At 42.9% G+C, this 72,089-nt stretch overlaps 1 protein-coding gene across 1 annotated transcript; it reads right to left on the bottom strand.

Annotated features, from left to right (window-relative positions):
* Positions 1–32,853: 32,853 nt before the first annotated feature.
* On the bottom strand, positions 32,854–33,752 carry LOC134217314 (uncharacterized). The gene has a single exon (XM_062696063.1). The coding sequence runs from the start codon at positions 33,728–33,730 to the stop codon at positions 32,873–32,875; it is 858 nt and encodes a 285-aa protein (XP_062552047.1). The 5' UTR covers positions 33,731–33,752; the 3' UTR covers positions 32,854–32,872.
* Between the last annotated feature and the right edge of the window lie 38,337 nt (positions 33,753–72,089).

The raw sequence follows: 72,089 nt of genomic DNA, 5'->3' as shown, positions 1-72,089 counted from the left end.
CCTCTAAAGTGCTATTTCAACCTCTTTATGTATTTTTTAATTTTTTATTGCGCGAGAAAGGCACTACCAACGCTAGGTGGATTGATCTGGGTTTTTTATATGGTTAATTTGATTAAGCCCAAAAGGTTGAATCGAAAATAAATTGCAATGTTTCATTGTCCCCAGCGACTGGGAGTAGAATACTTTCATTTTCAGAGTCTAGAATGAAATCAGCATTGCGTTGGTTAAAGTCACCATAGATGTGAACTTTAACCTCTGGAGGGAGTTGTGATAAAATTTGTTCAGCACATTGGAAAAAACTTTCATACGTGCTTTTATGAGCATGGTCAGGTGGAAAATACACCGAGGCAAACACGTGTGTTTCACCTGCGATGTAATGATTTCACCCAAACATGCTCAAATTCTTTAAATTTAGATGTAGGAATCATTTCTGAATTAAAGGTAGTCGAAATAGCTACAAGAACTCCCCCACCTGATTTTCTATTGGACTCATGAAAATTTTTGTCGTTTCGAAATACATTAAAGCCGGTTTTAGTTGGACTTTTCATGCGATTGAAATTTTGACAATATATCGAAACTTCAGTCACATTCTGTTTAAATTCTGAAGAAGTTTTTGGCTATGATCGTCGGTCAGAGAAATAGTGCTACTTACTTCAGGCGAAGAAGGCGTCCTTACTTGCGAAAATTTCTGGGGGAAGGAGAGTGGAATCTGGTTGAGCTCTTCCTTAGCTGTTGCAAGCGATGTGTCCGTTCACTCGAAACGTATTGGCGATAAGACTGCAGGTGTGCTGCGGCTTCAACTGGCCCAACTCCATATTCCCGATGTACTTCGGTGAATATGCGATGAAGGTGTTCAGGAGACGATGGTAGTCCTTCAGATGAAAGAATCATCTTGATGCTGGTTGGCGTCATTCCATCGATGCATACATTTGGGGGCTGGTCTTTCATGTACGCAAGATATAACCGAAAAACCCTCATGATGGTAGGGTCACGTACTCTGGCTTTTAGGAACCGCTCGACCCCTTCCGTAGATTGTTGCGTCAGACGAACGATGGGTGGTCTCATTGGGTTTAGTTCGAATTGGCCGTATTCACGTATTCACGAGCAGGAGAAAATAACTAAATAATACTTTATTCTGTGATGGCTAACTTACATTGGTATGAACTAGGTGTGCAAAAGAGGTAAAATACCAAAGAATAATTCCCAAAATTTGGGGAAGGGTCGTTTGGCCGAAACCTATTTGGCTTAATGACAGTAGGCCGACCAAACCATTAAGCGGAAACCCATCAGGCCGAAAGTCATTTGGCCGAACGGGTCATCCGGCCGAATAGGTCATTCGGTCGAAAAGGTCTTATGGCCGAATGGGGCATGCATTGGGACGAATGAGATACTAGGACAATAGGCACTACTCACTTTTTTCAGAGACGTCTCACTTCTCGTTCTTCATTTCTTACTTCTTACTGTGAAAAGTTAGAAGTGAAACGTCTTACTTCTCACTTCGCACCTCTAACTTTTCACAGTGACGTTTCACTCACTCATCTCTCACTTTTCACTGTGAAAATTGAGTTGTGCGAAGTGAGAAATTGGGACTCTTACTACTCACTTTTCTTCTTACTTCTCACCTCTCATGCTCACTTATCACTTCTCACTGCGAAAAGTGAGAAAAGCAAAGTAAGAAGGGAGATGTTCTCTTCTCACTCATCACTTCTAACTATTTAATTCTAACTTTTTACAGTGAGAAGTGAGATGTGAGACGTCTAATGACACATTCTGCCGAATGATCTGTTTGGCCAAATGACCTATTCGGCCGAATGACTTATTCGGCTAGATAACCTATTCGGCCATATGACCAATTCGGCTAAATAACCTATTCCGAAAAATGACCTATTCGGCCTAATAATCTATTCGGCCAACTGACCTATTCGGCCAAATGACCTTTTCGGCCAAATGGTCTCTTCGACCAAATAAGGTCCAAATAATTTATTTAGCCAAATGACTTATCGACCTCACCAGATCGATCCACCTTGCTCGTTGCGCACCTCGTCTTCTTGTTCCTGTCAGATCGATGTTGAGAACTATTTGCACCGGCCACGTGCCCGGCCCACTGCAATCGTCCGATTTTTACGGTGTGAATGATGGATGGTTCTCCCAACAGCTGATACAATTCGTGGTTCATTCGCCTCTTCCATGTATCGTCCACTATCTGCACTCCACCATAAATGGTACGCTGCACTTTCCTTCCGAAAACTCCAATTGCTCATTGGTCCTCCACATGCACTGTCCAGGTCTCGTGTCCGTATAGGACTACCGGTCTAATGAGCGTTTTGTAGATAGTCAGTTTTGTAGGCGGCGATCTCTATTCGATCGGAGCATCTTGCGGAGACCTCCACGTTACCCTTTTTGTATAATCTGCTGCAGAACCTCTTCTTCCCAAATCTTACCTATTACCCAGTGAAGCATTCTAGCCAGTGCATCACCACCATATTTAAATACCTTTCCTGGTTGTTGATCAAACCCAACTTTGGCACTTTGTTGTATTTCAGCCGGCTAATCTCATTCTGGATTTCCTGATCCGGAGTTGGAAAATAGATTTCTTGCGCGCGTGTTTCCAGGTTCGTCACCATATCACCCTTGTTTCCTGCCACATTGCTATTTAGATGCTCTTTGCGTAAGAATATTTCCGTTTATGTCCTTACACATGTCAGGCTGCGGCACGTGGCCCTTACGAGATCGATTCAGTTTCTTATAGAATTTTCGTTAGTTATTAGCTCGGAATAGTAGCTCCGTCTCTCCACGGTCTCGATCTTTCAGCAGGCGCTTTTTCCTTCGAGTTCTGTCTGTTCCGCGCCCGTTTGTATCGTGCTTCGCTCTCGTGTGGTGTTGCAGCAATATCGCCCATGCTGCATTCTTGTCTTCCACTAACGGCTCACATTCCCCGTCATATCAGTCGTTTCTTTGATCCGAAAGCACCGTGTCTAGTACATCGTTTGCGGTGCATCCAATGGCGAATCGAATCTGCATCTAGCTGCTCTTCCGTTGGGAGTGCTACTTCCAGCTGCTGTGCGTAGTCTTGGACTAGTTTACCGTTTTGTAGCTTCCCAATGTTAAGCGACGGAATTCGACTTCGATGCGTGTTGTACACCGTGGTGTGTTGTGTGTTTTGAGCGCAGGCATACTGAAACGAGGTAGTGGTCGGATTCAATATTCGCACTGTGGTATGTGCGGACGTTCGTGATGTTGGAGAAAAATTTACCGTCGACTAGAACGTGGTCGATTTGTTTTTCCGTTTCTTGATTAGGTGATCTCCATGTGGCATTGTGGAAATTTTTTGCGATGGAAGAAAGTGCTTCGGACTACCATTCCGCGGGAGGTTGCGAAGTTTATGCATCGTTGGCCGTTATATTTCGATACGGTGTGCAGACTATCCGGCCCGATGACATTTCCTCCCTTCCTACCTGAGCGTTCATGTCGCCGATGACGATTTTGACGTCATGCTTTGGGCATCCATCGTATGTCTGCTCCAAATGTGCATAGAACGCTTCTTTCTCGTTGTCGGGTCGCCCTTCGTGAGGGCAGTGCACTTTAATTGTGCTATAGTTGAAGAATTGGTCTTTTATCCCTGCGCTAATTGGCTGCCACCCAATTACGCGTTGACGCATCTTACCCAGCACTATGAAGCCGGTTTCCAGTTCGTTGGTGGTGCCCAGCTTTGGTAGAAGGTAGCCACTCGATGCCCGCTTTTCCGAACATATCAGCTGAAGGAATGAATGAAATCCATCCAGCCGTTTTCTAGTTATGCGGATACGAACACAGACCATTTTATTTTTATTATATAGATGGAAACAACATCAAGTCCATGCAAACAGTTCTCCACAACATCCGAATGGAAAAATGTTCCTAAAAGGATCTAAACATCACTATTTTAGACCACCGCATAATTGCCAACAGGAATCTTCTTTATCACGTATCTCTCAAGCAGCTCGACAACGAGTTACGAATTTGGAGTTTTTCCGGAACTACCGGACTACCGGTAACAACGATAAAATCAATAACCTTATGTAATTTTTATCTATCTTATATGGATAGTAAATGAGATATGACAAAAAGTCTCACGCTCTAGGAAACGCAAACCTAGACCTGAAGTCAAAACGAATCCCCAGGAAGTTCATGGAGCTGGAAACAATCATCGAGAGAAATCGAGTGCCAAGGACGACACTTTTCCATTCAAATTGCAACACTTGAAATAACATTTTTGAAAATCAAATTTCAAGCTGAACGAAATACGTATAGCGTCTTTCAATATGCACTTGCACATTTGAAAAGCATTCCTTTCCACGAATTTTGCAGTGTCGTCATCATATTATAAGGTTGAATTTTGTAAACTTAACTGCCACCTTTAGCAGGGTGGCAGAGTACCAAACTCCATGGCATTCAAAATTGACAGACCACATATATGAGTTATCAGACGAAAAACACTTAGTATGATGTCCGAAGAAAATACAAATTGATACCATGATTCCATGCTGTTTCGACCAGAGTGGGGCGGTTCTCCGTACTTAGACGGTTAGTCGGTGGCTGCAGTTGGCACTTATGGATAGTATGAGTCCTCAGGCTCGATGCGACATCATGCAGGCAGACCCGCTGTATTTGCAAGTTGTACCTATGTGCAGCGCATTGCAAAATAGGCTTCCTAAGCTCTTTCTCGACCGCTGACTCGTACCGGTGAGTTGGTGTCGGAGAAAATCGCTCTTGCCTTCGCACCAGAATAAGCGATATAAATTGTACTCAATATAAACGTCAAAATCGCAAACTAATTACTGACAATCATTGATTTATTCGGTCATAAATTTTCCGTAATCACTCCGCTATGGATGTTAAACGAAGTAAAAGAGTACACGCGCTCTGACGGTAGGTATCTGAAAACCAGTGTATTTACACTCGGAGAAACTTTTGAGCTCGTCAATCGATTGTGCTGCGTGGCTCCATTAGTGAGCATCAATCGTGTCCCAAATTATCATAATTACAAACATTATATCTCAACCCGATATTTTTCCAAACAATGTAGGTATCTTTATTCCGTTTTAGAGGATGTTAATAATCAAAAGGGTTTTTTCTGCTTATTGATATAAACTCAATTGATAATAATATCAATCATTAACCAGCACATAATATAAATGATATGGTTACTTGAGCTAAATTTACTCACATAGGAAATAAATAACTACGAAATTCGTGAAACCGCAAAAACGTCTAGATGCATGTCTAGAGCTGAGTTTCTGTAACCCAGTTTTTTGCCGACAGTTTCAAGTGGAAGCTTTTCTACCTATATCAGGATTAGTAGGTTTTCTGGATAAGCTTTGACTAGTTACCTGCTTGTTCAAACATAAAGAAATAAAATAAACACGCAAATCATACATAAATCATAGATACGCACCTCGGTTATATACATCGCGCCAAAAGTATATCAATCCACCTGTGCGAAAGGTTGAAGCAGCATGGCACAGCAAGAAATTCTACTTTCGTCCATAAACACCGCAGTTTACAACTGTCTTAGGTCAGTGAGCAGGGCGCGACCGCTGCTCACCGCTTCGCGTTCCGCTAGGCATCAGACACCCTCCGCACCAGGAGAACTGGATATGAGGAGAATTATTTGAATTGCTCATCGCCGAGTGGATAAGTGGCACTTTTAGCCGGTCGTAATCGGTGTGGTTATGTTACATCGGATCGTGTTTGTAGACACATTGTAAGACATTAAAGCGCATACCATTGCTAACCAGGCTCAGCGTTATGGCAGCGATGGTATGAAGTAGACAACAGTAGGAAACACGGGTGATTATCGCGCCAGCGGAGCGTGAATTTCAATAACTAAAACAATAAGATATGGATGAGTTACAAACAAGCTGCATCAAAATGTTATGATTCCACTTAAAACGTTCATCATATAAAGTAGATTGATCATTTTGACATCATTTCATAATTGAAAAGATAGTTGTTATCCGAAATAAATAAAAGAATACGGTAAAAAATGGAATTTGTGAATATGGATTCTCTATGTACTTAATAAGTTTGTCATTGCATCAAACCACAATAGAAAAAAAATACCAGAAATCAGGGGGTCAGGAGGTGATAACGGGAGATTTTTTCATATCTTTCATTTCATCGACTTTTTTCTGCTGATTCCGAAGGCATGGAAATTCGGCAAATTTCATCAGTGGCATGTATATTTTAAAAATCAGGTCACGTCAATAAAATGAAGCGCACTGAAAGACATTCTTATTTCCAGATTAAATTTGTTTTCGAATCTTTTTTCTTGCCAATTAGGTAATTCAATTTTTTCAAATTCTCTTTGCCACATAATTTTCAATCGCTTGATTTTTTTTTGAAATATTAAGAATCATTCAAAGTCTTTCTGAATAATTCGGAATATTTTGAAATCATCCACTGTCAAAAAACAATGACAATAAAAAATAATTTATAAATCAACCGAACAAAATCGAATATAAGGTAGTTTCAAACCGAGAATTTTTTTTCGGATTTCGGTCCTCACGTACTTTGAGGCTAGTATTTCGCTTACTTATATAAACGGAGGATTTATGGGATTCTATTGTAGAAAATTAGAATTTCGGCCCGATAAAAAATACAACGGTGCGGAGATCTGAGAGTCCGAGCTGTTAACCATCCTATAAATTAGCCAGGATTCGTTTTACATTTCGCGACGAGATTGCATGAGTCTCGCCTTTTTGAAAACACATGGAAACAAAATCAAAGGACAAGATTCCCGAGGTGTGAGGCTTCTTCTAACGTCATTTAAATAAATTTCGATCAAAAAGGACTGTGAATTGATTAGATTTGACATTTATTCATATGCGCCAACTCTATTCATGGAAATAATTAAAATTACATTTTATTAATGTTCTTTCCTTGTTGAGGTTCTTGTTATTCTTATCCGCAGAGTTTCCCTCACTAATATTAATAAAAAAAGGGTTTTAGCACGGGAAAACAATGATCCCACCCTATTGCTTTTTCGTTATTGACAATTTTCCTTATCTGTCTGATGTCCACATCGGCTTTAGGCAGGGTACTTTGACTATTTCTTGTTATCTTCAATTGTTCAGAATTGGAAAAATCCCAAAAAATTTGAAATTTCCACTTTTTTTAATCTTTATTAATTTGTTTTTTGACATGTCCCGTTTTGTAAGTGCATTTGTACCGTTTTTTCACCAAAATGGTCTGGTCAGCCTACCCCTCGCCAATAATAGAACGAAACCTGCCAGAGCCGTCATTCCCCCTACTTCATCGGCAAATCTCTCAACTTCATCGGGAGCACACGATCACACTGGTTCAAAAGCCCCCCAAACGTGCGTTTTTTAGTTTTTGACTTGAAAACTACGTTTTAGAGTCATGGTGTCTTCAGAAAAGTTGAAGGATATTTTTTAAGCTTTCTTTTGATAAGAAAACATCAATGATCTATCCACCTTAAAGGGCGGTATGAAATTAAAAAAATACGCAGATGTACAAAACCAATGGTTATCCTCTACAATGTTATAAAGAATGTGAATTTGAACATCTTTTCTGAAGACACAATATTGTTATAACGGTTTTGTAACGAGTTACAACACATTTTGTATGAATGACCCCTTTTTTTAAATGATTTTAGCAGTATGGTTTATTCTCGAAAGTTGTTCATAATGACAAAAAACATGTTTGTCTAGAAGACTACTTTGATCTACCTTGGAACCTGCCAAAGTTATTGAGGAATCTTTAGAAAAAATAGTCCATTTTCACTTCCTTGGGAAATATTTGGCTTCGCAGTCTTGGAGGGAATTGAAAACTATGTTTTTAATCTTTTCCCGACGTTTCGGTCCATTTAGGGCCTTTTTCAAGGGGTCTAAAATATTTATTGTTGGTTGTAATATTAAATTGTTACATTATTGTTTCATTATTACCGATTTGTTAAAGTTTCTTCGTCAAATATGTTTCTGTGTAACGTACAATGTCATGTGAATCAAATGGTCTATATAGGAAAATTAGTTATCAATTTTTGATTTGTTGGTTTTTTTATTTCCCAAGCAAGCTCAATACTACAGTCGAGCGAAAAAGAACATTTTCACTTCAACAAACAACGAAAAGCGGCAAAGAAGCGTCAAGCCAAACAGCCACCATATGAAAGATTCGGTTTTAAGCTACCGAATACACAATGTTTTGTTTTGTTCGACCACAACTGTGTGGACGAAATACGTATCTGCAAAGATATCGAAATAATTGGTGGAATTAAATGGAGGTTACTTAAGTCGTCTTAGACGGTTGAATACATTCCACTAAAAAGCTTAAAACGTTTTTTCTGAAAATATTATTTTGAATCAATTTTTAAATGGTCCTTAATGTACGTTTTTCAGTACAACTGTTACGTAAACAAATAAAAGTGGCTAACTTGATTAGTTATTTATTGCATGATTACAATGGGGCCCCTCTTGAGGACTACTGGAATGCAGTCAAAGCGGCCATTAACGACGCAGCGGAGAACAACGTCGGGTATATGGGACGAAGTCAACAGAATGAATGGTTTGACGAAGAGTGCAGACAGATTGTGGAGGAGAAGGATGCAGCGCAGGCGGTCGCGCTGCACCAAGGAACACGACAGAACGTGGAACTTTATAGACGGAAGCGGAGACAGCAGACCCGCCTTTTTCAGGAGAAGAAACGCCGCCTGGAAGAAGCGGAGTGCGATGAGATGGCTGTGGCATTCTCAAGAAACACTCAAATTCTATAGGAAGCTCAACGCATCCCGCTAGCAAAGACTTCGTGCCGCCGCGTGGAACAGCCGGGGTACGATTTTCAACAGATCCAGTCAATTTATTTGAACTGTACACCCGCCTGAAACGTGAAGCAACAAAAATTGGACTGGTGGTGAATGCATCAAAGACAAAGTACATGCTTGTGGGCGGAACCGAGCGCGACAGGGTCCGCCTGGGAAGCAGTGTTACGATAGACGGGGATACCTTCGAGGTGGTCGAGGAATTCGTCTACTTTGAATCCTTGTTAACGGCTGATAACAATGTAAGTCGTGGAATACGAAAGCGCATCATCTGTGGAAGTCGGGCTTACTACGGGCTCCAGAAGAAACTGCGGTCAAAAAAGATTCGCCACCGCACCAAATGTATAATGTACAAGACGCTAATAAGACCGGTTGTCCTCTACGGACATGGAACATAGGCAATGCTCGAGGAGGACTTGCAAGCACTCGGAGTATTCGAGATACGGATGCTTAGGACCATCTTTGGCGGTGTGCAAGAAGACGGTGTGTGGCGGCAAAGGATGAACCACTAGCTCGCCCAGCTCTACGGCGAACCCAGCATCCAGAAGGTAGCTAAAGCCGGACGGGCAGGGTATGTTGCAAGAATGCCGGACAGTAACCCTGCAAAGATGCTGTTCGCTTCCGATCCGGCAGGTACGAGACGGCGTGGAGCGCAGCGAGCGAGATGGGTAGACCAGGTGCAAAACGACTCGGCGAGCTCCGGGGCGCATTCGAGGATAGAGAGATGCGGCCTCGAACCATGTATTGTGGCGTCAAATTGTTGATTCAGTGTCATCTGTTTAGATGTAAACTAAATAAATTAAATGAAATGAGCTTCATCGGCAAATGGCTGACAAGCATTGGTAACGGCCAATCCATAATGAATCAGATGTTAAGCTTGAGAATCATACTTGATTTTTGGAACACAATTTGCAGATTCATCATCAGCAGACGATTTCACATCAGCGGATGATTTAGGGAAAATATTTGCGCTGTGACACATAATTTCTTAACATGGTTTTCCGGTGAAAGTGATTGGGTTGACATGCGCGAGGCTTGATCACTCTTAATCAAGTATTCGGATTGCAGACGAAGTGTCAATTCAATCTCGTTTGTGATCTTACACGGATTCAAGCAGGGTAATGTGTTTCTGAATGTTCTGTTCAACATTACAATTGGTAGTACGGGTTAGGATTTGTTTAAGACTTTATTTAAGTGATATTTTTTTTGCGTGCGATTTATAGTGACGAGGGAGATAGCGATCAATAACTCTATCAAGACAAACTACGAGATTGTAATTAGAGACAGAGGTAAACTAAATGGTGTAGAAGCAGTGCTTAAAGTGTTTGAATTTTTTTAAAAGAATTTATGTTGCTTGGAACGATTGTGACATTTGATAATGACGTTTCTGGTGAGATGAAAAGTCTTTGGCTCACATAACCAGCTCAGATCCCGCAACTTGCAGACGGAAACAAAATCTGCTCTGTATAAAACTCTGCTTCTACCAGTGGCTCTTAACGGACAAACTCCCAGTCCAAGGGGGCGCACGATCCACATATAGCCGATGAAGTCTCAAAACGCATTTTCCATGCAAAACTTTAAAAAAATCTAATAAATTCAAATATTCAAAGTTTTGCAAAGTCATTCATCATTCAATGAGTTAATGCAAAATGATTCAAATCAATGGAAATATAATTGAATTTTAAGCAATCCACTTATGTAAATTCTTAATGGGGTATGCGGGTACATACAATGTGGGACAAGGTTGGTTTGGTATTTTTTCACATTTTTCCCAAATAAAGTCTCGTTTTTTATCATGTTATGTGGAAGTATGATAAAATTAAATGCTATTCATGGTGTTAACTCAAAAGTGACGAAAACCGTAATGTGACTGATATGCGAGTAGCGGCAGTATAATTCACTCCTGCCACATTGTTAATGCCGTATTCCGTATCGTTAGTTTTGGCTATCGACTTTCGTCTTACTTTTTACTATGTGGAATAAGTAGAAGCATAAGTACTAGAACGCTAGTAGTCATTTTAATTATTTTACCAAAATATGTTTCAACATATTGTTGATGGGCGATATGCAAAGGCGCGTGATCGGGTGGTGGCCGATCAATGAAAGAATGTGCAGGTTGAGGATCAAAGGCCGGTTCTTCAACATCAGCATAGTCAACGTCCATAGCCCACACTCCGGAAGCACTGATGATGATAAGGACGCATTCTACGCGCAGCTGGAACGTGAGTACGACAGCTGCCCAAGACACGACGTCAAAATCATCATAGGAGATTTGAACGCTCAGGTTGGCCAAGAGGAGGAGTTTAGACCGACTATTGGGAAGTTCAGCGCACACCGACTGACGAACGAAAACGGCCTACGACCGCCGCCTCCAAGAATATGGCCATTCGTAGCACCTACTTCCAACACAGCCTCCCGTATCGGTACACCTGGAGATCACCACTGCAGACAGAATCACAAATCTTCTTCTTCTTCTTCTTCTTCTTATTGGCACTACATCCCCACACTGGGACAGAGCCGCCTCGCAGCTTAGTGTTCATTTAGCACTTCCACAGTTATTAACTGCGAGGTTTCTAAGCCAGGTTACCATTTTTGCAATCGTATATCATGAGGCTAGCACGATGATACTTCTATGCCCAGGGAAATCGAGACAATTTCTAATCCGAAAATTGCCTAGACTGGCACCGGGAATCGAATCACAAATCGACCACGTTCTGATTGATGGACGGCACTTCTCCGACATTATCGACGTCAGGACATATCGTGGCGCTAACATCGACTCTGACCACTATCTGGTGATGGTTAAACTGCGCCCAAAACTATCCGTCATCAACAATGTTCGGTACCGACGACCGCCGCGGTACGACCTAGAGCGACTGAAGCAACCTGATGTCGCCACTGCATACGCGCAGCATCTCGAGGCAGCGTTGCCGGAAGAGGTGAGCTCGATGGGGCCCCTCTTGAGGACTGCTGGAGTACAGTTAAAGCAGCCATTAACGACGCAGCGGAGAACAACGTCGGGTATATGGGTCGAAGTCGACGGAACGATTGGTTCGACGAAGAGTGCAGACAGATTCTGGAGGAGAAGGACGCAGCGCGGGCGGTCGCGCTGCAACAAGGTACCCGGCAGAACGTGGAACGTTATAGACGGAAGGAGAAGAAACGCCGCATGGAAGAAGCGGAGTGCGAGGAGATGGAACAGCTGTGCCGTTCTCAAGATACACGCAAGTTCTATCAGAAGCTCAACGCATCCCGCAAAGGCTTCGTGCCGCGAGCCGAAATGTGCCGGGATAAGGATGGGAGCATCTTGACGGACGAACGTGTGGTGATCGAAAGGTGGAAGCAGCACTACGAGGAACATCTGAATGGCGCTGAGAGTACAGGCAGTGAAAGTCAAGGCAGCGGAGGAGATGACTACGTCAGTTCAGCGGACGATGGAAGCCAACCAGCCCCCACCTTGAGGGAAGTTAAGGATGCCATTCAACAGCTAAAGGCCAATAAAGCAGCTGGTAAGGATGGTATCGGAGCTGAGCTCATCAAGATGGGCCCGGAAAAGCTGGTCACTTACCTGCACAAACTGATAGTCAGAATCTGGGAAACCGAACAGCTACCGGAGGAGTGGAAGGAAGGGGTTATATGCCCCATCTACAAGAAAGGCGACAAACTGGAGTGTGAGAACTTTCGAGCGATCACCATCCTTAATGCCGCCTACAAAGTGATATCCCAGATCATCTTCCGTCGTCTGTCACCATTAGTGAACGAGTTCGTGGGAAGTTATCAAGCCGGCTTCGTTGACGGCCGCTCGACAACGGACCAGATCTTTACTGTACGGCAAATCCTTCAAAAATGCCGTGAATACCAGGTCCCAACGCAGCATCTGTTCGTTGATTTTAAGGCGGCATACGACAGTATAGACCGCGTAGAGCTATGGAAAATTATGGACGAGAACAGCTGTCCTGGGAAGCTTACCAGACTGATCAAAGCAACGGTGGATGGTGTGCAAAACTGTGTGAAGATTTCGGGCGAACACTCCAGTTCGTTCGAATCGCGCTGGGGACTAAGACAAGGTGATGGACTTTCGTGCCTGTTGTTCAACATTGCGCTAGAAGGTGTCATGCGGAGAGCCGGGTGTAACAGCCGGGGTACGATTTTCAACAGATCCAGTCAATTTATTTGCTTCGCGGATGACATGGACATTGTCGGCCGAACATTTGCAAAGGTGGCAGAACTGTACACCCGCCTGAAACGTGAAGCAACAAAAGTTGGACTGGTGGTGAATGCGTCAAAGACAAAGTACATGCTTGTGGGCGGAACCGAGCGCGACAGGGCCCGCCTGGGAAGCAGTGTTACGATAGACGGGGATACCTTCGAGTTGGTCGAGGAATTCGTCTACCTCGGATCCTTGCTAACGGCTGACAACAACGTTAGTCGTGAAATACGAAGGCGCATCATCTGTGGAAGTCGGGCCTACTACGGGCTCCAGAAGAAACTGCGGTCGAAAAAGATTCGCCACCGCACCAAATGTGTCATGTACAAGACGTTAATAAGACCGGTAGTTCTCTACGGACATGAAACATGGACAATTCTCGAGGAGGACTTGCAAGCACTCGAGGTAATCGAGAGACGGGTGTTTGGAATCATCTTTGGCGGTGTGCAAGAAGACGGTGTGTGGCGGCGAAGGATCAACCACGAGTACGCCCAGCTCTACGGCGAACCTACTATCCAGAAGGTAGCTAAAGCCGGAAGGGTACGATGGGCAGGACATGTTGCAAGAATGCCGGACAGCAACCCTGCAAAGATGGTGTTCGCTTCCGATACGGCAGGTACGAGACGGCGTGGAGCGCAGCGAGCGAGATGGGCAGACCAGGTGCAGAACGACTTGGCGAGCGTGGGGCGTATCCGAGGATGGAGAGATGCGGCCTCGAACCGTGCATTGTGGCGTCAAATTGTTGATTCAGTGTTATCTGTTTAGATGTTAACTAAATAAATGAATGAAATGAATGTTTCAACAAGCTTCAATTGGCCATAATTTGTACATCATGTTGTAGTTAGACCCGTAGCATAGCGTCCCGGCGCCCTTGGCAAAATTTTTAATGGGCGCCCCTTACTTTTTTTTGCAGATCTTCTTCTTCTTCTTCTTCTTATTGGCATTACATCCCCACACTGGGACAGAGCCGCCTCGCAGCTTAGGGTTCATTAAGCACTTCCACAGTTATTAACTGCGAGGTTTCTAAGCCAGGTTACCATTTTTGCATTCGTATATCATGAGGCTAGCACGATGATACTTTTATGCCCAGGGAAGTCGAGACAATTTCCAATCCGAAAATTGCCTAGACCAGCACCGGGAATCGAACCCAGCCACCCTCAGAATGGTCTTGCTTTGTAGCCGCGCGACTTACCGCACGGCTAAGGAGGGCCCCCAGATGATGCAGATGCAGATGTTCAAAACAAAAAGCGCAATAAAAGCAGGGAGATTTAAAATCAACTATTTGCATGGTGTACCTAATTATTTTTTATGAATTCCTTAAGCCTCCATAACCTTCGTTTGTTTCAATATAGAGGTAGGAAGTAAGGTTTACTAAAAGAGTAAAATTTCTAGAAATCCGTTGACATTTTAATGAATTATTAAATTCAATAAACCTACGTAAATATCTACTTGATCCAGTAGTGCACGGATTATCGACGAAAAAATCTGAACTTTCTTGTTAGTGCTTGCAGCGCTATCGGACCTAGACGAACAAAACCCCTACTTTGGAGTGAATTAGATTTTCTTCAGAATCGCCATATTGATTAAAAATAATCCATCTCTAGAGTGGCTAGGTCGGTGGCTTGAAAGAACAGGATTTTAAATAAAATTCAACTCTGAAGTTAATTGGTAGATAGTCGGAATAATGATTGGACTTAGTCGTATAAAGAAAAACCCAAGTCTGAAGTGGGTTGATTGATGGCCAGAATAGTCTTCGACCTGTCGGTAGTTCAGTGGCACTGTTCGAATTATTTGGACCAATAAAATTCATCTTTAAAGTTAGACTGTCGCCATCATTATTGAAATATCTAGATGCAGATTCTTGTATTCAGTATGCTATCAGATAAATTACGTCATTTCGAATGCTGTGCCGAGATCTACTATGGTACTCTCGAATCCTAGAATGCATTGCACACAGAATCTATTTTTAGATAATTCCTATTATCCATATTATCGTCCGTTCGTTCGTCCATATCGTGAGTCCATGATGATGCTTTGTTCCGTTTGCCATCGAGTCCGTTGGAGGTATGCCTTCGAGAAGAGGGTCAGTTTGTCAGTTGCCGTCAGGTAGCTGTGATGGTTAGACGCCTTCCTCATTATGCCGTACTACTGCTGCACTTCTGTTGATTGACGAGAGATTGATGAAGGAGCTAGGAATCGAACCCATGACCATCCGCTTATAAAGCGGACGTGTAGCCGCCTAAGCTACGGGACCCTCCACTAGCAGCTTGTATACTGCCGCAAACCGCAAGTCGAGCACATCTGTATATACGCCTCCATATACAGATGTGCTCGGCTTGCGGTTAGCGGCAGTATGTTATCGATTTAGCATCTCCGCTTTTTTTTTCATTTTCACTATTGACCTCATGCAAGTCTCTGGTTTAATGGAATGGGAAATGTCATTTGATCGAATGCGATCTTTTTCGATAGTTTTTCTGCGTAAAATGAGTTGCTTTATCTCAAATTCACACAAAATACTTATAGAGTAACCGTACCCTTAGTGGAGGTAGTACCAATAGTGGAGGTAGTGAGGTTTGACATTGACTCCACTTTTCGTTTATTCAATCATCCATCAAGTTTTACCAACAGCGGCACGAACAAGCAATTTATCCGACCAACAATATCACACACGAACGGCCGAAGCGCAAACTTGAGCACCAACTATCAACAAATATATGGGGATTTGTACAACTTCACTACAAACGCTCAAACATGTTCGGTGAACCTTGACTCAACTCAAACCAAACAACTCAAACAAAAATCAAATTAATTTTTTCCAACCGAGCCGCCAACTTCACACACGGTCAAACAAAGCAGCAACCGACGCGACGCGTTTTCTTGGGGGCGGAATCAATGTTCGTCAAACTGCTTGACTGGTGTGTACGCTGCATTATGATGGTTTCAGTGGTTTGAATTAAATGCAACATATCCTAAGATTTTTCTTGAGAAATTATTGAAAACAATAATTTTTCTTAATAAAATAACTCCTTTGCACCTATAGTGGTGCAACTGTACCAATAGTGGCGAGTCTCATAAGAAATCAATGGATAGCACCACTATGCTGCCGTGAATCGCAAGTCAGTCCCATCTGTATGGAACCAAAATTAAATTCTACCACCACTAAAGGAACGGTGGAGGAAATTGTCTGATCGCTTGAATCTGAATCATTTTAAACAATTGAATTTGAGATAATTTTTAATCATTTTCCATAGCGACATTCTTGATTTCGGCACCCCCTGAGACCTGGCGCCCTTGGCGCGGGCCAATCTGGCCAACCACACGCTACGGCGCTGGTTGTAGTGCTTGTTTGGTTTCATCTCCAAGATCGGTTTGACAGTTGTAGTACCGGTACTTTGGCTGCCAGGTCGAAGTAACCTAGATGTTAGTCACGCGAACAGGAACGACATTAGCAATCTTATACTTTTGAATTAACTGTGGAATACGAAACTGAGAACCGAAAACATGTGTTTTGCCACATAAATCAATCAAAAGAGCAGGCTACAATAACCCCGCACCAGACAGTAATATGGTAGGGGCAGCAGGGACAGCAGGGACAGCATGGACCATGTCCAAGGGCTTGACGACCCCTCCCCAGCTGTCTGCGAGTCAGGGAGAACTGCCTAGGGCGTGGTGGGATTTAGCAGTGGGCTCTGCTAAAATCCCTCCCAAAAAACCACAAGTGCCCGTAAGCGGACTCTATCAAAGCGACTGTGTGCCGCTTCAAAAGCACAAGCCCAGGGAGTGCCAATTGGCATGTGGAGTGTCCCTACTTCGGTAGGGTAGTGCGTGAGCTGCTTCGGCAGGGAGTGAGTGATCTGTTTGTGCTGAGGCAGGAGTGTCATAGCGCGTCACCGCTATTGTCACCTCGAAGCGCAGCAGAAGTCTGAGTATGGACTGCACATGCTAAGGTAAGAGTGTCGTAGCGTAGTATCGTTGATTGGTCCCTACATACCGCTATCGACACCTCGAGGCATGGCAGTGGAGTGTTAGAGTGAGTTGGGGAGTGTCCCTACTTCGGTAGGGTAGCGCGTGAGCTGCTTCGGCAGGGAGTGAGTGATCTGGTTGTGCTGAGGCAGGAGTGTCATAGCGTGTCGCCGCTATTGTCACCTCGAAGCGCAGCAGAAGTCTGAGTATGGACTGCACATGCTGAGGTAGGAGTCGAGGTATCCCATCGACACATCGAGGCATTGCAGTGGAGTGTTAGAGTGAGCACCCGAAAAAGGGTCACATGGAGCGAATGGTCTTTGGAGAAGCTGCTTCGGCGGCAGGGTAGCAGTGGGTTGTACCCACACACCTACAGTTGTGCACATGTGGTGCATGGGGAGTGTCCCTGCTTCGGCAGGGTAGCGTGTGGTCTGCTTCGGCAGTGGTGTGATTGATCTGCTCGTGCTGAGGCAGGAGTGTCGTAGCGCAATATCTGTAGGCCCAGGCAGTTACCGCTATTGACACCTCGAGGCATGGCAGCGGAGCGTCCGGGAGAGCATCCAAGTAAGACTCAAATGGAGTGAATGGTGTGCGAGCACCCAAGTCAGTCTCGCGTGGGACGAGTGCCTGTGTGAGCGATAATGAGCGAGTACGCTTAGTACTGCCGTCCCCCAGAAGTAGTGGTACTGCGAGGTAGTTCCTGGGGAAACGATGGTGGAGCCAAGGGAGTTTAGTCGGTATTACCGCTATGGTCGACTCCGACACTCCAGTACACTTCCGTGTGGTAGTTTGCCAACTACAATGCACGTGTACTGGGTTAGTGTGTAAATGCATTCTCCCTTGTAAAAAAAAAAAAAAACAGTAATATGGAGAGAGCAATGAGAATGATCATCTCAATGTTACTGTTATGCAAATTACCACAGTAAAATCTCTAATTATAGGATCCCTAGTGCAGACCCATGATACACGAGCTGTATCAAATATATGGAGAAGAAAATAGTAGGAAAAGGGCCGTTGGACCGAAAGTCAACTAGCAGAATTGCATTTTGCCGAATTGAATGTTTGACAGCAAAGTTTATTATTAGGTCGAAAGGAACATACTGTCGAAAGTGAGAAGTAAAAATTGAGAAATAAAAATGAGAGAAAGAGAGTGTGAACCGTTGACACATATGTTTCCCGTGAATATTAAATCGTCCATTGATTTACTGTTAAATTCAAATATTTATTAGTTATCTGCCCATCGATTTTGTTCGACTCTGACGTTAGCTCACTAGCAACACCTAGTTTGCCAATTGCCTAAGTTTGTGTAAATAACAGATGCCCTTGGTGTTCTCATGACGATGAATATGATAGCTAAATGTTCCAACTGTTATGTCTGTTTGTCTGTGTGAAATGAGAAGTGAGAGGTGTCACTTTTTACTCCACACATCTCATTACTCACTTCTTACTTCTCACTTCCTACTGTGAGAAGTGAGAAATGAGGAGTGAGATATAAAATGTTAGACGTTTCACTTCTTACTTCTCATCACTTCTTACAGTGAGAATGACAAGTGAGATGCAAGAAATTTGGGCTTTGCCAATAGCTCCAGAACGCGATGACCGATCTGGCCAATTTTCAATAGAAAAATATGAGCAAAACGGCCAAGGATATGTGCCTAAAAAATAGGCGACTTTTTTGCGCACATACATACACACGCACATGCACACACATCTCCTCAGTTAGTCGTGCTGATAATACACTATGGCTCCTGGCCTTCTATAAAAAGTTTCTTTTTGAAGCGAACATATAGCCTTTCGAGGCACTTAGCTATCGAGAGAGGCAAAAACAATAGATTATTTAAAGCTAGTATGGTTATATTCCAAATTTCAACACTTTTCATACAGTTAAACTCAATCGTTTTGAATGCAATAAGTTGTAGTCGACGGACAATCTTTCCAAATTTGACATTATGGCCAACGCGATTGATCACTGCATTTAGAAGCCATGCTGAAAACAGCGATTTCATGCACAGATGTTTGTGAATTAGCTGAACAATAGAATAGCTGTTTTTTAACTAGATGCATCAGTTTTGGTTTTTCAGTTCTTATAGTTATTCTGATTTACTGATCTACAATGAGCATATTTCAAGTTTATTAAAACTTTCAATAATGAATTTTACATCATGACGTCAATCGAATATCAGCATTATTATCCATATGAAGTTTGAGGAGGCAATCCTACCCACATGCTCTATTTTTGGCATCTGTCGGGATGACACATGTTAGCAGTGATCGCGCAAAATATCACGCAATAAATATCAATAACTCATTTTGCACCACTCATTTTTTTTCTCTCCCGCCCTCCTGCGACTTCTCTCTCTGTGTGTCCGATCGAGACGGTGGTGACTGGTTTCTTTTAATTCGCCTCCATCGGCGCGGCGGCGGTCATCGGACGGCAAAATATCACGCGTCGTCGCCGGAGAAGCAACTCACTGCTCTTGTCGCATCGCGTCGGTTGACATACAAAAGCGCTTCTTGACAGGGACGGCAGAAAGATCACTTGTCTTGAAATTAATGAAATTTTTATGATTTAATGACACTGATTTATATCGAGCTGATAGATATAAGACAGCGATCTGTTAAAACGTGGCCGACGTGGTTGATTCGTTTGTCGCATTGTGGATTTTGCTCAGCCTGGAATCACGGTGTTGTCGAATTCGTTTACAGTATAAAAATTTATTCATTTTAATGATTTCAGAACTGTGATGGGAACGTACAAAACATATCTACAGAAATCATAGTAGCTTGTTCAACTAACACATATCATTTTTATTTTTCAGGATATTGCTATTAAAGTGACTCTACACTAGGATAACCGTACCCTTAGTGGAGGTGGCACTAATAGTGGAGGTAGAGGGATTTTAATAAGATTTATCATAATTATACACTTTATGATGGTTTTAGTTGGTTAAGATTTCGCTTGAAGTAGTGTTGAAAACAATGATTTTCCTTAATAAAAATGACTCCCTTGCACCTATAGTGGCAAGTCTCATAAGAAACCAATGGGAACCAAAATTAATTCTTACCGCCACTAAAGGAACAGTGTACCCATTAGTGGTGCAAGCAATATTTGGAAGTTGTTGATGTTAAATGACATCAGTCTCATTTTTGTTAACAAATTTATTAGTTTATCTATTGGATAAGGTATTTAAGCTGTAAATGTCCCATAATTATCAATTTTCAAAAAATATTTTCTTTTGTGGATCTACTAATACCTCCACTATTGGTACCGTTACCCTACACAGTAATATCAAAGACAAAACTCAGATTAATCCACTTATTGGTAGAGACGTACACTGCTGTCTTTCTTGTAATCAGCAGCCAACTTACAATTGAATAATACAGCAAAGCAAAATTTATACCAGACAATGTGATAGAAATGAGTAAATAAGACTTAAAGAATAAATTTTAGATTTTTTTCATGTACATATTATGAACTAGATGCATATATTAACTAAATCGCCCATTGAATATAATTCTCATTTCAAATATCAAAATTTAAACCCATAAAAGCACCGTAGTTGCAGCAACGACTAGTGATCAGAAGCAGTGCATGGAACTGTCGTTTTTATTTTATAACCTGATATTTCTGACTGCAGAAACGCAATCAACCAACCATCCTGGGTTCAACGCAATGGAACGGTTTCGTTGGAGACCTGGGGGGAGGTCGAAATACGCAAAATAAAGTACGGGAAAAAGTTGCACTCGCTGATTAATAGAGTCGCTCCGACAGAAGAAGGCAGCTTGCCGGCGGCCGCATTGTGTCTTTTGTCACTTTTGCGTGTGAAGTCAGTTGGTGCCGCAAACACACGCGCGTCCGAACGAGGACAGTCAAGCAGGCAGACGCGGAGGACACCCAACCGGGTTGTCGATATGTGCTAAATAACATACAGGTGCGAGTTGACAATCACGCGTCTTTAAGATTTCAACGATGGAACTCGTTAAACGGGGAGTTCAAAATCCGCTTAATCGTTCTGTGAGTGATAATTTTGTTCAATAGGTTTAATATGCCTATAAACCTAGGGGCTGTATATTTAAAAGGTATAAGGAGAACTAATGGCTAATTAGAAGCGGTTGTAAGTTATCAATGCGTGATGACCGTTACGATCGATGATGATATTTCATTAGAAGAACATGTTCGATCGATTTGGCGGATTTAGTCTTCAACAGAATACTGATACGTTAAGATTGGGAATTGTTTTTTATTGCTTTAGATCTTCAAACACGTTGAATAGAGTTATGATATTTTGAAGCATCTTGGCTACAGATTGCCCCGATTGGACTCCGGGTTCTAGGAAACCAACCACAGCCTATAGTGATTAATTAGTTACTTACTTATCTGTCGTACCTCATCACAAATGTCTTTCTCTTATTGTCCAATTTCGTAGGGGGAATGACGGCTTTGGCAGGTTTTGTTCTATTATTGGCAGGGGGGTTACCAGTCGTTTCTCTGATCCGGGGCATCCGTCCAAGTGCAGTGGTTGCGGTGCTTCCAATGGCGGATCGAATATATCTCCAGCCATCTTCAAGAGAAGCTGCGCCAACCTGCTCTTCCGTTGGAAGTGCCTCTTTTAGCTGCGTAGTCTTGGGCTAGTCTACCGTCTTGCACCCGCCCAATGTTAAGCCACGGTGTTCGACTTCGACGCGTGTTGTACACCGTCGAAAGTTTTGAGCGCAGACATACTGCAACGAGGTCGGATTCAATATTCGCACTGCGGTAAGTGCGGACGTTCGTGATGTCGGAGAAGAATTTACCATCGATTAGAACGTGGTCGATTTGGTTTTCCGTTTCTTGGTTAGGTGATCTCCATGTGGCCTTGTGGATATTTTTGCGGGAAAAAAAGGTGCTTCGGACTACCATTCCGCGGGAGGCTGCGAAGTTTATGCATCGTTGGCCGTTGTCATTCGATACGGTGTGCAGACTATCCGGTCCGATGACCGGTCTATACATTTCCTCCCTTCCTACCTGTGCGTTCATGTCACCGATGACGATTTTGACGTCCCGCAGTGGGCATCCATCGTATGTCTGCTCCAGCTGTGCGTAGAACGCTTCTTTCTCGTCGTCGGGTCTCCCTTCGTGTGGGCAGTGCACGTTGATGATGCTATAGTTGAAGAAACGGCCTTTTATCCTCAGCTTGCACATCCTTGCGTTGATTGGATGCCACCCAATCACGCGTTGGCACATATTTTCCAGCACTATGAAGCCGGTTCCCAGCTCGTTGGTGGTGCCACAGCTTTGTTAGAAGGTAGCCGGTCGATGCCCGCTTTTCCACCCTTTCTGTCCTGTCCAGCAAATCTCCTGCAGCGCCACGACGTCGAAGTTGCGGGGATGTAATTCATCGTAGATCATCCTGTCGCAATCTGCGAAACCTAGCGACTTGCAGTTCCTTGTTCCAAGCATCCAATCGTGATCCTTTATTCGTCGCCTAGGTCTTTGCCGATTATATCGAGTCGCATTATCTCTTATATTGTTCGTAATTATTGGTTTTCCAGGCGGCTTATTGGACCTGCGCAAACCTCCTGTCTCGTCGGAGGGCCGTCGTGTCAGGGCTGTTCAACTTCCCACCTAACACCAGGACTTGGGCTTGTGCGCTTTGAGCGGCACACGGTCGCTTTGGTGGGGCCTACTTGCGGATACATGCAGCTTTTTATAGAGGTTTAACAGGGCCCACTGTCAAACCCCACCACATCCTAGGCAGGCGCCACAACTCGCAGATGACCTGGGGAGGGATCGTCAAGCCCTTGGACATAGTCCCTGCTGCCCGTAATTTTATGCATCTGTATTGAAAATTATATTGATCTAATAGTTAAACGTTCTTTCATAGGTGAAAAACATGTTCCAAAAATAACCCAATTTTGGCAAAACAAATTTTTGATCAAAAATCAAAGCTTCATATTTTCTCAATTTAAGCAAAAAACAATTTCTAATTAATTCATCACATGAAAGAGTAGGATGTAGGGTGGTCTAACCGGTAGTACCGAAACCGGTAATACCGGTATTACCGGCCAATTTTGGATACCGAAAATACCGGTATTAGATATGGAAAATACCGGTATTTTCGGTATTTCAAATTATGTTGTCAGTATAAAAAATCTCGAATATTTTTTTTCCTACTTACATCAGCTCAACTGCCTGTAATCGCATATCTGTCGCATGTAAACAGGAAATCCAGCATAGATAGGACAAATATTCGGTAATAAGCAGTAAAGACTCATCGAGCAAAAAACACATGAGTATGAGTAACTTTGCCCAAGTAAGCATCATTGACGACGTTTACGGTACAACAAAAATCGATCTAAATCGTCATTAATCATACCTGTTGCTTTATTCTCTTATCCATCTGTCAAACTGCGAATGACTTTTTCTTCAATAAACATTGTTGATATCGTCGAGAATTTTCCCACAATGTATGAAATTGTGAAAAAGGTACGAGCCGTAGTAGTTCTTTTCCGGACACCTGAAAAAAACCGATTTTCTGCAAACATATCTGCCGTGATTCGCATATTTGTCTTATCTGAATAGGAAACCCAGCAAAGATGGGACAGATATGCGATTCACGGCAGATGTGTCCGTTCTGAATTAGGAAAAGAATTTGAATCAGTGGCTGATGCCAAGGCACGCTGAAATAATTCAAGTCCTCGAACCTGTTCAAGCTGTTGTGGAACTACAAAATCCACACACATTTCCGGCACTATTTCGATGCTTTTAAGGAATGAATCCAGGAAAGATGATCCAAATACGCCGATCTTTTTGCTTTTTAATAAATTAATATATAAATTAATAAATCTTTCCAAAAAGCAATCAATCAGAAACGATCTTGGCGTTTTCTTGGACGCACCCAGAGCTACTTTGATTAAGCAAGCGTACGGGATCTTGAAGCGTCTTATCATTTTTGAGGCGATCGTAGAGACTGAGACAACGGATATTTTTTTTAGTTTATCGGTTAATCAACAACTTGTGAAGAAACTGTAGCAGAGCAAAACATTTGCATTGCTGGTGGCAAATACGTTGACGCCAGGATCCTTGCATACAATCCGTAAAGAATTCTCCTACTATGAATCGGAAGGGATTAAGGGCAACTATTTGACACTGATTTTCGACAGTCTTGGCACCATTCGTCCTACTTCGGTTGAACCAGAGAGGGCATTCTCAGTAGTTGACAACATTGCTAACAAAATACAATGCGGATTGGGAGATGAGTCGCCCAGTATGTAATGTCTACTTAAGTTTCCCTTTGCCCAGCTCAACAAGCAATGATTTTAACATTTGAGGTTTGTCAACAAATATTGTTTTTCATTCAAAAATCCAAATCAAAAGTTTTTCTTTTACTACCTGAAATTTTCACAAAAACCGGTATTCTACCGGTATTACCGGTATTGACTTCATCAGATACCGAATACCGGTATTTGACAAAAATGGCCAATACCGACCACCCTAGTAGGATGTAATCTATTAGAGGAATCGACATTTTCATGAAATAACGCTATTCCATTTGCTGATTGTTTCTAAGTGTATTTATAATTATCGGAACGGTCTATACTTCTACATATACGTATTTCGACCTCAACTATAAGGTTCAGTGTCTCGTACTTGACTCGACGTGTGAAGATAATAAAACAAGTTTTTGTACCAAAACATAAACAACCTGTATGCTAAGAAGATGATTTTTTACTCTCATTAAACAAACTGTTTTCGTTGGGTCCACTTATTTACTATTGTAAGTTAATCCAGTGCAGCCGAAAAAAATTTCAAAATATAAATGTGTGCTTCACTAACAAAAAATAGCGCACCCTTTCCATGGTTGAGTAAGACGCGTGCGGATATTTGCTGAGTCCGACTTTCTTACGGCTTTACTTAGTATTCGAGGGAAAGAGCAAGCATGCAGCTTTAGTCTTAAAACCCAGAATAATCCACCTTTCACGACTTTCACGTGTATTATAAAACAAGAAAACTCATAAGAATAACAAGAAAAGCATATAAGCACTTTAGGGAGATAGATTCAGTTATTTTCATCAATTCACATTTATTTGCGTTCATTTTAATGCATTGCAGCAGCCTTTGAAAAAAAAATCGATTTTGAATTTTTTTTCCAAGGGCGACTTTTAGGAAAAATGGGGAAAGGACAATGTTTTTTAATAACTCCGGAACGCAATGGTCGATTGGGCCAATTTTCAAAAGCGACAAATAAGGAAAGATTCCGCGTCGAATGCAATCTGTTACAAGCAAATCGGGTAAGACTAAGTACAAAAAAGTGTGCCTTCATTTTTTTGTACACACTCACACATACATACATACACACATACAGACATCACCTCAATTCGTCGAGCTGAGTCGATTGGTATATAACACTGTGGGTCTCCGAGACTTACATCAATAGTCCGGTTTTGGAGTGATCCTATAGCCTTTACGTATACTTAGTATACGCGAAAGGCAAAAAGCCAACGGCGCTGACTGGAATTAAACCCAGGCTAGCTGGGGTGGGTGGTTCAGTGCGAGATTTCTCTTGTTTCGGACAGCAGAACGATCGCGCGATCGGCCGAAATATTGTGTTCTGCATTGCGCGGCCGGTAATAAAAATCAGTTCAGTGCGAGATTTCTCGTGTTTCAGGTAGGGTAGCGGTACCAATAGTGGAGGTATTAGTAGATCGACAAAAGAAAATATTTTTTAAAAATCGATAATTATGGAAAATTTACAGATTTAATATCTTAATCAATAGATAAACCAATAAATTTGCTAACAAAAATGAGATAGATGTCATTTTTTTTCAATAATTACCAAATATTGCTTGCTCCACTATGGGTACACTGTTCCTTTAGTGGCGATAAAAATTAATTTTGGTTCTCATAGTGGTGCTATCCATTGGTTTCTTATGAGACTCGCCACTATTGGTACAGTTGCACCACTATAAGTGCAAGGAGGGAAAATCATTGTTTTCAATAGTTTTTCAAGCGAAATCTTAAGATAAGTTGCATTTAACAGGGCATTTAAAGCACGACGCATCAACTGAAACCATCGTAAAGGGTATAAACATGATAAATCTCATTAAAACCCCACTACCTCCACTATTGGTGCTACCTCCACTAAAGGTACGGTTACCCTATTGCGCTTTGATCCGGTCGAGACAAGTGTGATCTTCTATAGCTTGCAGTAGCCATCTGCAAAGTAAGTACAGTGCGTGTGTTTTTCGTCGGGAGCCGGAGAAAAATAATATCTTTTTGATATTCGGCGGATAATGTGCTTGTATTGCGCTTTGTACCGGTCAAGTAAGGGCAAGTAAGTACAGAATACTGCACGTCGGTTCGGTCGTCAAAAACTCGATCCTTTACAGTTTGCATATGCTATCGGGCATGCATGGTGACTATTGTCCATGCTCGGTTCATATACACGTCGAACGATCTGGTATTGTTGTAGTTTGTGCGGTCGGGAAGTAAATCAATAGATATACGTTTGGTCGTGTTACTGCTCGGTGTGCAGGTAGTTAGTTTGTTTTACTTTGTGCGGCCGAATTATGGTTAGGTAAAATCACTGTGTATAAAGAACGGCTCGGTCGTATCGCTTATCAGAGTGAATCCAGATCCAACGATGCCTACCAACTAACTGATAATCCTTCCTGTGGTTTTTGTGGAGACGCAGAGGTAAACACGGTCTTCAAATAGCAAAAACCACCCACTAATATTCCTTCCCTCTTCCTAACTGACTACAAGGATGTGGCCGGCACCGTTATTGATCATTTAAATATTAGAGTCACTGAAACTTGCACACTGGGAATGCTTGAACAATCCCAGTCAATCATTCAGTTGATTCTTTGTGCAATTTCACTGATTCTGGTCAATCACGGAGTAGCAACCATAGATATGTGTAGTCAGTCAAAGCTAAAGCTAAGCTAGCTGGGGTGGGTGGCAGCCACGCTTACCGGCACCGTTTCAATGGTTTCGTATTGTTTTTGTCAGAATTGCGAGGAAAGTGTTTTTTTTGTACAAATGTTTTACGTAACGGGTGGCCTCTTAAAAGCGGGAATGGAAAGAATGGCTCGGGAAGAAAACTACAAAGCAGTATAGTTCAATCTGACATACGTTTTATAAAGAGTTGGCCTTAGTCTTTAAACTTAGATTAATGAATAATAGCATATGGTCCGTGGTCCGCCGTGCGCCATAGTTTAATCTTGCAGGTATCATATGACCGCTGGACGACTGCCATTTCCGGACAATGCTTCTGATCCTATTGATGAGTTGCTTCATGTTCTTGGCCTTCCAATCACTTTTGTATACAACATAGATCAGTAGACCAAAAATCTTTTAACAGTTTTCGAAACAATTTCACGTTTTAAATTGCCGTGTACTTTTGCCACGATCTTTGATCGCTTGAAATAATTGTATAATGCGCGCCGCAGTACTCCTTGTTTTGACAGCATGTTTTAAACAACGGAACTTGTTTGAGCAAAAATGTATGGGCGACATTTTCTAAATATTCTAAGGATTCATTCCCTAGTAACATTTTGGTTTTATGCTGGTTTTATGATACTCTTGAAGAGCAAATTATGGTCTTCAAGAGCGTTATAATACTTAAACTGTTATCTGGGATTCACATAAGGAAATATTTCTCTGGAAGCATTAATGTTCTCATAGAAAAGTATTGAAGTATTGAAATTCCCGTTTTTTATTGGCCACCCGTTATAAGGTATAATCGGGGAACGACCTATGGCCGAAACCCATTCGGCCGAAAGCTATTTGGTTGAATGCCACAACCATTAGGCTGAAACCCATCTGGCCGAAAGTCATTTCTTAATTAATTAATTAATCCGCTGGATTGGCTTTTCTCGGTGATTCTCATTTGGCCGAACGAGTTATTTGGCCGAAAGGGTCATTTGACCGAAAATGGCATTTAGACGAAAGGGACGCTTGGCCGAAAGGGACGTTTGGCCGAAAAGGTCGTTTGGTCGCAAGGGTCATTTGGCCGAAACGGTCATTTGGCCTAAACGATTATTTGGCCGAAAAGGTCATTTGGATAGTGAGAAATTAGGAATGAGAAGAGAGACGTCTCACTTCTCACTCTTCATTTTTCTCTTCTAACTGTAAAAAGTGAGAAGCGCGAAATGAGTAGTGAGATGTCTCACTACTCACTTCGTGCTCCTCTTTTTTTTTTTACAGTGAGAAGTAAGAAATGAGGAATGAGATGTGAGACATCTCACTTCTCACTCCTCATTTCTTACTCTTAATTTTTCACTTTTCAAATGTCCTATTCGGCCAAATGACCCTTTCGGCCTAACGACCCTTTCGGTCAAATGACCATTTTTGTCAAACGACCGTTTTGGCCAAATGACCCTTTCGGCCAAATTAGCCTTTCGGCCAAACGACCCTTTCGGCCAAACGACCCTTTCGGCCAAACGACCCTTTCGGCCAAATGACCCTTTCGGTCAAATTACCCTTTCGGTCAAATTACCCTTTCGGCCAAACCACCCTTTCGGCCAAACGACCCTTTCGGCCAAATGACCCTTTCGGCCAAACGACCCTTTTGTCCAAACGACCCTTTCAGCCAAATTACCCATTCGGCCTAATGGTCTGTTCGGTCAAATGGCATATTCAGCCAAACAACTTTCGGCCTAGTGGCATTCGGCCAAACGACCCTTCACCCATTTGGAATATCTTTCAGATCAAAAGATCCAAACATAAATAAATGAATTATTTTTCTTACCGATGTTGATATTGATTTTATCAATCCTTTCTCTTATACTTAATAATACTTTTTTTTTTTAAAACTTTTGAGGTAAAGAAGACTTATGGAACTGTATACCATACATACATTCCGTTTCTTCCAATGATGACCATAAGGACGTATTCGGTGAAATTATTTATTTATAAACAATTGGGTTTTCGAAACTTGTACATTGAGAATGGAGTGCTAATCTCAAGCCCCATCTTTAGGCTCCCTGTACATTTCTACTAGTTCTGGTCAATCAAGTGGTAGCAACTACAAGTTGCTCAGCCATCGTTTGCCTAATTCGTAGTCATACTTTTGCAATTAAATTCCATCGATTAGATAACCCATAATTCATGATAATTGATCCTAGTTTTTATTAACCATCATTAAAGCTATGATTTCCATTCTACTTAGTGTAAAAGATAGACAAGAGTTTCTGCCACGATCAAAATTAATTGTATCCCGTTTACCATTGCGTTCGACTGAAATGTGAATCAACAAGTGTCTTCCCTTATGTCCAGTCGTAAAATTCATTTCGTTTCTAGCTGGGAAACAGACATGTACTGCAATTTATTTGCCCACAAACTTGTGTTTGTAGAGTTTTCCACAGCACTCTATCGTATCATGTGTCTATGTTCATCACCGTAAATGTTTTCGTTTGTTCATAAAAAGCCTATCCCCATTCCTCCATCTTCGGCCCAACATGCATTGCTCATGTCAAATAATGCTTTCGAACTTCGTCGGTACACGTTCCAAAGCGGTCCAGCAATTCCCAGGCTGCAGTCCAACAAAAGGACTACACCAAGTAATAGATGTCCATTCAAGTTTATTATTTTGATTCCCTCGAAAAACACTTTTCCCTAAACGAACCGTCCAGCTCTTGGCACTTGCAGGAATGCAACCATGCATTCGTTGCCCCCTGGGATCTTCCAACGGTTGCAATCTGAATGTTTGCCGTACCTGCCGCATGGGCAGCGTCCGGCGTGCAACGATACCACTTAGAGTACGATTGCAATCCAAACTTTGCATGTCCGTTTTGATTCTGACGAATGAGTTTGGCTAACCAACGACGACGATGACATCGTCACAAAAGCGGCCTTCTTCAGTATGCATGGTGCGTCGTGGATCCAGGAGTGATTTCCTCAGTACGATAGATAGTCGGACGATGCAATTGCATGTAGTCCGGTCCTCCTTCTCATCAGGATAATATCATTAGAACGGATTCGTTCCGGGGCATCGTTGAACGCAACGCAATATGGGAGGCGAAACCACATCGGAGGGATTCAGTCGAAATCATTTTAAATCTTTGCTCTAGTTGTTTGTTTGAAGCGGACTCAGTCAGTTGACTAAAGGCCATGTTGTGATGTTGTTCCTATTAACCGTGGGACGATTACTCTACTACATTCGTCTATCAGGCGGTTGTTGAGCATCGTGCCATGCTTCTGGGCTGGACGCAATCTCCACTTGATGCACATAAAAAATAATGCAACTTGTGAGGCACGCGCGAACGACATTTACAATTTGTTTGGATACCAACGCGTCGAAGAGCTGAAGTATAACAAATGAACAAATTAAATTGGAAAAAAATATCAACGGATATCTTGTTGAGATCTTTTTTTTCTGTTTTTAACATTTTAAATCACCGACTATTTTTCAACCCAAACAATAAAATTTGTTGCAACAATTTACTGTAATGTCGTCAATGGTGGCATCATTTCTATCAAACAGGTGGAAAACTAATTGAAACGCATCAATCGTATCGTTCCAATCTATCAGCATGAGATCTACACTTGTCCTGATCTGACGGAAGATATTGCCAATGTTTCTTGATTGAATGACATCACTTTCGGCAACACAGAATCCATCGTTTGCCAAACCCACAATAGAAACGCTGAGAGAAACGAGTGGAAAAAAATCAATATGCACATAACTGATTGAATCGTTAATCGGTCGATTGTCGTACAAAGCCGACTGCACAGACAGGAACATCAATTGCACGTCACCGCAGAGGTTTTCGTCGTCATTGAACCAAAAACTGCATCAATTTCAATCTGTGCAGCGTTTTTTTGGCATTCTCTCGTGTCAATCTGGTGCGCTGCAGCTTCCCATCCGTTTCGTTTCGGATACGATTCGTACGGCGGTGATTGACGTCGGTCTTAGCCTATCTGATGCTTGAATTGAACGATCATTGATGTGACATTCAGAGACGGACATCAACCACAGGTGGATATAAATCTTCCTGGTCTCGAAGAACGAAGGCTGATGCATCTGATCTTTTGAATATGCCTACAATCCTCCCCAGGCGGTGGACAACGACGGAGGATGATGGGAAATAAATTTCGATTGTATGATGGATTGCATCAGCACCAGCGAACTGGGTCTGGATGGGGAATCGCTGTAGGTGCAAAGATTGAAGCGCCACGATTCTGACAGGTACCATATTATGTTTATTGGTGGCATAACTGCCTTACGGCTTTTTGCGTGTGAAGTATGTGAGGATTAGAGGTGGTCAGTGAGGTCTCAATTTGTTTTTTATGGCAATTCTTCCAAATTGCAGCAATTTAAACGCCAATGTGTAGTTTTATTAGTGAATAAGTCCATACAGAGATGCGTGGCATACTGCTAACAGAAAATTTATGCAGTATATTATGAGAGCCGAATTTTACTTCAAAGGGATCAGCGATCAGAGTTTACCTCAGAAGAAGTATGAGTACTAGACTTCCACGAGAACCACGAGAAATTCTTTCGAACTTCCACGGAAGTTTTTCCAAATATTAACAGATTTTTTTCCGAAACGTCACGCAAAAGTCCACAGGAAATTGTTACTAATTTCCACGGGAGATTATTTTAAATTTCCATGAATTTTTTTCCCAAACTACTAATTGTTTGAAATTAAGAATTCACGATTGGTATTCGGAAAACATTCGAATAAGCGATTTTTGATTCTAAGGAGACGCTGGGTGTTTTACTCTGGAAGACTTGTGCGATGGTAGTTGATAAACCTTTCTCGCTAGTGCGAAGGAGGCGCATGGTACTGCGGGGGACCGATATTCGCAACGCACCAAAATCCGTCCACTTCATGAGTGTTGCGGTGACAAGTAAAGGAGCAAAGAGCAAAGGAGCAGGATTGCCAATCCGATGGAGATGGCGAGTTCGATTCTTGGTCCCGCTCTAGGATGTTTTCGGGTGGGAAACATTCTCGACTCCCTGGGCATAGCGTATCCATTGTAGGGTAAGACGGTATAATGCGCCCCACCTGGCCAAAACGCCCCACTTTGATTTCTAGAAAACTATAACTAATTAAGGGTCAAAATCAGTTGGTACCTATAAGTATTTGTAAACCCATCATACTATGCAAATGTGGAAGTATTTTTGCATTACGCAATGAAAATAATAGCAAAATACAAAAAGTTACAGTTTTGATGTAACTTTTCATGTTTGTTTGCTCAACATTCTGGAGCGACTCTAGCATACTGTCCGCAAAACTTTCAATGGAACACTCAGGGCAACAAAATAACTTTTCTCAGTGGTTAACATGATATAAAACTGCTTCCATCTTCAAAAATGTAACGATTTTCGGAAACATGTATTACTGGCCAAAACGCCCCAGTGTAGGCAGGACGATATGCCCTTACCAACTGGACACAAACGCAGCGAGCCTGCAGCAGTTGCTTCCAAATTGTATGGAAAATATTGAAATGTGATTCACACCTGCTTAAATGGACCTATGTTGTTTTTTTAATGTCAAGTGCATAAGGATTTGTAACCTTTTTATCATGGGATTGATAAAATACTAATGAAGGGCTATGAAAAGTCGTTGGTTAAGATGGGGCGTATTGCCCAGGCACTTTTTGAAATTCATTTTTTTACGACTTTTCAAAAAAGCTTTATTACGTGTTATCTGTAATATTTTTATATGACTACTCATGGGCAATGCATTTGCGACTTCTTGGACTACCAAATAACACAAAGTTTGCATCAATTGCGTTGAAAAGTAAAAAGTTCTCAAGGAGTTTTTTTTTATTTATCTTTATTAAGGAGACTTTCAGCCCTAGGCTGGCTCGTCTCCGAGCTACACTGTAAAGTGAATTCATGCCAAGGATGAAATTTTCACATTTACAATATATAATTCAAATTCAATTTAATGCATTATTTTTTTCTCGATCTGGTGTTGTACGTTTTCCAGTCCGATTCATTCTGCTCTCTGCTATTGCTCGTATCGTACACGTCATCCCCACATGATCTCTTCGGGATATTATCGTCTCGCGTATCGCTTGCTGTTTCCGATGCGGCTGGCAATCGCCTTTTCGCGCTGGCTGCAGTAGTGCCGGGCCCAAATAGTATGTTGTCGTCGTCGTCACTTTCGTCGTCGTCGTCGTCGTTTTCGCTTTCGATTGTTTCCGTTTGCACTGACAGAGGGTCGGTAGTGGTGTGCTTGGATGAGTTTGATGGCATTGTTGATGTGCGTTCTGCAGCCGCCACTGGGCACTTTGGTTGCGGCTGATTGTTTGGTTTTTGACCAGTAACTAGCGTCGGTTCGTTTTCGATAACGATGCGTGAAGGTATTGGTTTTTCTACCATCATCCGCACTACTCTCACACCGTTCAGCACTCCCGGGAAGAAGTTTTTCCACGTCTCATTTTGTATGGAGATTATTTTACCGTATTGCTTCAGATGGTTGGATATGGTGGTGTTCGGCATGCGTGGCGAAAGGTCGTGTAGTTTTATTGTAGTAGTTGGAGCATCGACGTACACTGGTACGTGATAGAATACTCCCAGGTGAAGGAAAGAGTGTTTCAGGTGGTTTTGCTTTTGTAGCCGTGGAGCTACACCTGCATCGTTCATTTCGATAAACACGCAGTTGTTGAGATTGTGCAGCTGAATACTCTTAACATCAGCCATGTCAAGTTTGATGGACTCCTCCAGGAACTTCTTTACCTGCTCTAAAGGGGGTCGTTTTGGGAGAACACTAAAGTCCACAACCAGCGTGTTCTTTCTATGCGACATTTTCGCCGAGTGGATTCGTCACAAGAGCCGAAGAACTGTGTTCACTGAACGACTGTGCGGAAAAACGTCTGTTACGCGCGAGAAGCAATTGCCAACTGGTCTCAAGGAGTTGCCTTAGGGGGGGGGGGCATATTATATCGTCTTACCCTACTTGCCACAAAAGATACATACCTATGGAATGGTGGACATAGAAAAGCTTTCAATTAATAATTGGACAAAATGGAAGATTAAAACAACACAAATCAAAAACAAATCGCGTGTTGTCAAAAAAGCTTGATCCACTTATTATTTGGCCGTTTCTTTTCAATTACTGCGGCGCCTCTGGTGGCCGTACCGAGAAGTAAAATACATCACATCATTGCGGAAGGTTTGTTTAATTTATGGTAAAATTTTCATCAGTATTGATGCTCACGTTCAAAAGTGATCGATAATGGAACGCGAGAGATGGGATCACGTTGGAAATCCAACATTGTCAGGAGGAATGATTTCAAAGTATCTAAAATAACCGAAATTAACTGTAAAAACTGTCAAACGTTATCGGGAAATACTATTACTCGATCGCGTAGAACAAAACAATCGTATAAGTGGAGCATACGACCAGAAACTACAAATGAAAGTCTGCAGAGCAGTTCGGAAAGTTGGCTGCGGAATGGTGAGTTGACATCTGGGAAGGAGAGACCTACACAGCTCTGGTCCTCACAAGTTCCAATCTCATGCTTCCGATGACAATCGACCGCCAGCTAAGGGTTTTGTACTTAGCAGGTAGTGCTGCCTAGGCACTGTTGTCCTTCTGACATCAGCTAGAGTGATGGGGTGCGACCAAAGGGACCATCGTCCCTAACCCCTAATCCCAAGGCGTTAAGCGACCCGTGCCGAGGGGATGCATGGCTAGGGGGGTGAAATAATGAGCTAGGCCTTTAACGGAGCCTGTGGGGTACCTTGGGCTTTGGCGTGGTGGACCTCTTTTCCCGAGCAACTCTTCAATTAGTGGTAGTAGTGTAGGCGACAACCCCTTCGCAAGAGGTGGGTTGTTCAGGTCTCCGCCTAGGAGGCCAGAGGCAATAGTCGGCAGCTCAGTGCGCAGCGCCAGCGTGGGTCACTTAACCTTTTCCTCGGCTACGCCGGTAGAGGTTATGGACGGCCCATGGCTTGTGGGGCGATGAACCGCAAACGCGATGGGATTTTGGCTTTCGAGGTGGCGCCGGAACAGTTGGACGCCATCATCGACTTAGCGTCATCGAAGCATAATATCAGTAAGGACCTCAAGAGGAGCTTGCTGAAACTTCGAAAGTCGATGTTGGACGCCAAGCTGGAGAGGGCGGTCGGGACGGCCAAGTGTAAACCCGTGAAATCCGTGGAGTCAAGGTCTACCCAGACTGAGGCTCAAGGATTCGCGGACTCGGGCAAGGTCGAATCGACCGAGGGCGTGCCAGCGAAGACGGTGGTGCCAAAGTCTATCCAGAAGGGTACATACTCTTTTTTTCACCGAGATCTCAGCAATTTTTGTGTATTTTCCCGAGGTGGGCGCCGTCGAGTCTTAGCTAACCTGATTTTTGCCGAGATTTCAGTAAAAGTGACGTTTCGGTTGCTGAGATTCGGCAAATATTTTGCTGAAAATCAGCAAAAAACAATATTTTTGCTACTTAGCTATGGCAGTGCCCGATTTTGCCTAGCTTGAGAAAGAAAAACTTAGTGTGTAAGTTGGTGGAAGCGTCTACGATTATCTGGAACGGCCATCCCGGAGTATATCGACTTCGGCGGGTTTCGATACCCGGAACGACTATTTGAACCTCATGTGCTGCTATCGCTATGCGGAGGTTTTATGAGTCTGTCAATGGCGTGCGGAGAAAGACAGCGCCATCTCCCGTCATGTGCAACGACCAACAAGGGAATTTGCTGACAGATAAAACCGAAGTGGCTGCCAGGTGGAAACAACACTTCGAGACTTTGTTGAATAGTGGAAGTGACGGTGCATCGGTGAGCAGAATAAATATTAGCGACGATGGACAAGCTGTGGAGTCGCCTACACTAGATGAGGTTTAAAAAGCTGTTAAAGAGCTGAAAAACAATAAGGCTGCGGGGAAGGACCAGCTCCCGGCTGAACTTCTCAAACATGGCAGTGAGCAGCTTTATGAAGTTCTGCACCATATTATGTCGAAAATATGGGAAGACGAGGAAATGCCTGCTAGCTGGTTGGACGGCCTCATTTGTCCTCTCTTTAAGAAAGAGTACAGACTGGAGTATGCGAATTACCGAGGAATAACCCTTCGTAATTCAGCGTACAAAATTATATCCCGTATTCTGTTCAACAGATTGAGACCGCTTGAAGAGTCCTTCGTCGGCGAATACCAAGCAGGTTTTCGTGAGGGCCGATTAACGACGGATCAAATGTTTACCCTTAGACAAAACCTTGATAAATTCCGGGAGTACAACTTGCAGACACATCATCTGTTTATTGATTTTAAGGCGGCGTACGATTAAGTGACACGGAATGAATTATGGCAAATTATGCTGGAACATGTTTTTCCGACGAAACTGATACGGCTGATTCGTATAACGTTGGACGGATCGAAATCAAGCGTAAGGGTTGCGGTTGAAATATCGACGTCATTTGTTACCTTAGATGGATTAAAGCAGGGTGATGCACTCTCGAATCTACTGTTCAATATAGCGCTCGAGGGAGCGATTATGAGAGCTGGTGTGCAAAGAAGCGGTACCATTATCACAAGATCGCATATGCTCCTGGGATTTGCGGACGATATCGATATTATCGGGATTGATCGCCGTGCCGTGAAAGAGGCTTTTGTGCCTTTTAAGAGGGAGACAGCGAGGATTGGACTCACGATCAATACCAGCAAAACGAAGTATATGGTCGCTGGCAATCAACGTGGGTTCATTAGTGGTGGTGGTAGCGAAATGGTGCTGGATGGTGAAAAGTTTGAAGTGATAGAAGAATTTGTGTATCTTGGAACATTAGTGACGTGCGATAATGATGTTACCCGCGAGGTGAAAAGGCGTATTGCAGCTGCAAATAGGACTAATTATGGACTTTGTAGCCAGCTCAAGTCCCGTAGTCTGCAAACGAAAACAAAACTCGCGCTGTTTACTACTCTGATTCTTCCAGTGGCTTTATACCGCCATGGAACATGGACGTTAAAGGGGGCTGATCGGAGAGCTTTCGGAGTGTTTGAGCGTAAGATGCTGCGGACAATCCTCGGCGGTAAACAGGAGAACGGTAGCTGGCGGCGCCGCATGAATCACGAATTGTACCAGATGCATAAAGGGCTGGATATTATTAAGCTTATACAACACGGCAGACTACGGTGGGCTGGTCACGTTGTTCGTATGCCGGAAGAACGTCAAGCAAAGATAATGTTTAGTAGAGAACCCGGAAGGGGCCGCAGGCTTCGTTGAAGGCCGCGTACACGATGGCCTTTTGCAGTTGAAGAGGACCTGAGGGCGCTCAATGTTCAGAGCGACTGGAAGCGATTGGCCCAGGATCGAGTCCAGTGGAGAAGGATACTCCATTCGGCGTAGCTTCATCGAAGAGCTGTAGCCCATCAAGTATCAAGTAAGTAAGTGCTGCTATCGCTACTGGAATTTCAAACATACAGGCAAGCGATACCTCAGCACAGTCCAGCTTTGCAGTAACTGTGTTGAGAAGTTCCAAGAAAATCCAAGCTGAGAGGCACAAGCGAGGACAACATCAACATCTTCAGTGATTCTTACCCTCTGGAGAACATGGAAACGACACCAACCAAAAGAAGCTATGGACCCAGCAATGGTGACGATTCGGCCAGCTTGGTGCTTCCAGTAATGAAAAAAAGTAGCTCAGTTTGGCATTTTTAACCTCTATACTTATCACCTTAATCCCGTAACACGGTAGATCACTTTGACGTAGTTTGTTGAGGTGTAAGATCTACCAAACAGAGCCCTAGCTTAATCCGTTTTTCTAGCTAGGGTAATAACTTGTGGTAATTAAGGATTCATCGTATTTAGTCCTCGCTACCAGCAGCAGTCTCAGAAATAAAACATAATTAATGTTACCTTGCAGACAGTTGAAAGACACGAATTCCTCTTGTTTAAGGCTAGATTGTAAGCAGCGGAAGAAACAACTTTTCAAGCAATTAGTTAAAAAACCTCGGTACCCGGTCCTAGGCTGAACTAACTGCTGGAAAAATCGAGTTAGGGGTTTAAATACGTACTAACTCTTCTTGAACTGGTGAACAATGGTAGTGAGAGGAACACACGGAAGTTCTTATTACTGAACAAGTTCTCTTGAAATGGTCTTGTAGACAGAGCTAAATCCTGGGTTTTCATTGTTTTACTGGTGATATTCTAGAAGCAAGACAAGGATGTGGCTAGGGCTCCGATGCATGGCCAAAAACAGTATCACTGTTCTGTTTTCTCAAGAAAGGATTGATTTCCTATTGATAAGGGGCGCGCCTTCATTGGGATTGCTCTCTGTGAAGGGTCTAAATAGCGAGACCCTGTCATGGTTCTTTTGAGAAAACAAAACAACAACTGTATCGAAACCGATACTGCATTGCTTATTAATAGTAATGAAGTAATTCGACATGCACTTAAACACTAAGGATACGGGTAACGCTACAATAGATCTAATAACAGGTCGCAGTGGCACACCCGAACAGGAAAAAAAATCACCTTAAACTCCTATCATCACCTTCGATAGTACCAACACAAATGGCAAACATGTTAGAAATGCTTTCCATCGCCTCAGTAGCACCTCTCGCGTTAGGACCTTCTTCAATTCTCCAACTGATATTACACCGTTGCTTCTCCATCGATTCTTAACTCCAACTTTGTCGAATGAACAGCCGGACACCACTCTCGCCCACCAGTAAAGTCTAGAATGGTTCCACAGCAACTAAGGCGACATGGAACTATTGGTAAATAGGACCAACCCTGTAGTTGTCATGCTGCGGTCGATCCACCCTACTAGTGTTCGTTAAGCGATAAACATCGGATGCTCACCGAGCATCGTCTTCCAATCAGTCACGATTGGCATTTCGGACGGTACACCTTTCACCCAGTTTGCCATTGATGCTGATTTACTGGAGGCTGCAGTGGGGTGCAATGGCCTCAGCCAGTTACTATCGCCTCCATATATCTTCCAAAGGGTACAATAACCAATCTTCGGAATAAACTCCCAGTCCGGCCTCATCATTCTGAACGATGAGTTACTCACTCACGGTCACTCACAGATGAAGCGTAGAGTCAACGTTTGATATCACGCTAACCTTGTGCTCGCTAGTGAGCTGGATCCTCTAGTCCATGGATGGGAAGTCTTGTTGAGGGTGGGACCACTGGCTAACCCATCGAAGTGACCCGCAGGCCTCGCTATAAGTACGATAGGGTTGATTTGGCCGTTTGATAAAAAAAAAAGAATCAGAAGGGTTATGTACAAGACACAACCGCCCAACGTAAACTACGAAAGGCAGTTTAGTTCATTGAGGATTGTAGTGCCATCATGCATGAATATTTTTAGAAAATTCATTTGATTACTTATGTCACTGGTTTCGAACAAAACTAGCGTATCTTAAAATATGAAAATTGTTGGATACGGTAATTGTTTAAAAAATTTACTATGAAAACCCAAATTTATTTCTCATTGGTAATGATGCCTTTCTTGGATCCGAATTGCCTACATCTGTGTTTTGAAGCATTTGATGAAATTTTTCAATAGAAGAAGCCCTAGGGGAGCATCCTCTTTTTCGTTTGCAACATTTATTATTCAGAAACATTCCAATCATAGGCATATCTTGTTTTTCGTGCATCACTAGATATCATGAAATGTCAATCATGTACCAAAACCCAATTAATTTGGTTGTGATGCGCGCGAGTAGTAAACGTTGCGGACGGGAAAAGAGGGTGTGTGTGTGTTTTTTTTTTTTTTTTTTTTGACTAATTTTATTTGCTAATTATCTAATACATGCATTCATCTCTTAGACTAGGTGTTCCGTGTTTTCTTAACACTATCATCCTTATTTGCTATGTTACATTTTTAGTTTTTATTAATACATTTCAATTGCCTCTGGCAGTTAGAATATTTCCTCTGGTTGAATTGAACCATGTAGGAATTACAATGTTTTCTACTTAAACTAAACTTAACCTAATTTATACTAAGGGTACAAGGAGCTAATCGTTGCAATAGAAGATTGCAACGATTTTTGTCTAAATTTGGAAATTATTTTGTTGGACATTTGTTGCAATGTCTCAATATTAGAAATTCTATGAAGTTCATTGGTACTATACCACGGAGGCAACTTCAGAATCATTTTCAGAATTTTATTTTGAATCCTCTGAAGTGCCTTCTTTCTGGTATTGCAGCAACTAGTCCATATTGGCACAGCATACAACATGGCTGGTCTAAAAATTTGTTTGTAAATCAAAAGCTTGTTCTTAAGACAAAGTTTTGATTTTCTGTTTATAAGTGGATATAGACACTTAATATATTTGTTACATTTGGCTTGAAGGCCTTCAATGTGATTTTTAAAAGTTAATTTTTGATCTAGCAGAAGTCCTAAATATTTAGCTTCGCTAGACCAATTAATTGGAACCCCATTCATAGTGACAATATGTCTGCTAGAAGGTTTCAAATAAGAAGCTCTCGGCTTATGTGGGAAAATTATAAGCTGAGTTTTGGAAGCATTCGGGGAAATTTTCCATTTTTGCAAGTAACTTAAGTGCATTCACACTTCCTGAATCAATGTTAAATCCTTCTGATTCAGGCGCGCATTTGATTAGACAAAATATTATTAGGCCGATATAAATATTTTTTTAAATATGTGGACCACCACCTCCCCCCCGGGTTTTTTTGCTCAAACAATTTGAGGGGCAACAAAAAAATTTTCCAGTAAATTGTGAGAACTTTCAAAACATTCTTTAACAAATCCGAGGAGTTTTTTATTTTTTTCCATTTTAATATTTATTTTTTATTGGCAGACACGACGAACTTTGTTTCTCCTAAAATTGATTTATTCTCAGATTAGTTCTCGAGTTATGCAGACATTTTTGGTTCATTTGTATAGGAGCCAGGATCCAAAGAGAAGAGGGGTCTCGAACCATCTTAAGAACCTTCCCCGGCCTTAAAAACCTCTGCATTCAAATTTTTACGCCGCTCGATTCAGTAGAAGAAGAAGATTACCCCCTCCCCCCCTTGACTTTGCGAAGACCAGTAGATCTTGACCTTGCGTAGACCATATTATTTAATAAATATGTGTAACTGCCTTATTAGTTTTCAGTTTCCAAAAATAATGCTCAACATTTTTCCAAAGTCGTTTTTTAATATAAACATGTTTGTGCAATTACATTGCGATGATTGCATTACTAGCAAGGGCATTGTCATTGATAACAATTGATCGTCTAATGCCTGCACAAACATGCCCCTATCTGCATCACTTTTTATACACCATGCACTACATGACGCATTTTTGTTACATTTATTTCGACCGCGGCCACTGGTCCGGCTCCATTGTTCTACTTTTTGTGCGAAACACCGCACAAAAAGCAGAGTCCAAAAGCCAACCGCACTGAACGGCGACGACCGAAACGAGAGTCTTGTGGACAAGAAAAGAGAGTGCTGCCAAAATGATCCGATACCCTATTTTAACGTTCATAACCCAAAGTCTCAATATAACTGACAAATTGGTAGAGAAATTCCGAGTCGATTGATTTAGAAATCTCAAAAATCCATCGGAAGATAAAGGCGCTATCAAAGTTTAAAATCTTACATGATTTCGTGACGGTCTCGAATTTGGAAATTTTCATTTGTCACCCTGTATCCGAGTCTTCCCCTTAGACGTAGTTTACGTCAAAAGCCCGAAGCATCCGTTGTCAAACTGTAAGGCACCATCCTCCGGGCTGCAAATAACAGTAACCCATATTTAACGCAAGACCAGAGAGGAAGGTGCTCCACTAGAAGAGCAACACTAAAATAACCCGTAAGAAGCCGACGCAAAGTGCCAAAAAGGGCAATGCGTCTCCCTCAAGATTGTCCGAAACTAGACCTCCTTCTTTTGGCCTACCAAACAGCCAGGAACGAATACCGATCAATTATTAAGTCGGCGAAAGAAAAATCTTGGCCCGACTTCCTGGATGACATTAAAAGCGACCAATCCACAACCGAATTGTGGAGGTGAATTGGTTGCTTCTAGGGTAAGCGATGCTCCAAGTGCATCACCCTTAACATCGACAGAGTAGCGGAGCGCGATACTGCACTAATTGCGCAGGCCCCAGCCGAGCACTTCCAACTACAGCAGTACGGATACACTCTGAACACTTCAGGAAATAGGACTTGGACCCGGCAACAGAGATATCAGCGTTTCAGATTCCTTTGAAGAACAACCAAGATTACTACCGAGATTTCTCGGTTGAAAAGCTGTGTCCGCAGGTCCAGACAATATCATATACTCGATGTTTAAGCATTTTCCAGTAATAAGAGAAGATTAACAATGAAAGGATTGTCTTACCAACGGCGTCTCAAAGGTAATGGAACGGATGACGAACAGACGGCTCACAGAATTCCTCGAAAGCAATGGTCGCTTCGATAACCTCGATAACCGAGAGCCAAAATGTCATTCAAGTGACATTATGTCAAATGACACGTGACATTTTGCAGCGATTTCACTCTCAGGCCTCAGCTGATATATTTAGAGATATGTACCTTTGGACAAAAATATAGGGCTACTCAAGTGTTATGAGTGCATCAAAAATTATGGAGTAAATTTGGTTCCTGAAAAAAGTTTTGAACAAATTAGTGAAATGACATGCAGATGACATTTTACAGCACTGCTCACGACTTTTTTTCTGCCTGTTCGCTCCGGAACTATCAAATCTGTACTTTCGCCTCTTATTCTATCATGAACATCTACGTCTAAGTTTGGAAGAGAATTATTAGCATTTTCCATATCATTGTCCCGGGTCCGTTACGTCAAAAATCTCCCAACCCTACCCAAACCATCCTGCGATCGCTCCCCAACCTGCAGAGATCAACCAGAAGCTTGGGCAAAATTTCTCTTTTATAAAGAATCAAAACCCTGAATAATCCACCTAGCGGTGATGGTGCCTTTATTGTGCATTAAAAAAATGTATTTTGGCCATAACTTTGGAGCCCATAGTTCGATCTGGCATATTTTCAATAGGAAACAATGGGACAGGGATCCCCATCGAATGCTTGTTGCGAGCAAATCGGATAAGCATAAGTAGGGGTAATGACGGCTTTGGCAGGTTTTGTTCTATTATTGGCAGGGGGGTTTTTTATGACTGATTATGCTCAAATTTGGCCCAAACATTCTTTGCATATCAAAGAATATTATGACCAAATTTCATAAAATTCGGTCGACAAAAACCCCCCTGCCAATAATAGAACAAAACCTGCCAAAGCCGTCTGTTCCCCTACCTAAAAATGAGTTTATTTTTGCGCACATACATACACGCAAACAGACATCTCCTCATTTCGTCAAGCTGAGTTTATTGGTTTGTTAAAGTCGGCCCTCTGGGCCTTCTATGAGAAATTCATTCTTGGAGTGATATAGCCTTATCGTTCCACTTTGGTGTACGAGAAAGGAAAAATATATTTAATGTCATATTTTTTCATCCCGTATTCAGCCCCGCTTTTTCGAATCTCTCTATAAATGTATTTCACGTCAAAAGGTTTGACATTATCTTCCAAATGATATCATCTGACATACTTCACCGAACAGAACGAAGATCTGTATCTCGATGATGTACCCTATGCGATTAGATTATTGCTTTCTTTTCCCTCATACTCCATGTCGTCTAATATTCCTGTCAACTCTGAAGCAGAATAAGTGAAAAATCGCTCACAATTTTTCGAATATGTACTTATGACTGCGCCAACAATCCTAATTTAGAGCTACATATAATAGAGTTTTCACATAATCGAACACAAATCAGGCTTTTACCGGAAAGCTCACCCTGTTTGCAATCTCCATTTCAACTCATCTCTTTTCCTGACCTACAATTGACGGTGTGGTATCATGAATTATGACAGGCCATCCCGAAACATTATTCCGAAATTTATAACCGACCAATGGAAACGTCCAGCTCTTGGTATGTCTGTGCCCCATGATTCAAACTGGCCATTCAATAATTTATCAATATTATAATAATATTATTTAGTTTGCAATAAATACTGAAATTGCGTGAATAGAAATGAAATTTTGATGATTTATTACTAGCGCTGGGATGCGTCTCCTGAAGAGTAGTCCCGATGCAGTCAGTGCCGGTTGCCTATTTCGGTGGCTGTTATGGGTGTTTTGCGAAATGATTTCGGTCGACCAAGCGTGCAATTTCTGGTGACTCTAAGCTCCCGATCCGGCACATGCTGACGCATACCTACTACCATAAATACTAACGACTCATGTTTACGTCCGACCCCCGGAACGGGTACCGAAGCCTGAGCGCGGATTTGCGTTCGAAACTCGAAGGGAATGCTCCTTTTCCGCCCACTTTTGCGTTTCTTGTATACCGGAGTGTGCGGATAGGCAATGTGGTCACAAATGATTTCGAATACGTTTTCATAAAAAACAATGCTTAATTTACGAAATTTCAAATTATGACCCAATAAATTCATTTTTAAATTAATAGATTTCAAAATCGTTTATGCATAATTAATATACAAAAATTGTAGGTATTTAATTGTGACACGAATAATAATAAAAAAATAACTAAAGAAACTAAGAGGATTAATCCTTTTTTCATATCAGATCAATGTGACGCTTCAAAGCAGTGGTCCAGGGGCTTCCGGTGTTATTCAAAATGTGACCGGGGTAGGTGGATACCGGTGCGGAGTTTTATCGCGGGGTCAACAATTTAGGATCTAGTTTCGCAAAAACGAACACTGTAATTCAACCGTAACCAGAACAATCGTCATCGGGAAATTTAAACGATAATCTATTTAGCTTTGATTTCAGCGTCGATTTGGATTTTTTTCCGCTGCTCGGTATGGTTTTGGTTCGTTTGTTGTTAGGTGGGAATTAGCACATGGACTGGAGCGTTTTGAACTTCCGAGCTGGCTTGTGCGTGTAATAAAATTATACACTGATGAGGTTCTAAAATTGGTCGATTGAAATCAACCCGAATGACAAATGCGATTCCCGGTCTACACACGAACGGTGGGCAGTTAATTGAAAAAAATATCCTGGCGATACCAACTACCAGAAATGATTCATATCCAATGAATTCTCATGAATTATACAAATTACAGTGCAATTTAGAGCGGACGTGAAGTACAAACCTTTTGACCAAAACAGTCGTCACGCATAGCCATAGAATACTGATACCAGAAATCGATACTCAAAGTACAAGAGTTCACTTAACATATCTAATTAGCTTGGCCACTGGACCGGCTGAGACATCTGGTACGCGAACAGTCAGTGGTCCATTCCACCACGGGCAGTGACTAGCGGAAATGGATGCAAAATAACAAAACAAAACTGTAGATAAGTGAATGCAGATTATGTTGTACTGCTTTCTAGAAACCTGTGTTGACCACAGTCGGTTCAACTGCGTTGGGTGTACACATAACTTAGAGACTGCCAAGAAAAAAATGAATGGTAAAAAATAGTACTCAATAGGTACTAAAATAAAAGGTATAGATTAATTTGACATAATCTTGGAGTTTCCTGAATAAAGATTTTTTTGATGAGCATAGTTGAACGAAATTACCAGACAAGTATTTATTTTGAACACCCTAGCTTACATGACCGGTGCTGCTTGACAACCCCTGGAACGCTCGAGCTGAATAATTTAATTTAATATTTATTATATTCAATTTGATTATCATATCAAAGGTTGCAATTCTCCATCACAATAAAATAGCTACAAAGTTGCAACATGATGTTGATGGTGCAGTGCTATTCGATATACATTCTTCAAACTTTCTATTTTGATAAAACAACTACCATTGTGTTGATTTGTACCCCAAAAGGTTCATCCTTGTGCCACCTACTGATTTCGAAACATGCTTGACATCTTACACGGATTTGACGGTAAACGTCAGTCACCCCTAACCGTTGCGTTATGCAAAAATGGTACATGAAACGAATGCAAATTTATTGCCTGCCATATTTCACACATAGAAGGCCCACGGGTGGTGAGGAGTGGATTTAGAAAGAAACAAGAGAAACTAAGTCAATTTCTTATCTGCTGGTGGGAATCGGGTTGTTTGTACCTTTAACAAGCTTCCGGTGAATACATTTGTAGGGAAATACTTTCACATCGAAAATGTGTCGATTGAAATAGGTTTCGGTTTGAAGTATTTTGTTTACAAAATAAAAACCTTTCACAGCAGGACTATAGAGGCGAATCTGTGCATTTTTTGAACTTCCTTAAGTCCCTAAACAACCCACCTAGCAGTGATGATGTCTTTCTCGACTATGATCAAAAGTAATATGAAAAGTAGAGAAGTAAATTAGAATTAAATTCATATTTAATTTAATTTTTTTTTTGTGTTTTTTACTCTATTTGTAATAAATGTTCAAGGGTTTACCCTATTCGTAAAGTGACCAGATATGTTTTATGTCAGCGCGGGACAAAAAAATAAGATCCTTAATTATATTTAAAAACGTACTTAAGACAAATCCCTAAATTTCTATAGGGAAAGCATTTTTCGTTTTATGCAATTCCTTAAACTTACTCCAGTTTTTATTTCAAACAGAAATCAGTTACGCTGAGCTATTTAAGGTTTCTTTTATCATGATATGCAATTCGATTATTTTTATTTTCCCTCGAAAACCGAACAGTGTTGGTAGAATCAAACTCAAATCTGAATCATCGATGCCTCGTGCACGAATCAACTTATATTATTTATTCAGACTAAGGCCGAAGTGGCCTGTGCGGTATATAAGAGTTTTCTCCATTCGGCTTGGTCCATGGCTACACGTCGCCAACCACGCAGTCTACGGAGGGTCCGCAAGTCATCTTCCACCTGATCGATCCTCCTTGCCCGCTGCGCACCTCGCCTTCTTGTGCCCGTCGGATCGTTGTCGAGAACCATTTTCACCGGGTTACTGTCCGACATTCTGGCTACATGCCTGGCCCACCGCAGTCCTCCTATTTTCGCGGTGTGAACGATGGATGGTTCTCCCAGCAGCTGATGCAACTCGTGGTTCATTCGCCTCCTCCACGTACCGTCCGCCATCTGCACCCCACCATAGATGGTACGCAGCACTTTCCTTTCGAAAACTCCAAGTGCACGATGGTCCTCCACGAGCATCGTCCAGGTCTCGTGTCCGTAGAGGACTACCGGTCTAATGAGCGTTTTGTAGATTGTCAGTTTGGTACGGTGGCGAACTTTATTCGATCGGAGCGTCTTGCGGAGTCCAAAGTATGTACGATTTCCAGCCACTATGCGTCTCCGAATTTCTCTGCTGGTATCATTTTCGGCAGTCACCAGTGAGCCCAAGTACACAAATTCTTCTACCACCTCGATTTCGTCACCACCGATGCAAACTCGCGGTGGGTGGCTCACATTGTCTTCTCTTGAACCTCTTCCTATCATTTACTTCGTCTTCGACGTGTTGATGGCTAGTCCGATCCGCTTGGCTTCCCTTTACAGTCTGATGTAGGCTTCCTCCATCTTATCAAAGTTAAATGCCATAATATCTATGTCGTCGGCAAAGACAAATAGCAGGACGGACTTATTGAAAATTGTACCACTCGTGTTAATCCCTGCTCTTCGTATTACCCCTTCCAAAGCGATGTTGAATAGCAGACATGAAAGACCATCACCTTGCCGTAACCCTCTTCGGGTTTCGAAGGGACTCGAGAATGCCCCTGAAACTCGAATATCGCCCGATCCATCGTTGCTTTGATCAACCGTATCAGTTTATCCGGATTATTTATGTTCGTGCATTAGCTGCCATAGCTGGTCCCGATCGATTGTATCATATGCGGCTTTGATGTCGATGAATAGATGATGTGTGGGCACGTTGTATTCGCGGCATTTTTGCAGGACCTGGCGAATGGCGAACACTTGATCTGTGGTGGAGCGTTCGCCCATAAAACCCGCCTGGTACTGCCCCACGAACTCCCTTGCAGTTGGTGCTAGTCGACGGTATAAATTTTGGGAGAGTACCTTGTAGGCGGCATTCAGCAATGTGATTGCGCGGTAGTTGCTACAATCCAGCTTATCGCCCTTTTTGTAGATAGGACACGCGACACCTTTGATCCACTCCTGCGGCAAAACTTCTCTTGGTAATGACCCAGTGCAGCGACCTGGCCAGTGCCTCACCACCGTGTTTAAATAGCTCTCCTGGTAGTTGGTCAACCCCAGGGGCTTTGTTGTTCTTCAGCCGGCCAATCTGCTCCTGGATTTCTTGGAGATCCGAGGCCGGTAGAATCCTGCGCGCGTTCCCCCAGGTCCATCACCATACCGCCATCTTCGTCTGCCACATCGCCATTCAGGTGTTCTTCGTAGTGCTGCCGCCACCTTTGGATCACCTCACGCTTGTTCGTAAGAAGGTTCCCGTTTATGTCTTTACACTTATCAGGCTGTGGTACGTGGCCCTTACGTGAACGGTTCAATTTCTCATAGAACTTTCGTGTGTTATTAGCGCGGTACAGTTGCTCCGTCTCCTCACGGTCTCGATCTTCCTGCTGACGCTTTTTCCTCCGGAAAATCGAGTTTTGTCTGTTCCGCGCCTGTTTATATCGTGCCTCGTTCGCCCTCGTGCGGTGTTCCAGCAATCTCGCCCATGCTGCATTCTTCTCTTCTACTAACTGCTCACATTATACCAGTCGTTTCTCTGATCCGGGGGCACCGTGCCTAGTGCAGCGGTTGCGGTGCAACCAATGGCGGATCGAATATCTCTCCAGCCATCTTCAAGAGACGCTGCGCCTAGCTGCTCTTCCGTTGGAAGTGCCACTTCCAGCTGCTGCGCGTATTCTTGGGCTAGTCTACTGTCTTGTAGCCGCCCAATGTTAAGCCGCGGCGTCCGACTTCGACGCGTGTTGTACACCGTCTAGAGTTTTGAGCGCAGGCATACTGCAACGAGGTAGTGGTCGGATTCAATATTAGCACTGCGGTAAGTGCGACCGTTCGTGATTTCGGAGAAGAATTTACCGTCGATTAGAACGTGGTCGATTTGGTTTTCCGTTTCTTGTTTAGGTGATCTCCATGTGGCCTTGTGGATATTTTTGCGGGGAAAGAAGGTGCTTCGGACTACCATTCCGCGGGAGGCTGCGAAGTTTATGCATCGTTGGCCGTTGTCATTCGATACGGTGTGCAGACTGTCCGGTCCGATCACCGGTCTATACATTTTCTCCCTTCCAACCTGTGCGTTCATGTCACCGATGACGATTTTGACGTCCCGCAGTGGGCATCCATCGTTTGTCTGCTCCAGCTTTGAGCGGCACACGTTCGCTTTGGTGGAGCCTACTTGCGGATACATGCAGCTTTTTATAGAGGTTTAACAGGGCCCACTGTCAAACCCCAAACACATCCTAGGCAAGCCCCACAACTCGCAGATGGCCTGGGGAGGGATCGTCAAACCCTTAGACATAGTCCCTGCTGCCCGCACGAATCAACTTGCTTGCCATTCTGCAGGGAGAACATCATACTTGAGCTTTTCAGGCAGATTCGCATCGTTCTGCTCATTCGCCGAAAATTGGTTTCGCTCCAAAAGGCATACTTTTTTGATTACACTATCCAACAAAATTGTACTTTTTTTTACCAGAGTCAAGTACAAGACACTGAAGACGACCACACAGTTGTGGTCGAAATACGTATCTGCAAAGATAATGAAAATTAACTGGTGGAATTAAATGGATAGTACTTAATTCGTCTTAGACGGTTTAATACATTCCACTAAAAGAGCTTAATATATTTTTCTGTTGGATTTTAGTTGCCACGTACATGTGTTGTGAAAAACGGAATTTAATTCTCAAAAGTACGTATTTCCAAAAAAAATTGATTTCTCTCCTCTGAAAAGCTGAATGGACGGGCCTTGAAGAATGCACAAGAGTTGTGCAAAATAAAATTCAATAAACCCATATGCAAACTTTAATTCCAAAATGAAAAGTTTCTGTGAAAATACTTTCTTTTGTAAATTTAATTCCGTTTTTCTCAACAAATGTACGTGCCAAATAAAATCCAACAATCCACATGCATTCTAGAAGGTCTGTTCTATGAAATTCAAATATTATTCTCGAATTGAAAAACCGACATATAGCTTTGTAGAGTAAATAAACTAAATTTCTATGAAAATACGCACTTTTGTTAATTGAATTCCGTTTTCCACAACAAATGTACGTGCCAAATACAATACTTTCGTGAATTAACTTCCATTTTTACAATAAATGTACGTGCCAAATAAAATCATATCAATATCAATATCAAATCACATATTCGAACATAATTTTCAAAACGCGAAGCCAAAATTTAGCTTTGCGGAGCAAAGAAACCAAATTTCTATGAAAATACGTAGCTTTGTGAATGAAAACACGTTTTTCTCAAAAACTGGACGAGATACAAAGAATCTGAATGCATAACTGAATTCAGCGAAGAAAAAAATCTTTTAAGTACACTGAAAATGGTTGAAGGGAGTGAAACACTGTTGACTAGCGTTACATATGGTTTTATAATGGATTTTTGAAGCTCTTTCTGAGCTTAATCAATAAATTCAACACAAAGAACATGTGAACATCGTGCAATAAAGGAAATAGCGAGTCGAATCATAAACGATTCTCTGGGTTATGAGTTTGATGGGATTTGACTTGCGCTTGATTTGTATCGCGAATAAAATCAAAGAATTTAGGTTTTTACCAATTTTTACAAATGATTTATTATAATTTTTATATAAGATTGAGACAAAAAAAACTGAGCTACTTCAAACTCACCGAACTACCTCAAATTTCAAGTGAGCTTCATTGAAATAATGACGATAAAAGAATACGATGTTAGTTGAAATGGTTGAATAAACATCAGAAGGCGAAAGCAATTTAGTAGCTTTCAATGAGCAATGCTGTTATTGTCCAATCCAATTGAAAAGTGGAAACACTTTGTTATGAATTTGAATCGTATCAGATATAAAATGTTTTAGCCTAGCTGGTCATTTCCTTGTGGTCAGTTAGGAAGAGGGAAGGAATATTAGTAGGTGATTTTTGTTATTTGAAGATCGTGTTTACCTCTGCGTCTCCACAAAAACCACAGGAAGGATTATCAGTTAGTCGGTAGGCATCGTTGAATCTGGATTCACTCTGATAAGCGATACGACCGTGCCATTCTTTTTACACAATGATTTTAACTAATCATGATTCGACCGCATAAAACAGAACAAATTAACTTCCTGCACACCGAGCAGGAACATGATCAAACTCTTATCAATTGAAACTATATTTGACCCCGGGAGTCCTGCTACGTCCCAGAAGGGGACGTGCCTAAGCCCCAAGCTGCTGGTCTAGAGCCAACGGCAGCTTCCGGGGTGGGCACACAAGACCTCTTTTCTCCCGGGTCCCAGGGCGTTGCTTAGAAGGGAGAGTTTTTGGTGGGGTGGTCCTAAATAAAAAAATATTGCGTTACCTTTTAGGTTGTTTATTCGCGGGCTACGGGCGGCGGTAATGTGCAGCGGTCAGTCGGTGATAGGGCGACTCCGCGGACCGGTAGATTTGGTGGCGTCTGAATGGCGGCTTGACGACGGCCGGATGGTGTTTTCAACTGACCCGGATACGGCGAGGGAAGGTATAAAAGGCCGTAGCAAAAATCGGCAGTGGCACGCCAGAACGGATTTCACGACGGCTGAACAGCGGCCAATTGGTGGCCGATCGAGGTATAATGACGGCGTGAAGTAGCGTGGGCGGGCAGGAGGGAGCTTGGTAGCCGCTGAATGGCGGCACGTTGACGGTTGGTTGGTGGCTGGCCGAAGAACCACGATGGTTTGCAGGAATTTACTTTGCTGCGGCAGAATGGCGGCTCGATGACCGATTCGGATAACGGCGATAGCTGGCAAAACTTTTGCGACAGCGGAATGGCGAACTGCCGAGCGGCGCCGATGACGAGGAAACCGATCGAAATGGTCTACAATCGCGGTGGTTGCTTGGGTTGTGGCGTAACTACCTTTCCCGATGAACCGCGGCTTTGTGCACCCGGAGCAAAGTCTCCGAAAATAGTTTTTGGGGTTTTCCGCGTGGATTTCCAGAATCCAATTATCTTTATCAAAAAAGACGTCCGTACTCTCGACACTGCTCACGAACCCTCCCCTTCACATTTCCACTTTGTCTCCAGTGTTTGGTAACCCACGTCGCCGCAGCCAAGCGAACGATTTTTAAATTGATCGTTAATAGCTAATATAATAATTTTTCCCTACGACCCCACAAAACTTGTCAAACAGTTACCGTTCGGTAACACAATTGATTTACTTCCCGATCGCACAAATACCAGATACTCGTCTGCATACATAGCTATATATGTAGACAAGGAATCAGAAGGAATAAATTTTGGTTGTTTTTTTTTTTTTTTTTTTTTTTTTTTTTTTTTTTTTTTTACTAGGGAGAATGCATTTACACACTAACCCAGTACACGTGCATTGTAGTTGCCAAACTACCACACGGAAGTGTACTGGAGTGTCGGACTCGACCATACCGGTAATACCGACTAAACTCCCTTGGCTCCACCATCGTTTCCCCAGGAACTACCTCGCAGTACTACTTGGGGGACGGCAGTACTAAGCGTACTCGCTCATTATCGCTCACACAGACACTCGTCCCACGCGAGACTGACTTGGGTGCTCGCACACCATTCACTCCATTTGAGTCTTACTTGGATGCTCTCCGGGCGCTCCGCTGCCATGCCTCGAGGTGTCAATAGCGGTAACTGCCTGGGCCTACAGATATTACGCTACGACACTCCTGCCTCAGCACGAGCAGATCAATCACACCACTGCCGAAGCAGACCACACGCTACCCTGCCGAAGCAGGGACACTCCCCATGCACCACATGTGCACAACTGTAGGTGTGTGGGTACAACCCACTGCTACCCTGCCGCCGAAGCAGCTTCTCCAAAGACCATTCGCTCCATGTGACCCTTTTTCGGTGTTCACTCTAACACTCCACTGCCATGCCTCGAGGTGTCGAGAAGGTACCTCGACTCCTACCTCAGCATGTGCAGTCCATACTCAGACTTCTGCTGCGCTTCGAGGTGTCGATAGCGGTAACTGCCTGGGCCTACAGATATTACGCTACGACACTCCTGCCTCAGCACGAGCAGATCAATCACGCCACTGCCGAAGCAGACCACACGCTACCCTGCCGAAGCAGGGACACTCCCCATGCACCACATGTGCACAACTGTAGGTGTGTGGGTACAACCCACTGCTACCCTGCCGCCGAAGCAGCTTCTCCAAAGACCATTCGCTCCATGTGACCCTTTTTCGGGTGCTCACTCTAACACTCCACTGCAATGCCTCGAGGTGTCGATGGGATACCTCGACTCCCTACCTCAGCATGTGCAGTCCATACTCAGACTTCTGCTGCGCTTCGAGGTGACAATAGCGGCGACACGCTATGACACTCCTGCCTCAGCACAACCAGATCACTCACTCCCTGCCGAAGCAGCTCACGCGCTACCCTACCGAAGTAGGGACACTCCCCAACTCACTCTAACACTCCACTGCCATGCCTCGAGGTGTCGATAGCGGTATGAAGGGACCAATCAACGATACTACGCTACGACACTCTTACCTTAGCATGTGCAGTCCATACTCAGACTTCTGCTGCGCTTCGAGGTGGCCATAGCGGCGGCGACTCGCTATGACACTCCTGCCTCAGCACAAACAGATCACTCACTCCCTGCCGAAGCAGCTCACGCACTACCCTACCGAAGTAGGGACACTCCACATGCCAATTGGCACTCCCTGGGCTTGTGCTTTTGAAGCGGCACACAGTCGCTTTGATAGAGTCCGCTTACGGGCACTTGTGGTTTTTTGGGAGGGATTTTAGCAGAGCCCACTGCTAAATCCCACCACGCCCTAGGCAGTTCTCCCTGACTCGCAGACAGCTGGGGAGGGGTCGTCAAGCCCTTGGACATGGTCCATGCTGTCCCTGCTGTCCCTGCTGCCCCACAAATGTTGGTCTAGAAATAGAGTAATGCACAAGTATACGTGCGAACGACTACAGTTTTTTGTGATGAACCTTGTGCAAAACTTAAAAATCACATTTAGTGCTGCGTACCTTGCGTCACTATCCCGAATGTCATTACAGCAAAGAACAAGACGACAAGCAGTTAAAAGAACATCGCCTCGCAGCTTAGTGTTAAGTTCATTAAGCACTTGCACTTCCACAGTTATTAACTGTGAGGTTTTTAAGCCAGGTTACCGTTTTTGCATTCGTATAACATAAGGCTAGCACGATGATACTTTAATGCCCAGGGAAGCCGAGACAATTTCCAATCCGAAAATTGCCAAGACCACCACCGGGAATCGAACCCAGCCACCCTCAGCATGGTCGTGCTTTGTAGCCGCGCTTCTTACCGCACGGCTAAGAAGGGTCCTGGTGTTAGGTGTTATAGTATAAGAAATTAGTTGTCAATGTGGATCATTGACAACAATAGCCAAATAGCCATAAATTGGCCTTTGGAAGACCACCGAACAGGTTTCGAAACCCCGGAATATCCGGTATAAAAAGGCAAATATAGAACCACGGAATAAATCGATCTTCCGACACCTCAAACTGCTCAAAATCTCATGTGTAATTAAGAAACGGAAGACCCGGAGTTTCCGGTACAAAAGGCCAACATAGAACAACAAAACCTTTTCGGTGGTCGTACGTAAGCCAATTTATGTCTATTTCGCTATTGTTGTCAATCATCCACATTGACCATTAGTTACTTATACTGAAAATTTCAAAATACTGAACTTTTGCTCATAAAATGACTTATGCCGCACTTCAAAACTACCCCCTCCCCCCCTCTAAAAGATGGAGGGTTATCCTGAGCATTTCACCCGTCTACTTACTAGAGCTACTATTTCCCTTGATCACAGTTGAAACCGCTTGCATTTTAGTTGAAAATTGACCGAGAACAAGCTGTTTTAAGTTGTCAAGATTCGTCCCGGCAGTTTGATGGTTAAAGAAGGCATTATTTCTTTTTTATGCTTTACTGCCCACGATCGCACATTTGTCCCATATGAATAAAAAAACCAGCAAATGTGGGACTGATATACGATTATAGGCAGCTTATATGGGACAGACGCATTGTTCGTAAGAAGGCATCATTTCTCCTGTTCGCCTTATACCGGGCATACGCGTTCATATAAAGAAGGCATTATCTACGCTGTTTGCCTAAAGTGAACTAATTAACTTTCACTTCGACCCTACAAATAAGAACAAACTCGTACCGACAGCGCGAACTATCTGCTTAACTGCACAGAGCACGATGGAACGTAATGCACTTACTCCGCAACTGGAGGAATTTAAACTTACGTTCTGTTAGGCAGAGTTTATGAAAAATATTAATCATCGCACTAAAAATTCACTACACAACCTGGGCGGTGCGAATAGAATTGATTTTGTTGTCAAACTGAAGCCAAACTTTTTTATTGTGCCGGAGCCGAACATTGAAGATTGTGGTTATGTTCGTTTTAGATCTTATATTGAGACGTATTGTTATTATTTGGGGAAAAAATAAAAATAAACTTAGTTTTAGTTTTGTATTCTTTGTAACAAATATTTTCACATTATATTTCGAGTGGAAAATTAGTAGGAATGCAATTATAAAGCACTCGTTACGAATTTTCACGAGATTCAACCGCTGATTGGAGCAGGAATGTATGTAAACCATCGTAAAGTCAGTAGAGTCTCGCGCATTTATGCGCCCTCATACAGCATGGAAAGTGAAATGTTTGACAGACAAGTAACTGCAAAATAATTTTGCTTACAAGATTGATTGAAATCCCTCTACTCGCTTGGGAACAGAAAAGCGGCTCTATACGCAGCACACAGTAGTCAAGGACGGGAACGGTTGACATTTCTTTTTATCATTCGTTCTGCCACGCAGTCAAAGAAAAACAAAACCACGGCAGCCGCAGCAGCAGCCACGACCAAGCAGACGACAGTCAACACATGATCTTATTATTTTCTCTCCCCACAATTAATGTTTCTGTACGCTCATTTCACGACGTATGACCGTTTTTAATGGTAAATGATTATTTTATTACTCCTTGCTCATTTTAGAGGCTAGAACTGATGAATTAGTACCAACGGCTAGCATTCTTTCTATGCTTTGCGCCACAGGCAATTTGACTCGATTCTGTTCTGTTTGCGCTGCGCTCGAACCGAAACAAGAAATCTCATGCAAATGCTGACCGTATCGACGGCTCGACTCTCACGCAGCCGCAGGCAGCAGCAAACAAACAGTTTGCCTCATCAGCAAAAAAATGTCACAATGAGGCGTACATTTTTTTTGAAAACTGTTTCGGTTTGTGCGGTGCGTGAAATTTGACCGGATAAAATGTAAACATTCGCATAATCACAGTGTTTTACTGTACATTTCCCAACACTGCCCAGTACACAACGAATTTTGTTATTCATGTACCGAAATTAGTTATTGACTTAATGAATGAAATTAAATTACTGAATGATTGCAACCATCCTAGATGTCATCTCCCTTGGAAAGATCCAGCAAATTCTACGAAGAACTCCTTGAACAAACTATCGCTCAAGCAGTTTCCGTCGCGGAAGCCTTAACCGGTAAGATCCAGAACCAATTGGAATACCGGAGCGAACTCTTCGCTGGCTCGATTTATGGCATTTACGTACCGTACTGCTCTACGTGCTGTTAGAATTAAATCATAACTGAAACTTGAAATTTGAGATAAGGCAAATTTGTTATGATTTTAAGATGGGAACTCGCTCTAACGTCTGAGATTTCATGTTCAACAGCTTCAAATTTACCCCCGACATGAGTAACTATAGGAGACATTATTCTTTCATTTCAATGCTTAACCCCTCAAGAAGGGCATATTCTCGTTCTCACAAAATTGGGCATTTTCTTCCAAATCCTTCCATGCTAATTAAGCAGATATGATCGATAATAATTATAGGATTCTCGATGGTTTTAAGTTCGTGTCGCCGTGCATTTGTTTTGGCAACCTGGTGCAGTAGAAATGGTGACACTCGATCATCATTCATTGCGAAGAAGCAAGAAACCTGTCTGTCTCTTACCCATTCATTCGCAGCTATCCAACCAAGCAAACACACTTCAAGATAAATTGTTGAGCTCGACAAAACAAGACATAAATTAAGTTGTAAAGCTTGTTGTTCCTAATCGCTAGACATTAAGGAAGCTTCTGACGGATGTTTTTACGCTATGAGCCGAAGAATGAAATTCGAACACAAAAATTTCAATAATGCAATAAATCAATAATAAAATAAATTTCACTTTTGACAATAAAACCATGCAATCAGGTTGTGGAGATATTTCTCATGATAAGAAGAAGTACTCATACAATGCCTTCCTCGACAATTATAATTTTGAACATTTCAAATAAATTCTATCTTCAGGAGTTTTGATTTTGAGCGAAACGATGCGATTGTACGCGAAAAACTAAAGCGCGATGCTATTCCTGCAGAATCGCGTGTGAGTTAGTTCGAGCAAGATGCCTCGATGATTGGGATTTGAGTAGGATGACTAGCGATATCGCGCAAAACAAAGTTTAACGAAAGGGTTTGTATCTCATTTCCACTTTCAAGTTTCATTAGGATGTATGCATAATAGAGTCAACTACGTTTCGCGGGACGCTGCAATTTATTGCAGGCTTACAAACATTTTTAAATATTTTTTAGGCCAAAATCTATTCAAAAAGTCCTTTTTACTTGTTCATTGCCACGCCAAGGGTTGATGCCATACTGAAAGCGAAGAGGGACGATTAGAGGAGCTTAAAGAGAAGCGAAGCGAGCTTTACAGTGAGAAGTGAGTAGTGAGACGTCCCACTACGTCCCACGTCCCACGCTTCTCAATTTTTACAGTAAGAAGACAGAAATGGGGAGTGAGAAGTGAGACGTCTTACTTCTTACTCATTATTTCTCACTTCTCACTGTAAAAAGTGAACTTTTCACAGCAAAAAGTGAGAAATGCGGTATAAGAAGTGAGACGTCTCACTTCTCATTGCTCATTTCTCACTTCTCATTGTAAAAAGTGAGTATTGCGAAGTGGATAGTGAGACGTTGCTTCTTACTTTTCACAGTGAGTAGTGAGAAATGAGGAGTGAGAATGGAGACGTCTCACTTCTCACTTTTTAATTTCACACTCCTCACTGTAACAAATGAGAAGTGAGTAGTAAGACGACTCATTTCTCACTTCGCACTACTCACTTTTCACTGTGAGAAGTGAAATAGTGAGAAGTGAGACGTCTAATTTGTCACACCCTATTTCTCACTATTCTGTCAAATGAACTATTCGGCTCAATGATTAATTCGGCCAAATGTCCTATTCGGCCAAATGACTCTTTCGGCCAAATGACCCTTTCGGCAAAATGACTTTCGGCCTAATGGTCTGTTTGGCCAAATGGTATATTCGGTCAAACAACTTTCGGCCAGATGGCATTCGGCCTTACGCTATTCGGCCTCTCCAACACCTTTACGGTATAGGGAAGATTGGGCTTGTAGAAACAAAATAGGCACCACACCATTTGAAGGATCCATGGTTTTACATAATTGTTTGTTGCGTACTTCGCCCTGCTTCTCTTCGCTCCAGTATGTCATCAGCCATAGGCGTCCCACGTTTCGCAAGACGTTGCTGGTTGGGTGTAGCTTTCATATAAGAACTGTGTTTTTTTTAGTTATTTATGGTAATTGGACTATAAAAAAGTCTAGATTTGAAATATGCCGAATAATGCCAAATTTAGACAAATTATCAGCAACGGTAGTGTTGATAAATTTGAAAATAAAAAAAACTATTACCACAGACAAACAGACATAACACATTGAACATTCCTTTATCAAATTCATCGTCGTACTAACACTAGCGACATCTGTTGTTTTCACTAAGTTGGGTGAATCACGAACCAGATGGCGATAGTGAGCAAACGTCAAACTCGAGCATATCCGATGCGCGCGCCACGAGTGAGTGATTGGCCTACTAATGATTATTCAAATTGACCAGTAAATCAGTGAACGATGAAAATTTCACGAGTATTATGTCTGTTTGTCTGTGCTATTACTATGATTTGCTATGATTGCATTAATTAGACTTTGTTGTTTGAAATAAAATAAATCCCCATTTTCGACCCATAGTGCTTTTTCATGTTAATGCCATCATAATTGTGTGCTAGACGTTGCACTGCAGCGTTGATGATATGACTGAATGTAGTCATATTTTTCATCACTAATTGATTGTATTTTTACTTTTGTGTCTGTTCTTTGCAGGTGTGACTATCAGCAGCGAGCTAAGTGATTGTGATTATCCACTATATAGTGGGGAGCAGGTTTAAGCATGGCTGATGAATGAGGTAAGATAATTCAAATAAATGTTGTTTTTGAAGAAATAATAAGGCAATTTAATGAGTGAGATAAAATATTTCAACCCGTTTGATTTTTCAATTAAAGCGGTTGAAGAAATTCCTGGGAAAGTTCCATTCCATCTCGTTTTAAATCGCCATTTCAAAATGGCTCGTTTGCGGAAAACGCTTTGAGTGAAAAATTCCTATGTACACAATATATTTGGATTTTCTGACATTTACTGCTATCGCGCCAGAGTCGTCTCCCGGTTTTCTTGCCTGCTGGCTGCTGGCGAACGTCATCGTCATCGAGTTTCTTCGGGTCGAGCTGCTCCTTGATTTATTGACACCACTGTGAAGGAAACGAGAAACGTTCGGTGCATTTTCCCGGCGTCTCCATCGCCGCGCCCCCTCCCAACTGGGTTGTGCGAAACGTGTCAGGAAGGACTCGCTCGGAGCAGTCTCGTTCTTTTCTCGCGTCCCTTTTCACGAGCAAGTCGAAGAAAGCGCATCCTCCGGTTCGTCCGTCCATCCATCCGTTCCTGTGGACTGACACGGAGTTTATTTCCGTGCCTTGGCACTCAGGGCCACCACCCGTGCAGACAGCTTCAACTGGCACATTGCGCATCATCAGCATTTTTCGGTTTGCCAAAGCAGCCCACGGAGACCGACAGGACTAGATGGATGGCAGTTGATGGGTGGTATAGGATGTCTTCGTGTTCTCCCGCCTGGTCCACGATCGTTTATGCCTGGATCTCGGCACGCCCGAGAGGATGGCGGATGGCGAAGAAAATATATTTATGCATTCACATCCGACACTTCGCCTTCCGTCCATCCGTCCATGGTGCAGAACGACTCGATAGTTTTGAGTTTCGCTACTACTATAAAAAATACTCAGCGGAAATAAACTGCATTGACTCGAAAACCGAAGAAATGGGTGATTACTTAACACAGAAAAGATATCTTTGTTTTGAAAATTTTCCACTGAAATATTTACAAAAATATAACTATATAATGCATTGTTTTTTATTTTGGTTCCCAGTATTTTACTGCAACCATATTTTCTAATCTGTGAAGCATCACAATAAGTACCAAGTTGAATTTTGAATAAACCGTATTAAAGCACCTTAATAACGTCCTTAAGGTAAAATTACTGTTTGTCATCATTATTGTTGTTAATTTTCTCGAGTGCAATTTCTTCTCTCTTCCCCTATTCCTGCGCTTTACCAATTGTATCGATTCGAAACGTTGGTGATGAAATTTACGACTTCGGGAAACTTGAGGAAGCACCTTCAAATTTGCAATGCATCGCAAAACTTTCCCAGTAAATTTTAATTTGCAGCCAAATTTCGATTGTTTATTCCAGTCGATAAATTTCCCTTTGTCTGACCTTTCTTGCCACCACCATGATGCCCCATACGATGTAAAGGCAGAACCGTCAGACCACACAGTAATTGTTTGAGTGTAAGTGCATAATTGCAACAGCACTTCCGCAAACAATAAGCAAAACAAACTTGGAGAAAAAAAAGCGTTGGGTAATTTTACACCAGCCAGCAACGCTTCCACCACCGCTCGTCGCTTGCATTTTGTTATGTGCGATGGAATTAATTTTCTGCACCAACAACATCGGGAAGAATTGTAGCACGAGTCCTCTACCAACCATCCGGGAACATACGAGTGGAGTATCAACTTTAGGTCAGTGAAGACGACGAGCGATGCGATGGTCCGGTTGGGTTGGGTGTCTGAATTCTGATGCAGCACTTATATCATATGTCAAGAAAGCATTCGCAACCGTTGAAAGGAGAGCAAAAACAGGAAGAATTACAGTGGGGAACCGCTTTTTGTATGAACTACGCTCTGTGACTGAAGCGAATGAAAGTGTTGAAGTTGCTAATACAGATTGAAATAGTTGTTGGTTGGTTGATTGTGAAAGATTTTAATTAAAATAATTAGCAACATTTATTAACGTAATCAGGATACTAAGCAATATTAAGGTGATTTTTGGATGTGACAATTCTTTAATTTTTCCCCATTTGAGTATTACTTTAATTTTGGTGTTTTATTATTTGAAAACAGTTGAATCCAATTAGATGTTTAGTTAAAAATCAACCCATGTAAATAATGCTTAGAATGCATTGGACCATAACTCGTAACAGGATGATTCTTGAAACAATAATGCTGATAAAGGCACATCACAAATCCTTGCAGAGTTGTAACTTTCGTTTACAATGCACAGTATAGTGACCGGAAGTGCCCAAAAGTATCTTTTCATACTTATAAAAACATTACGAAGCCGATACTCCATTATAACGTTATCTATACTTATATTTATATCCTGTTTACCACCGAGTATTGTCCGCAGGACCTTACGGTCAAACACTCCGAAAGCTCTCCGATCAGCCTCTTTTAACGTCCATGTTTCATGGCCGTATAGAGCCACCGGAAGAATCTGAGTAATATACAGCGCGAGTTTTGTCTTCGTTTGCAGACTACGGGACTTAAGCTGGTTACGAAGTCCGTAATAAGCCCTACTAGCAGCTGCAATACGCCTTTTCACCTTGCGGGTAACATCATTATCGCACGTCACTAATGTGCCAAGATACACAAATTTTTCTACCACTTGAAATTTTTCACCATCTAGCACCATTTCACTACCACCACCACTAATGAACCCTCGTTGGTTGCTAGCGACCATGTACTTCGTTTTGCTGGTATTGATCGTGAGTCCAATCCTTGCTGTTTCCTTTTTAAAGGGCACAAAAGCCTTTCCCCGGCAGATCAATCCCGATAATATCGATATCGTCCGCAAATACCATGAGCATATCCGATCTTGTGATAATGGTGCCGCTTATTTGCACACCAGCTCTCCTAATCGTTCCCTCCAGCGCTATATTGAACAGTAGAGTCGAGAGTGCATCACTCTGCTTCAATTCATCTAAGGTAACAAATGATGTCGATATTTTATCCGCAACCCTTACACTTGATTTCGTTCCGTCCGACGTTATACGAATCAGCCGTATCAGTTTCGCCGGAAAACCATATTCTAGCATAATTTGTCATAATTCAGTCCGTTTCACTGAATCGTACGCCGCCTTGAAATCAATAAACAGATGGTGTGTTTGCAAGTTGTACTCCAGGAGTTCGGTCCTTACGAAAACCTGCCTGGCATTCGCCGCCGAAGGACGGTCTCAATCAAGCAAAAACTCTCTCGAACTCTCGCAATCTCGGCTACGTGCTCGGTGCTGGGAATTTGGTTTCATCAGTACCCGCTAAGCTCCGGAGGACGACGGAGGTCCTTCGTAGCTTAGTAGGGAAAGCACCTGTTTAGCGTACTGGTTTCGTGGGATCAAACCTCACCGAAGGGAGCGGTTACCCTCCAATACCTTTTCCGAACTAAATCTATCACATGTTGTGCATATGCATAATCGAGGTTTATAGTAATTAATTTCCACTCCGGGTGGCATAATACCCGGAAAATAGGCAATTAACTTTGAATGTATTAAACAATTTAATGTTATACTAATATTTAATATCACAAGATGTCCCATTACACCTTGAGCACTTTCGAGCATGTTTTTCGCGGAACCTCCTGAGGTCCTTGTTCCGACACTCTTGTGGTTCTTCCGATAAACATCCTACAGGTACTTCAGCTGCTGCAATTATATCAGCACCATGCATTAATGTACGATGAACGGACTGGGGCATATAATACCACTTGTACTTCGTTACATACGTAATATACCGCACCGTACCGTACGTAATATACCACAGCATCGTAACAGTACGTTCCACAGGCTAGAATACTCAATATCACGGAGAATGTTTCAATAAGTGTTTTATTCAATCCAGTAATTTCTGCCGTAATTGTCGGATTTTCAATGAACCGGCGAGCGGTATTTTCATCGTTGCTAGAGCCTGAACCATATTTCGGCACATCAATTATCAAATCTAGTCTGCGTTTAAAACAATTTTTGGATGTCCTTCTTCCATGTTTAGTAAACATTGCATAAATCTATTTCGAAAAAAATATAAAAAATAATGGATAACAAATTGAATTACGGTTAAACAGAATTTACTAGCCTTATCCGCGCGTGATGTGGAGATACGCCAAATTCAAACGTGTTTCTATTTACTGGTCTTGATCTCATAGCTTCCATGTTGTTAAACTGCTTGGGAGTTGCCACGCAGACTCAATAGTTCTGAGAAGATGTTCCAGTCAGCTCGTTACAAACTTTTCCGTCGATCATGCTACATACCAATGAATGATGCACTCTGAACTTCGAGATCGTCTTCGGATCTAAGTTTGCGATTTGTGCCTCAATATATGCTTTTTCTTTGATAGATACAGCGGATGTTTCCTTTTCGAATTCGAAGGCATACAGTTCATCCAAATGATTTTTCCGGGCCGCTTCTTCAAGCGGAGCAGTAGTGGAACTATTGATGTGATGAAAATTGACCTATCATCAGCTTCTTCATCCTCAAACTTTTGCTTATAGTTCGAATGATCAGACATCAAAACCCCAATTGGTCAATAACTCGAGATCCTCTGACTCGGAGATCTCCTTTAACCCATCGATTTCCATAGATAAAATTCGTGTGATCCAACAACGCCTGAAGTTGTACTTCTGCCGAAAGTTCGGATATAGCGATGGTACTCGTATCCGGCAAACATATCTTCCGTGCGTTAATAAGTTTTTTGTACCTTGGGTAAATTTGAGGAGTATTACACCGTGCTGATGATCCCTGCTAAAATCACAATCAATAAATAAAGTCAAACCATCATCATCTGTCAAAGTTCGATATTGCCGGGATGATTTCGCGGCTCTCCATGCTTGCCGAAGTTTCGCTGCACGAGAAGGAGTAGTTTGCATTACCTCTTGTACAACTTTGGCTGCATCTTCACATCCCTCCTTTCGATCGTTCATTTCAGCTGCAAGAGCTAGTTCCCGTGATGTTACCAGACGTCTCAGTCCTCAGTTCTGCAAAAGTCTTTCAAGGTCTTCCCTTAGCATTAGTCACAAGATGAATCGAAAAAATGCGGCATGGTACAACCAGTTCCTGTTTCTAGTTTGAAAAAAGTAATGGGTAATGTTTTAAACATAACCGCGAGTAGACGTAGGACTGGTATAAACGTAACGAATTTACATTTAACTTTTGAATTTATGGGGTTTGATTATAGGTATTGATATTGGAATAGTATAACCTTGTTTTAATGTACTTGTCGTTTAGTACCAACCACAACTTAACATATGATCGTCAGGCACATGACTCGTTACCATCCCGGAATGATGTGGATTATTAAACCAATCAACTAATTTTATTGTTCTTCATCCACCACCGCTGCCATCGCGTCCATCATTGGCGTCTAGCCGTGAACTCCGAGCGATGCGATGGGCGATCGCAACCGACACTACTGATTCCGACCATCATCAAACAGAATGAATAAAAAAGTTCCGCTTCTTTCATGCATATTCGCAGACCCACCGACAGCTCTCCCGCTGGTGACTGCATGCTGTGTAGGTAAACACAACGAACGAACGAGAAAAAAAGATGCGCGAGCGAACAGCACGACAGTACGTGCTGCTGTCACAAACTGAAATGAGTCGCACACGGCAGGCACAGCTTCTTTTATACACAAATAATATCTTGCGGAGGATCCGAAGGCACAAGGCAATGCATTCTGATGTCAGTGTTAGGAATGCATAAGATTGATTATATATGAAAATTTAATTGACTTCGACAAGGTCGAATCTCATTCCAGTTCGAGACAGCAACACGTACGGACGTGTTTTTTGCTCGCGCATTTTTTCGAAGTGTTTTTTCTCGTTCTTTCGCTGTTTACGTTTTCGCTTGTCGCGTTGGCGTTATTCTCTCCCGGACCCGTCATGGGAGACTCGGTGGCCGATTCGGTCGCTGGAAAAGTGCCTAAGCGCACTGCTCTTGGAGGCGCGGGTAACCCCTCCAAGCAGCTTTTGCAGAGCAACGTGTTCTCGCCGTTGCCGCTTGATGACGCCGGCAATCCGCCGAAAAAGAGGAAGAAGCAGCAATCGCAGCTGCCGCAGGTGCAACCGGAGCGGAAGGAGAAGTGCCCGCCCGTATTTGTGAAGGGTGATCCACCGGATTTGCGCCCAAAAATTCGCCAGCTGATCGCTAAGGGGCTGAAATGTACTTTTCGGCACTGCAGCGAGGGTGTGAAAGTGATGCTGGCAAACAAGGAACATCATCAATCCGTCGTGGAGTTCCTCGAGGTCCACAAGTATGAGTACTACACTCATGACCACCCCGGCACGAAGCCGCTCAAGGCTTTGCTGCGAGGACTCCACGACATGAAGGAAGAGGAGCTAAAAGCTGAGCTCGAAAGTTGCGGATTGAAACCGGTGGCCGTGCACAAGATCGCTCGTCACGACAAGACGAGGAGATATCGCGACCAGCTTTACCTGATCCACCTGGAGCACGGCTCCACCACGTGGAAGGACCTGAAGCTGGTCGGCGTTATAAATTACACCGTCGTTGACTGGGAGCGATATCGGCCAGTGCACCGCGACGTCACGCAGTGCACCAACTGCTTCAATTTCGGGCACGGCACCAGGAACTGCCGCATGAAGCCACGCTGCAACAAATGTGGCGAGCTCCATCCGACCGATGAGTGCGACAAGATGGAGGTTGCTGATCCCAAATGCGCCAACTGTGGCGACAAGCATCGGGCTACAACCAAGGACTGTCCAAAGCGGGCGGCGTTTTTGGAAATCAGGAAGAAGGCCTCCACCAGGTCCCTGCCAAAAAGAACCGAGTTCCTGCTCTCAACGAGGTGAACTTACCGGCCATCCTGGCTCCCCGGCGAGCGATACCAATTCTTCCACCTTTGCAGCCACACAAACGGCTGGCGGCTGCTGCAGCATTAGTTCAAGCTCCAACACCATCCACCAGCGATTGGCCCCCGCTTCCTCCCCCTGGATTCCGTCGTCAGGATAATGAGCCCCTTCCGGCCGAGGGCGACCCACCGCTCTACACATCGGAGCAACTAGTTCCGATTTTCACCCAACTGGCAACGCGACTACGCGGTTGGGTGGGTCTGGTCAATTGGAACGCTTGCTCACTAAAGAGCAAAATCATCGAGCTCAGCGATTTCCTTCAGGAGAAGGAGATTGACGCCGCTTTTATCACCGAAACCCACCTGAAGCCCGAGGTAAGTGCAACAATTCCGGGTTTTAGGTTGGTGAGGTTCGATGGAACAAGCTCCAGAGGGGGAGGAGTGGCAATCGCCTTGTGAAGCACCATCGCCTGCCGCCTGCTGCCGGACTTCAAGCTTAAACTCATCGAAGCCGTTGGAGTGGAAGTCACCACTTCTGTCGGAGTCGTCACTCTCATCGTGGCTTACTGTCCCACACAAGCCAAAGTCGACGATGGCTCGTCAGCTGAGCTACGAAGGGACATAGTCAAGCTCACTCGGCGGCAGTTCATCATCGCCGGAGACCTGAACGCAAAGCTCCAATCGTGGGGAAACACCGTCTCCAACCGGAACGGAGTCGTCTGGTCCAACGACGAACTAGAGGGCCACTACACCATCCTGAGCCCTGACAGCCCTACCCGGTTGACACGGTCCGGGGCCCATGCTACACTCGATATCTACATCACGAACATGTACGATCACGTTTCCCAGCCGGTCGTCTTCCAAGAACTGAGCTCGGACCACTATCCGGTGGTGGCTGAGGTTGGATCTTCAGTAAATCGACACGAGATAACAAGGCGAAACTACCATCGAGTGAACTGGCAGCGGTTCCAGCAGTGCGTCGACAACTTCGTCGATTACGAGGTGCGTCCGGAGACGCCAGAAAGTATCGACCGCCAGCTGTGCGCCATCGAAGAGGCAATCTCGGTGGCCCGGGAGCAGCATGTCCCGAAGGCTCGACAGGTAAGCAACTCCTTAAACATCGATACACTCACCAAAGATTTGATTCGATTGCGGAATGTCACTCGCAGGCAGTTCCAGCGTACAGGACTGTCTGAGCTTAAGGCACGCTGCAATCGAATCACAAAATTATCAAGGCCAGAATGGTGGACCTCAAAATAACGACTTCTCGAATAAGATCCGCACTCTCCCAGATTATGCTAAGCCTTTCTGGAAAATGACCAAAATTCTAAAATCCAAGCCTCGGCCCATTCCACCTTTGATCCCACTAGACAATAATGGCTCGAAGGATCGCTTGATAACTCCTGCAGAGAAGGTCGCTGAAATAGGTCGTCACTTCGTCAGCTCACACAATCTTGGGCAGAACATCGCCAGTCCTCACGAAGCAGCCGTCAACGAGCATGCAAACAACATCCATTTGATTCCCAACGACTTCTCGGAGGAGTTGGAGATCTCAGCTGGCGAATTGACGGCCTATATCAAATCGTCGAAGAACATGAAGGCCCCAGGCTTCGACAGCATCCTGAATCTCGAGCTCAAACACATGAGTGCTCCGTTCTTTGAGCACCTCTCACTGATCTTTAATCAGTGTCTCCGGCTCAGCTACTTCCCATCGTCCTGGAAGCCAGCGAAAGTCATCCCCATCTGGAAGCCTGGGAAGGATCCTTCCTCTCCCAAAAGTTATCGACCCATCAGCCTTCTCTCAGGGTTATCCAAGCTATTCGAAAAAGCTATTCATCACCGGTTACTTGAGTCTGCCGAAAATCTCAACATCTTGCTCGAGGAACAGTTTGGTTTCCGACGCGGTCGGTCAACTGTACACCAACTGATCTGAGTTACCAACGTCCTCAGACGGAACAAATTTGTCTCGAAAACATCCGCCATGGCCTTACTCGATGTCGAGAAGGCATTTGACAATGTATGGCATGATGGCCTGGTGTACAAACTACAACGCTACAATCTTCCCAGCTACCTGGTGAAAATCATCAACAATTACCTGTCGGCAAGTTCATTTCGGGTCTCAATCAGCGGAGCGAGTTCCAATGCGCACAACATCGTCGCAGGCGTCCCCCAGGGCAGTATCCTCGGGCCCCTGCTTTTCAATCTGTTCACCTCCGACATGCCTGAACCTCCAGAAGGCGGCATTCTGTCTCTGTTCGCAGATGACACATCCATCGTCTACAACGGTAGAGTGATCAGAGCGCTATTGGCAAAACTCCAACGAGGCCTGGATGCCCTGACAGAGTACCTCACCAGCTGGAAGATCTGTATCAACGCGGCGAAGACCCAGGTCATCATTTTCCCCCACTCCAAATCCCCTAAACTTGTTCCGCCTGGGGACTGTAAAATCATCCTCAATGGCACGACTATGGAATTGGCCAATGAGGCAGACTACCTTGGCTTGACCCTCGACAGCAAGCTTATTTTCAGGCAACAGGTTGACAAAACGGTGACAAAGTGTAACGTTTTGTTGAAACTACTGTACCCTTTGATCAACCGCCGGTCGTCATTGTCGCTGAAAAATAAGCTTGCTGTCTACAAGCAAATCATCCTCCCTGTGATCGAATACGGCATGCCGGTCTGGGAGAGCTGCGCTAAAACCCACCACCTCAAACTTCAACGGGTCCAAAACAAATTCCTGAGGATGATCCTCAACACCCCTCCCAGGACAAGAACATCCGAGGTCCACCGTCTGGCCGGAATAAAAACCTTACATGAACGCTTTGGTGAGTGTAAAGAAAAGTTTAGGGTCCGTTGCTTGCATTCGGATCAGGCTCCAATTAGGGCGCTAGTTCCAATTTAGGTTATCAAATTTTTATTGTAAATATTAGTGTACATAGTAGTTAGGTTATCAAATTTTACAAACAAATCAATGCCTCCTAAAGGCTAAATTGCCAAACTAGAAAACTTTTTAAATTCGTAAACTAGAGTAAAACTTTGAAAACATAGAACTAAAGCTGAAGGGCCAACTAGCCAAACACTTACCATGTTACATTTTTTAAAAAATATCTGGAAATAAACATGAATTTATTGAAAAAAAAAAAAAAAAATTTGACTTCGACAAGAATTGAAATTTTCAATAGTTTATCGTTAATAATCTCAAGTTTCAATGGGATTTGCAAATTGCTGAAGAGTGTCCGAGTGGATTGATATATAATTCTTCAGAATCCATCGAAAGATAAAGGCGCTTTTAACGTTCGAAATCTTCCCTTTGAGCGTAACGCTCTCGATTTCCAAAAATCTAAATGACACCCAGTATAGTAAAGAAAGACGTAAGTCCTACGTCAAAACCGATTTGGTTCTTTTAGCTTCATTCCACCGCTTTTGAAAACAGGAACTAAGTCTTGTAATTTCTTTTTTCAGATCTAGTTAATTCTTCGCATTTACTTACTATACCTGCTTTGCCAAACACGTAGTCACGAACTTGTACCATTCGCGAGAAATGGGGTTCATCCGCTTTTTGTATCCACACCGAAAATAATTCACTACGAAGCATTGCCTTATAGACAGCCATTTTTCCGGCGGATTGACTTTCCACTCTACAATAAAACCCACAGCATACTATGATTTCAAATAATTCGAAAAAAGATTATGCACACTTGTTCAGTGAAAATTAATTCTTACCCATTCGAGATATAATGGCGTGTATAACATTCCATCAAAGATCGTGATTAGAAGTGATATTCCCTGTCAGACCCGATGGTTCTTTATTCCTTATCTCGTTTTAGACCCAATAGGGAATCGAAATGTTAAGAATTTGGGTGTCAAGAAGTGCCAATTGGAAAAATAAACATTTAGTACCGTCAACTGGGGGGAAGATGATCATTGAGGTGAAGATGATCATGTGATGTGTCAGTCAAAAGTGCCAAATTTTTTTATGAAACGTTAGTCAACAATATTCTCCGTTCAAGTAATGTTACCATTAGGTAGAAATCCGAGCTTTTCGATTATAATCATGAAAATGTATTTTTTGGAAGAAAGAGAGAGATAGTCATAAATGACGCTATTTTCGTTTCAAATATTGACTTCGTAGACTTCTTTACGTAGTAAATTCAACATTCATACAAATAACCTAGTGTATTTTGAATACTAGGTCATAATTATTTTAGTAGAGCTGTCTTGATCAACTTCACCCCAAACCAGATTACTCAAAAAATGTGTGATAATTTAATTTATTTTAATAAATGCGAATGCATTTCAGAAAACTAAAGTTGTTGATTATTGCAACGTATAGCAGTACATGTTTTGAAAATATTTGTTTCGATTTAAAATGTAAACACACATTGTTATTGCATGTTTTGTCTTCAAAATGATCATCTTCCCCCCAGTTGACCCTTTTTAACCTGATAATCATTATATCTCCACGTATCGTCTATGAACATAAAATGATTACGGTTATGGTTCTATTGGATTTTAGTAAATTTTTCGACTCAATTGATCATGTCGAAAATTAAAACTAAATTTCATGCTAGTTACATTCTCCGTAAACTTGATAAGGTTTTATTTATAAAATCGATACCAATACGTTGATTACGGTAACATTTACTTACTTTACTTATGGATCCTGTACACCACCGGTGGTGCAAAGGGCCGACTTGAAAGATCTCCATCCTGAGCGTTGCCCGGCTATCGCTTTAACCTGTTGCCAGGTTAGATTTCGGTCGACTTCTTTTATTTCTTTATTGAGGTTTCGCCGCCATGAGCCTCTGGATCTGCCTCTGCTGCGATGTCCCGCTGGGTTCCAGTCTAATGCTTGTTTACAGATTTCGTTTCCGCCCCTACGTAGAGTGTGGCCGACCCAGCCCCACTTCCGATCCCGAATTTCTGTTGCTATCGGCCTCTGGTGACAACGACGATGGAGCTCGTTGTTTGAGATCCAGTTGTGAGGCCACCAGGCCCGAATTATATACCGCAGGAATCTGTTGATGAACACCTGCAGCCGTTGAGTGTTCTCCACTGATACACACCATGTTTCGCTGTTTTTCCAGATATTTCTTAAACTCGCAAAGGCAGTCCTTGCTTTCTTGATCCGTGCGCCTATGTCGATCTTGGTACCGCCGTCTGACGCCATTTGGCTACCAAGATATTGGAAGCTTTCAACATTCTCCACTGGTTGCCCGGCTACTGTGAAACTGGAAGGAGTCACCGTGTTTACATCCAACGATTTGGTTTTGTTGACGTTGATGACTAAACATCCAGAGGAGGAGCGCTCGGCAAGGTCGTTGAGCTTACTCTGCATATCAGAGCGCCGTTGCGCGAGGAGTGCAACGTCATCCGCCAATTCGAAGTCGTTTAGGTGCTCCATGGTTATAGGCTGCCATAACAGCCCGCGGTTTGGTTCACGGTCAATCGCATCAACCAGAATCTAATCGATTACGATGAGGAACAGTAACGGTGATAGAATACATCCTTGCCTCACACCAGCTACGACTTGGATAGGGTCATACAGGACCCCATTGTGCAGCACTCTACACGATGAGGCCGATGATTTTCTCAGGAACCCCCTTGCGTCTCAGAGCGCCCCACATATTCTCGTGATTGAGACGGTCGAAAGCTTTTTCGTAGTCAATGAATACCAAGTAAAGGGACTCTTGGAATTCGTTGACCTGCTCCAAAATGATGCGGAGCGTGACAATATGGTCCACACAGGATCTTCCGGCACGGAATCCGGCTTGCTGCCACCGGAGAGTCGCATCGATCTTCTCGATACAATGCCAATGCAACACAATGCCTCGCCAGTTATCGCAAACAGTCAGGTCACCCTTTTTGGGCACCTTCACTAAGATACCTTGCATTCAGTCGACCGGGAAAGTTGTGGTGTCCCAGATATTACGAAATAAACGATGCAGTAGTTGAGCGGATGTCATGGGGTCAGCTTTGAGCATCTAGGCTGATATGTGGTCGACCCCTGGGGCTTTATTCGATTTCATGCTTTGGATGGCTGTTTGAATCTCTAGCAGTGATGGAGCTTCGGTA

The sequence above is a fragment of the Armigeres subalbatus genome, chromosome 2 (genome assembly GCF_024139115.2).
Source record: "Armigeres subalbatus isolate Guangzhou_Male chromosome 2, GZ_Asu_2, whole genome shotgun sequence".
Lineage (NCBI taxonomy): Eukaryota > Metazoa > Arthropoda > Insecta > Diptera > Culicidae > Armigeres > Armigeres subalbatus.
This window is presented reverse-complemented; position numbering and strand designations above follow the sequence as displayed.

Excerpts from the sequence above, each read along its gene's own strand:
- LOC134217314 (XM_062696063.1), bottom strand. The coding sequence starts at position 33,730 with ATGTCGCATAGAAAGAACACGCTGGTTGTGGACTTTAGTGTTCTCCCA.